This window comes from Hypomesus transpacificus, chromosome 22 (genome assembly GCF_021917145.1).
Source record: "Hypomesus transpacificus isolate Combined female chromosome 22, fHypTra1, whole genome shotgun sequence".
NCBI lineage: Eukaryota > Metazoa > Chordata > Actinopteri > Osmeriformes > Osmeridae > Hypomesus > Hypomesus transpacificus.
The window spans coordinates 6,394,886-6,455,713 of record NC_061081.1 but is presented as its reverse complement, the minus strand read 5'-3'; the positions used below and the strand labels follow the sequence as shown (position 1 = coordinate 6,455,713).

The following is a 60,828-nucleotide window of genomic DNA, read 5'->3' as shown; positions in this document are numbered from 1 at the left end:
GTTCGTTGCCAGGCTTTTACAGAGCTAGATAACGACCCATTAATTTGAATGAGGTGTGCTGGAGCAGGGAAACGTCTAAAACATGCAGGACAGGGGGTCCCTGAGGACCAGGGTTGAGAACCACTGGTGTACAGGCAGATGTCTCTAGCACAGCTACTGAAGCAGTAGCGTACAGTACACCTTTATTCAGGTTGTTCTATCATAATGATAGCCACAGAGGCATTTACAGACTGGTGGAATGGAGCCTCAGAATAGAATACATGCAAAAGGACGCAGGCCTGCAGACTCTAGGGTCACTGTGGACCAGAGGATCAAGCAGGTGTCACCAGTGTGTAATTGCATCGCTCTTCAATACACATTTTTCCTTCCTCTCTTGCCTACACCAGGGTTCAAACATGAGGGACTCCCGAACGCAACGACAGCCTCTCATAAACACCGCTATAGCCAGCTACGCCACCGAAAAAGTAAGGAGGCAACGAGAGAGACAGGAAGAGGCAAGGAGACAAATAGAGGCAGGGGTAGGCGGACACAGGGGGAAAGGAGGGGATCTAATCCAGCCATTCCACAGCGCTTGCCATAATGGGGTCTGAGTAATTAAATGAAGCCCTACCAATGCAGACATCTATCTTGCCCTTGATTGCAGCCTCGTGCAGAGGAGTGTAGTTCCAGTTGTCCCTGGCATTGGGGTCCGCACCCTGGCACAGCAGCAGGCCGACCACCTCTGCATGGCCGAAGGAGCAGGCATTGTGGAGTGGGATCAGGCCCCCGTCGTCACGGGCGTGCACGTTTGCACCTGTCTGGAGAAGGTGCTCCACCACATCCTTCCTACCGAAGCCTGAAAAAATAAGGACAGGTAGGTAAGACAGTGGGTGTGTGGAGTGTGGTGGGATAGGGCATGGCAAAACAAGTGATAGGATACAGTGAGAGGAGATGAGGAAAAGCGATGTTTAATGTAAAGAATCTGCTTGACAAGCACCCACAACAAACAAAATATAAGCTACAACAAGCGCCAAATTAAATCTACATCCAAAACAATTTGTGTTAGGTGGAGCCTTTTGTATTGCTTTTTAGTAGCGGAGTATTAAAAGTTTGAGATAATGATTTGTTTTGATAAACTAACTTTGCTGTGTCAGTATGTGTCTGTTATGATGTTGCTAGCTAACGATATGCATAACGGTAAAGGAAACTCAGCAAGCTCAGTTCTTGTTGTTGACATCCCACCCAAAGTAACCCATCCCCCACCCTAAAACTAAAGCTAGCTGTAGCCTCTCTGGCTAGCAAACCCAGCGAACCAGCAAACAAACAACACATAAGTTGGTCCTGAAAAAAAAAGTTTGTAAAGAAGGTTGCACGATACAGACATATGTCCGCCAAACAAGCCAGCTTTTTTGTTATTTTAACAATGTATCTACACAGTATCAATACTAACTAGAACTATCGAGCTATGTTTACAAACTAGCGAGCCAATGCTACCTGCAGCGAAGTGGAGCGGGGTCGATTTTCGTCCAGCCATGTCCTTGGCATTCACGTTGACGGAATCCACCAACCTCTTCACCCGCGATACATCTCCATTCCGACAGGCTTCAAATAGCTCCCTGAATGCTCCGCTTGAGCCACAGCCTCCCCCGCTGCTGCCCGGGCTAGAGCTGTCGGAGTCCGGAGTCGAGCCAGAGCTGCTGACACCCCCCGGTGGTCGTAGATGTGGAACTGGTGCTACTGCTACTGCTCAGAGCCGGGGTGGGGATGTCGGGAGAGACTGGGGATAGCTCTGGATCACCCGCACTTTCAGGCTCAGAACCGGCTGGAGGCGATATAGGACCGTCGACAGTTGCCGAGGCAGATCCAACGGGAGGGGGAGAAAGCGAGCTACTGCGGGGTGGCAAAGAGAGGCTATGTTGCTGCTGCTGGGAAGAGCGACGAGACGTCGCCATTTTCACAACAGTCCCACTTGCAACCAGTTAAGCTTGGACCAACTTCCTGGCAGTGGAAATCTCCAGCTTCCGGTTGCTACTGTTAGTTGCTGTCAGTTGTTGTGTCCCCTTGGCTTTGAAGGGCTAGTAGGAGCAGACACAACCATGTCTCCCTCTCTGCCATTGTATTGTCCAATTCCTCTAAGCTTTGACGCATTTTAATCGGAACCATAACACCCGGTTTTCCTTCCCCACAATTTCCCTAGACATTCATGAGAAAATAGGTTGTGCTTATACAACCTATACATTAAATCGCTATTTTCATTGTGGGAGTTCTGTTTTTTTATGTACTTGAGTGTTTTACAGTAGTTACAACAATCTGGTAAAAAAAATTAAAGCATTTTTATTAACATTACGTTATCTACTTTCTTTTGGGGAAATTATTATAGATCTGACCAATCAAAGTTGACACAAACTCACATTCAGAAGACAACTGAGACAGGATGACAAAACTTCCCATTCTATAAGATACAACACTGTTTACTCACTTCCAGGCAATTTGCCTCCCTGTGGAGAAATGTGGTAAGTACTGGAAAGTTCCTGAATGTGCTGGAGCTCCTAGTGGCAGGATATAAAACTGGGAAAATCCTAGGGCTCAGACAGAAAGCTACAAGCAACACTGAACACACTGTGTGATCTCAAAGCAAGAGGACTCAACACAAAACCCTCCAGTGACGATGCTGCGCCTCAAAGTACTCCAGTCTTCCCTCAGACCAGCCATGGACCTCTACTGGCCTGTTCGCTGTCTCTGGCCAGAGCTGCGGCCTATTCTACTCCAGCAGGACCTGCTGCAGAGACACATGAAGGAGCTCGACAGCAGTCTGGAGATGATGGAAAAGCTCCAACACACCATCTTCCAGGAGATGGACCCCAGCCCAGCAGCAGCCTCTGCGGCCATCCAGCCAGTCTCCTACCAGCTGAAAAGAGAGGGAGGGCGCTTCGCCCTGACCCTGGACACTAAGGACTTCTCCCCAGAGGACCTGTGTGTCAAGCAGGTGGGCAGGAAGCTGAGAGTCAGTGGGAAGACGGAGAAGAAGCAGGACGATGGGAAAGGCTCCTACTCTTACAGATGTCAGGAGTTCAGGCAGGAGTTTGACCTTCCTGACGGGGTCAACCCTGAACAGGTCACCTGCTTGTTGGCTCAAGACGGGAAGCTCCACATCCAGGCTCCAAAGGCGGAGTGTCCAGAGGAGGCCGAGAGAGTGGTGCCCATCAGCTCGAGCCTGGAGCAGACACAGTCCCCGCAGTGCCTCAGCTCACCCACAGGGGGCAGCACAGACTCACACCAGAAGGAGACCGCTGACAAGTTGGACTGATATGATTCTCTGTGCCAGTTAATATCATTTTATACTTTCATAAATCGTTTGTAGCAATTGCATTTACTCATGTTCTATCTACACTGATATTTACATTTTAATAATGCATTTTAATTATGTTGTAAAAAAATTAAAATAAATAAAAACGATATTTACCTCTGTTTATGAGTCACTCTTACCTGTGGTCAAACATGTAGTCAAGACCAACTTCCCTCACTTCCTGGATTGGAATACTTTCTTGATACTGACCAATAATATAAATGACAGTCAATTAAGAAACAATGCCCTTATATGAACAAACCCTGCAAGTCTGAAGTGTTCGGGGTGGTTCAGTCATGGTGTAGGTAGTATTTTATATTGGGTTCATGAGTCAGAGTCCTCCATACTGTAAGTGAGCATGTTTTATTTGCTGACGGTCTATTCACAACCTAACCATCTGATTGAAATAGAACTGAGTGCAGAAACAATGTTGTCACCGGTGTCAAATTCAGATTCTCTCTCGCGGAAAAAGACTTGGAATAGTGACAATAGTTAAATATAACCACCTAATACAGGTCGTGTTGGAAGTACATTTCTCCTTGATATTTACCATTTAGTATTCTAAAGCGTTTGTCTACGCTTTCATACCAGATCATTGTTTCCTAACCTTCAGTAGTCTATCTAACTGCTAGGACAGTGGCATCAGGGATATCTTTAGGCTTGTTGTCATGAAGAAAATAGTTTATCTCAGAGTGTGAATGACCAGTCAGGCAGCTGTCACAAATTCCCCTTTCTGTCTCTCTCTGTCTGTCTGTCTGTCTGTCTGTCTGTCTGTCTGTCTGTCTGTCTGTCTGTCTGTCTGTCTGTCTGTCTCTCTGTCTGTCTGTCGGTCTGTCTCTCTGTCTCTCTCTCTCTCTCTCTCTCTCTCTCTCTCTCTCTGTCTGTCTGTCTGTCTGTCTGTCTGTCTGTCTGTCTGTCTGTCTGTCTGTCTCTCTGTCTGTCGGTCTGTCGGTCTGTCTTTTTTCTCTACTCTGAAGCCCTCCTGTTTTATTGCTCCCTTACTGCCCCCCCATCTCTCTCTCTCTCTCTCTCTCTCTCTCTCTCTCTCTCTCTCTCTCTTTCTCTCTCTCTCTCTCTGTGTCTTTCTCTCTTTCCCTATGCTTATCAACCCCCTCTTGTGTGTCCCGTCCAAGTGACCGGCCACTGAGCCTAAACCCTGAAATAGACCCGAGCTCCGTGATCATGGCATGTGGCAGCAGGGCTGAAGTAACAGCCAAATGCTGTTTTGGCCTATGAGTAAAGTTACGTAGTCATAACAGAAAACCCACCGTCACTGGAATGCTGCTGGAAGTTTCCAGCCCAGTATAAAAGGAGGCCGGCCGTCTCTGATCAGTCATAAGCTCATTCGGACTCAGAGACGATCACACAAGCACCAACAGAAAGACGAGAGGAGAGGAGCAAAACAAGACAGCAACAACAACAGAGATCAAGAGGCTAGTACCAGCAGAGACCAAAGGAAAACCAGAGGAGACCAGCGGAACCGAGGAGAGACCAGTCAAGACCAGAAGAGAGACCACCAGTGAATATGCTCTGCCCCAGTGTATTCCAGCACCCCACCAGCCCCTTCATGGACCTGCACTGGCCTGTCCGCAGCCTGTGGCCCGAGACGCGCCCCCTCGTTTACCACATGGAGCAGGAGATGATGAGACACATGCAGGAGATGAGGCACAACATGGAGTACATGGAGCGCCTGCACCAGAAGATCTTTGAGGAGATCGACCAGTCGGTGTCCTCCTCCTCCTCCGTCTTCCAGCCAATCTCTTTCCAGATGGGGAAGGACAGTAATCTCTTTGCCCTGACCCTGGACACTAAAGACTTCTCCCCAGAGGACCTGTCTGTCAAGCAGGTGGGCAGGAAGCTGAGAGTCAGTGGGAAGACGGAGAAGAAGCAAGACGATGGGAAAGGCTCCTACTCTTACAGATGTCAGGAGTTCAGGCAGGAGTTTGACCTTCCTGACGGGGTCAACGCCGAGCAGGTCACCTGCTCCCTGACCAATGGGCAGCTCCGGATCCATGCACCACAGCAGGCAGTGACTAATGGGAAAGAGAGGGTGGTGCCCATCAGCTTTGCCCCTGCCATCGCGCCCGCCCCATCCCCTCAGAGCTCTGGAGCTGAAGGCCACATTCCCATCCCTGTGGAGAATGAGACCAAGAAAGACTGAACATCTGCATCTGTCTAAAAGTTATTTTTGTACAGTTTGATAAACACTGTGATCTGTAGATTAAATTAAATTATGCATTTTTGCACCTTCATTTTAAAACAATAAATCTTTCAAAAAAAGCTTTGCCTGTGAGTGTTTTATGATGATTCTATTACACAACTTGTTGCAGCTCATTACTGTAAGAGCTTACATTTTATACACATTCATTAATCAGACGCTAAAGATCTAAAGTGGCACACAAATCAAGACTTTGTGTGCATTATCTAGAATTAGAATGTCTTAGCTAGAGAATTACAGAGATGTGCCAGTTAGCTCTGGAAGTCTGGAAGTAATTTCAGCACTCATCTTCACCAACTTCGTCACTAAGTTATTGTTAATTAATCTCCACTAGAGGGCAGCACATTGTCATTCTAGTCATTTGCAGAACATGAGTGGAGTTCCAGAACATGCTGGGTTCATTCCAGAACACGCTGGAAGAGTTCCACACTCTTCAGTCTGACTCAGGAGGGCATTCAGCGTCCAAGGCGTATTCTGTAAGGATTGGAGTCTTCTTCAAAGTACTTCATGAATGCCATGCCTGTCATAAAGAAGATGGAACTTGATTTTGCTCAGCTAATGCCATGGCCGATAGTTTGGCTACCATTGTCCTCCCTGCCACCTCGTTGAGAGAGTCAGGTCTGGCTCTTAAGCCAAAGCCTGCCCTCCTAATCAATGTTTCCAGTCTATTACAACCTGCCACTCTGATGCCGCAGCCCCAGTGGACAACCACATGGAAGACAACACCCACCTACGCTGCTGCTGACACTCAGTCCCGAGGCCTCATGTGCTGCAGACTGCCAGTCCCAAGTGGTCTGTAATGCAGGCAGCCTGTGGAGCATCCACCTGCATTGACAGTAGTTTGTCTCTCAGGAACAGGGGCTGTGTGGTGTTAAAAGCACTGGGAGGATAGTGTATATGTGTGGAACCCTCTGGCAGATGTCTGGATTATAACGTCCCATGCCCAGACCTGTTTTAACAGGAAAGTAGACTTGACAAGAAACACTCAGCTTGACGTTGTTTATTTTTTGCTCTCACACCATTTCCATAAGCCTCTCTCTCTCTCTCTCTCTCTGTCTTACTCTCTCCACTTGCATTGATACTGCAGATTCAATTCATTTGAATTCCTCAACAATACATGTACAATACAGACCTTTGCAGCAGGGATATATGGTTTAATAGTCTGAGAACACTGATGCATTGAGAGTGACTGGACAAGGGTGGTGGACCCATCTGTGGAGGGCGTCCCCTTAGGCATACCTGCAGAGGAGAGAAACATTTCAAACGGTTTGAAATCCTCCCTGCACGTTTCACACGACAATTTGGATAAAGGGGGGGGGGGACGCAGGCCCAGCCGCTGGAGAGGCCGGCAGAGGTGTCAGCTGACCTGAAAAAGAGGTTCTTGAGATCCAGGCTGTTCCCAGACCTGAAGCCTGACTGGTCCACGACTGCTGAGATGTCGATGTCATAGCTGTGCCTGGCAGGGACCGGGGAAGAGGCAGAGGGATGGGAGGTCAACACCCACCACCCACCTATACAGCTCCACACAGGCCATGTCTCCTAGCACATCCTTATGGCCCTCATCTCCTCATCCCTTTGGGACTGGTCTCCAAACCCCTGGTCTTCTCGTCCTCTTAGTCCTAGTCCACTGCTTTCTATTCCCCTATATCTTAGTGATGCGGCCTTTGTCCATTACGCCCCCAAACTATGGAACACATTACCCATAAATATTAGGGAAGCAAACACGCTAGACTGCGGCCTATGTTCATAAGGGTTTTATTACTTTTATGACTTATATTATTGTTTTATTGATTTTATGTAAAGCACATTGGGCTGCAATTCTTGAATGAAATGTGCTATATCAATAAAGTCTTATTATTATTATACCTTTAGTCCCTTATCCCCACCAACACCCTTCTGTCTTAGTCCCCAGTTCCGTCCATACCTCATGTTGGCAGTGAGCAGCACAGTGCCAGACAGCGTCTGACCCATCTTGGCAAACAGAGGAGTCTGCAGCAGGCAGCGGACCTGGTACCAGTGTGTCAGAGGCTCTGAGGGAGAGGTGGACAACCACACCGTCGCCCTGGACAGGAGGAGAGAGAGAGAGAGAGAGAGAGAGAGAGAGAGAGAGAGAGAGAGGGGAGAGAGAGAGGGAGAGAGAGAGAGAGAGAGAGAGAGAGGGAGAGAGAGAGAGAGAGGGAGAGAGAGAGAGAGAGAGAGAGAGAGAGAGAGGGAGAGAGGGAGAGAGGGAGAGAGAGAGAGAGAGAGAGAGAGAGAGGGGGAGGGAGAAAGAGATGGAGGCCTTGTTTAGGTTGGCACACTTTTGCAAAGTCAGCAAGCTCTTGTCTGTTTGTCATTTGTCTTCGCATCCACAAAGCTGTAGATGTCAAGTTTGGAGTCGTTTTGACCCTTTTTGAACGGAAAGTGCAGTGATTATTAGTTGTTCTTGTTTGCTTGACAGACACCACAAGCTGACAAACTCTGCTTCCAACCAACACCGTATTTAATAGTTGTTGTTGACCAATAGCTCTTACTTGGATCCTACGAAGGCCACGTCGAACCAGAAGGCGATCCCATGGACCAGCCCAGACTGGAGGAGTGGGAACACAAAGGGAATCTCCATCCTGACACAACACACACACAGCTGCCTGGAGAACAGTGACACCTAGATGGCACGACGGCTGGTGCAAGTTCAGCCTTCAGAGTGAGAGTCAGAGCACACAGCACACAGCACACAGCACACAGCACACAGCACACAGCACACAGCACACAGCACACAGCACAGAGCACACAGCACAGAGCACACAGCACACAGCACACAGCACAGAGCACACAGCACACAGCACACAGCACAGAGCACACAGCACACAGCACACAGCACACAGCACACAGCACACAGCACACAGCACAGAGCACACAGCACACAGCACACAGCACAGAGCACACAGCACACAGCACACAGCACACAGCACACAGCACACAGCACACAGCACAGAGCACACAGCACACAGCACACAGCACAGAGCACACAGCACACAGCACACAGCACACAGCACACAGCACACAGCACACAGCACACAGCACACAGCACACAGCACAGAGCACACAGCACACAGCACACAGCACACAGCACACAGCACAGAGCACACAGCACACAGCACACAGCACACAGCACACAGCACACAGCACACAGCACAGAGCACACAGCACACAGCACACAGCACACAGCACACAGCACACAGCACACAGCACACAGCACAGAGCACACAGCACACAGCACACAGCACAGAGCACACAGCACACAGCACACAGCACAGAGCACACAGCACACAGCACACAGCACAGAGCACACAGCACACAGCACACAGCACAGAGCACACAGCACAGAGCACACAGCACACAGCACACAGCACACAGCACACAGCACACAGCACACAGCACACAGCACAGAGCACACAGCACACAGCACACAGCACAGAGCACACAGCACACAGCACACAGCACAGAGCACACAGCACACAGCACACAGCACACAGCACACAGCACAGAGCACAGAGCACACAGCACACAGCACACAGCACACAGCACACAGCACACAGCACAGAGCACACAGCACACAGCACACAGCACACAGCACACAGCACAGAGCACACAGCACACAGCACAGAGCACACAGCACACAGCACACAGCACACAGCACACATCACACAGCACAGCTCGTACCTGAGGAGGTCCTTCTCCTTGGTCTCGGTGAAGCTGATGGAGTGCTTGATGGACTTGGCCATCAGAATCTGCATGTCAAACGTATCCTAGAACACAGACACAGTGAGGAGGAGCTGTCCCACTAGACCCCCCCCCTCCCCCTCCCCGGGCCCTCCAGACCCTGTCAGCCCCCCCCCCCCCCCCCCCCCCCCCTCACCACGATGGGCTGCCTGAAGACCTCCTCTACTGCAGCGCTGTGCAGCCCACTCAGGTTGATGCCATAGAAACACCTCTGGCGCCTGGGGGAGCGTGCACACAGGGGGAACAGTTTGGTGCTTGTTTACGAGGAAAATGAGAACAGGGAGGAGCGGGAGGGGATGTGAGGGGGAGGAGAGAGACAAGAAGGGACTAAGTTGGGGTGTGGGGGCTGGGGGGGGGGAGTGATGGACAGAGAGGGACTGAGAGGGGACTGAGAGGGTCTAGTCTGGTCTGAGGAGGCAGACACGTCAGGGTCGGACTGTAGCAGCCAGCGTCTTATGCCGACAGGAAATATGCTTGGCTGAGGTCAAAGCCCGGTGCTAACCTACATAGACTGTCACACTCAAACACACACACACACTAAATACCCTGGCAGCACTACCCCTAGTCTGCTGAGTGAGATGCAACAACATGAAGGGGGTGGAACATGACACTAGGGGAGCACAGGAGAGGAAGAGGGGAGGAAGAGAAAAGGGAGAGAAGAGAGGAAGAGGAGAGATAGACGTGGGAGGGAGGGAGGGAGGGAGGGAGGGAGGGAGGGAGGGAGGGAGGGAGGGAGGGAGGGAGGGAGGGAGGGAGGGAGGGAGGGAGGGAGGGAGGGAGGGAGGGAGGGAGGGAGAGGAAGGGTCATCATGCTCCGTTAACACACTGGCATTCAGTTCAGCTCTCCTCAGGAGAGAGGAGGGGGGGAGAGGAGACGGGAGGAGGGGAGGTGAGGAAAGGAGAGGGGGAAGGAGGGAGAGAAGAGAAGGGAGGGAGAAGAGATGGGGGATGTGGAAAGAAATGGCATATCTGTCAGTGTGTGTGTGTGTGTCCCACCAGAAGCTAGCACGAGCGTAGTGTTCTATGTAGAGCTGCTCGTCTGTGAAGGGGGCCAGGTGGAGGTCACTGTAGGACGGGAACATGAGACCTGCACACATACACACACACACACACATACACCCACACATGAATCCTAAAAGGCATTATCATCACCAGAGCATGCTTTTAGTCTATAAGACCTTGGTACTCTAGTTCTTAGTGTGTGTGTGAGAGGTTTTAGTGTATGGTGTGGGGAGAATGGTAGGGGTGGTGGTGGTGGTGGTGTGGGGTGGTGGGGGGGCTGGTGTGGTGTGGGGTGGTGGGGGGTGGTTGGTGGTGGTGGTAGTGACTCACCGTTGGGTTGGAGCCACTTCCTGGCATGGACGTAGCTCTCCAACATCCTGTCGTTGAGCAGCATGTATCCGATTGGCTCAGAGACGATGATGTCGACCTGCTCGGGGCAGCACACCTCCTCCACCCCGCCCTTCAGGACACACACCCTGTCTGACACACTGTTACTGCTCATCAGGAGCTGCAGGGGGGAGAGGAGAGGACACGAGAGGAGGACACTGCTCCTGTCAGAGAGAGACCCAAATCTAGTGACTGATCTGATTCATGTCTGCCCAAGCATCCACCCTTACCCTCACCTACCCTCGCCCTCATGGTGAGTCTCCTAGAAGCGAGAAGAAAACCACAGAACCCTGGATGACAGCCCACATAGTGCCTAAACGCACGCACGCACACACACCCTTCCCCCTCCTGTTATTTTGCATGGCTTGACATTCTTAAGGAGAAATGACTTGAGGCTTATTCTGGCCCAAACTGTTTTTCTGGGAGGGAGGGAGGGAGGGAGGGTAAGAAGGGTAGGAAGGGTAGGATGGAAGGTATGACGGAAGACTCGACTCTACACTTGCTATTGCTGACCTATTTGTGTACTTGCTACTTGTGTAGCAGATAGTGGGTACCTGAGTGTACTTTACAGCGGGGCTCGTCTGGACAGTGTACACCCTCCTGGCTCCTGCCTGCAGGGCGAATAAGGACAGGATCCCTGAACCAGAGCCCACTTCCAGAACCACCTGGAGACCAAACAGTATCATCATCATCCCACACAGAGCAGGTACAGAACCTGTCATGTTCAACTAGAGGCTGGGTAGACAACCTAAGGTAGAACCCCTAGGGGGTAGACGCCTTGTGAGGCCAGCTAGAGGCCAGTTAACACAGGTGTCTGAGGGGTCACCTTGTCTCTGAAGTCAGCCTCGTTGAGCAGGATGGCCTTCTGGTATGTAGCTGTCCTCAGGTAGTCCTGCAGCATGTTCTGCTGCTGTGATAAATGCCCATGGAACTGGAGGGGAGAAGAGCGAAGTCAGGTCAGCAAAGCCTTTACCCACCTGGAGATGAGATTATGGGATGGTGGCTAATGGTCACCTACATGACCGCGCAGGGGGGATGAGTCTTGGGATGTCTGCCTCCTGCAGCTGGCTCTTCCCATCAGTTGGTCCAGGAAGTCCTGCAGCTCTGGTGGAAACAGGAAGCAAACAACATGCTGTCCAGGTAACACCACCACTAGTGTTATGATGACGTTATATCAAGTATGAACCGGCTGTGTTTGCAAGGTCGATACACTTCAAAAGTCCTCACCTCTAGGTGTCCTAAACTGCAGCAGGACACTCAGGTTGCCAATGGTAACTAAGAAGGAACAGCTTCCGACAATGCAGCGTTCGGTCTCCGTGGTGACCGCAAACCTGAACACACAGGCTCCAACGCCTGTACGGGAACACACAGCCGTGAGGGGCTGGTTTGAGCGGCTCACAGACAGCGTTAGTATAGCAGCTATGGCTTCTGCTGCTCTGGAAGGCTCTCCACAACAGCAGGACCAGTGTACCAGAAACATATACCACTGCATGCTGCACACACGCCCACATGCACACATGCACAGAGGGCAGTAAATCACCCTAAGTTGTCAGCGGGTCAGGAGACCACACAGTGAGGAGAGGAAATGTGCAATGTAGGAAATAGGAAAATGTCATGCACACGTGCACATAGAAAACACATCCACTCACACACACAGACACAGTACACACACACACATACACACACACAGGGGCATGCTCATAGAATGGAGGAATGTGTGGGGGAGTAAGGCTGTCTGGTAACAGATTCAGAGCTCTGATCTGGCCTGCCTCTACCACCTCAGCACCAACAGCCTCACCACATCTGGGAGGCCTGCTCTCAGACAGCACATCTGGGAGGCCTGCTCTCAGACAGCACATGCAGTGGAAACACCCCCTCTTGGTGGACACGATTGTTTTACTCAAAGCATCGCCATCTCTCAGGTGGACTTACAAAGACGCTCTGTCGCAGGCTCACTGGTATCCACACAATAACATTACTATGTATTTTCTGTCTAGCTGTATGTCAGTGTGTGTGATTGTCCATGCATGTAGGAGGGTGTTTGTCTGTGTGTGTACTACATCCATGTGTCCATGTGCAGTGTGTGTGTGTGTGTGTCCTACCTTCTACTCACCATCATAAATGTTGAGCAGGGGGCCCCCCTGCCGGGTGATATGAAGAGACAGTTCCTGGTCTGGTCTCTGCTCTTTCAGCCCCACCTCACACCTGCCCACCACCTCACCCCCCCTCACCACCCCCTCCTCCACACCAAACACACGGACATAGAAACCCCTCTCCTCCACTGTCCTCTCCTCCACCCTCCCATCCTGCACTAGCTTGTTCTCTGCTTCTCTTTCCATAGCTCCATGTGTAGTGACAGCAATTCCTAGTCAGTCTAGTGAGTTTGGTTTATAAATATTGAGGGAAGGAGGGAGCACAAGAGGGGAGGAATAGAGGGAGGGAGCAGGAGAGGGAGGAATGGGAGAAGAAGGATAGACACGGGGCGTGTCTTACGACTGGAAACATCTGGAGCTGACGGCATTTAAAGTAAGTACAATTTTAATCTCTGCTCATCACTGCCCCCTTTCAGTCAGTTGCAGCACGACAGCAAACCTCAGTCCTTGAATTCATCTTGTTTAATTTTTATGCTGATGACACACAACTTTATCTGCCTTTGAAACCCAATGATAATGATACTGTTCAACCTCTTTTAGACTGCATTTCGGATATAAAGAAAAGATTTCTTCCGAGCGGTGAACGGGACTGCACCCGACTACATCAAGTCTCTCCTCAAGTTCAAGTTCAAGTCTTTTATTTGTCAGGTACAAAGAACAACACAAGGTTTGACTGGGCACTGAAATTCTTAAGACAAGACAATGCAAGCACCTGGCATAACATAACATATAAGTACACAGAACATAATTTACATCTATGATGAGCTTAAATAAGTGAAACTTCCTAAATATACAGATAGCAATAAATAATCGACTATACTAACCCTAATACTAAAACTTCCTAAATTACAGATAACAATACATAGTACACTATACTAACCCTAAATGCACATAAAACCTGTTTCAACCCTATAACCTATTCTAACCTAAGTGGAGTACAGTACTCCTGCCTTACACCCCCACCCGCAACCTACGGTCTTCATCTGACAACCGTCTGGTGGTCCCACCTCTCGAGAGTGCCCAGTCCCAACACAAGCTCTTCTCCTGTCTGGCCCCCCAATGGTGGAATCAGCTCCCCACCTCCATCAGGGACACTGACTGTCTCCCCACCTTCAAGAAGAGGCTCAAGACGCACTTGTTCTGGGAGTACAACGGCACTAGGAATGATTGGCTGGACCTGATGTTAGTTTCCCCCAGGATCACAATGACTCTTATTGAGAGACTTGTTGCTCTTGTTGGTTTGTTGTAACTGTCTTAAAATTATTGTACTCGCTGTGAAATATATTGTTGTTGCTTGCTTTTTCCACAGGTACACTCTTGCACTTTTGAGGTTCTTGCTGTTTAATTGTAACTTGTCTAACTACATGCTCTTATTGTTCTTCCCTTTGGGACTTATTTGGGTTCACAATGTATGCTTCATGTTTGGCTATCCACAATGTTTGGGGCCATCTCGTTGTTATGATCAGTGACCTATGCACTTTTGTAAAACTCTCTCTTGGAGGTCACTTTGGATAAAAGCATCTGGTAAATGCATAAATGTAATGTAAATGTGTTCGCACAAATTACCACAGGCTGTCCTCTGAAGAACATGCACTGTTTCTCTAAAGACGAGTCATCTAATACACTAGCAAGCTTGTAGCTTCACTTGTCCTTGTTGCAGTGGACAAATAAAGTTCAAATTAGCTTGAGATGCATGTTAGATAGATAGCTTGGATAGCTTCCTGTGGTGCAGGTCAGTTCTGTGTTCCCATGACAATGTGTTCTGTTGTCAGGAGTCTCCAAGGCAACCACTGCTGGTGAGTAAATGACACATGTAAAATGAAAACACTGACTAGTTCTTCATTTTAACTAACTTTATTGTCAGGAGGCCAGGAGAACAAATTCAAATCCTCTTAACTATTTGACCTCTTAACAACGAAAATCGTATTCTTATTAAAAACAACGTCAAAAAACACTCAGCAAGATAGAAAAAATTAAGTATTAAACACGCAACTGCTGTTGCCATTACAATTGCAATAAACATTTTTTTTTACACTTTTACTATAAAAACAATCATCACAAAATTACGTCATATTAAAATGTGTTCATAAAGCAAAACTTGTCAAATACAAAACAAGCTTTATTCATAAAATAATTGTAAAATTAAAGGAATTTGAATCTTTTTTGTAAATGGTGTCGCTAATAGATCCAGGATTAGACTAGCTTCCTCATAGCTTCCTCATGGCTTCCTCATAACTATTTGCCCTCTTAACACCCCACCCCTCGTAATCTTATTCTGAACCAAAAACCGAACATCTTATTCCTATTACAGTAAAAACGACATCAAAAAACACTTGAGAGTAGAAAAATATCAGCAAGGTACAAAAAATGTAGTATTAAACAATCAACTGCTGTTGCCATGACAATTGCGATTTTAAAAAGCAGCAAGGAAAAAAGAACAAATTTTAACAATAAAAATAATCATAACAAAATTAACTGTGATCACATAAAAATGTGTTGATAAGTGAAGAAATCGTTTGAGTCATATAATCTTTTTTTTGAATGGCGTTGCTAGCAGATCCAGGATCAGACTAGCTTCCCTCAGTGCTGCCAGTCACCATTGGCAGGGACTCCATGACTGACCTCAGATCAGCGTCTAGACAGCACTCTCCTCCTGCTCCATCCTCAGGTCTGCTCTCTCCTTTCCTGGCCCAGCTTCAGCACTGAAATGCAGGGAGACCAGCTCCATGCTCCCCCTCTCTGCAGGCTTCCTGGTGGTCTGGAGAGACACAACAGAGTCACGGAAAGGGGGAGGAAGGACAAATGTCCCTTGTGAACAAACTACAGTACCTTAAAGTACAGATAGAGGGCAGTGCTGGACGTCAGCAGAGTCAGCAACACTAATACCACTCTGATGATGAAAGCTGGCAGAGGATTGGCTGGAACAGAAACACAGCGAATCAGGAGATAGATAATCATCAGATCAGATCAACCACCAAGGTAAAGACACATCCTGTACCTTCCATCTCCAGTCTAAAGTGCAGCTACTTGTTTTTAAAATGTGGAGATGAACAGACTAAACTGTTTTAAGATGTTTCTGAAAATCTATTCTCACTTACCTGCAACAGTGAGAGAGAGTAGCTTACTCTCAGAGGTGAAGTTATGAGAGAAAACGTACTCTTCATAAACACAGCTGTAGTTCCCTTGGTGGGTGTGGTCTGCAGCAGGAAACAGGAAGTTGGCAGAGTGATTGACAGCTGTGAGGGTATGTGTCAGGGTTGTGTTGGAGCCAGTGAAGATGACATGGAAGGAGCCTCCTGGGTACTGTGGCTGGATGGAGCAGGTGATGGTAAAGCTGTGGTCCCTGAACACCTGCAGCCCCTGCTGCTGGTCCTGGGAGGCCCCTAGCATGGAGGAAGACAGGGAGATACCAGGCTGCGACAGGAGATCTGCAAACAAAGGGGAAATGGAAGGGGAAAACAGAAAAGCAGGTGAAGTACTTCTCTTATTTAGCTGTGATGATAACATCGGCATGGCAACCATGTACAACAGCGCCACATGACACCTGCGGTGGTTCCGGATTACATCTGTAGGGGGCAATAGTCTGCTCAAAACCTTAGAAACATTCTATAAAGGTATAGTTTTTTGGAATGTACTGACAGAAATAGTGACTTGGTTTAACTACCAAGATCCCCAGGTGAATGTAACAACATTGTGTGTGTTACCTGAGCAGATCACTTCTGTGACAGAGGAAGTGTTGAATGTGTTCCACCCGTTTGCACACTCCCTCAGAGCAGACTCAGTCCCAGCACAGCGAGATGAAAACCCCCATGCAGGACGATCTTCATCACCACGATATTGTCTTCTTGAAACAGCAGATCCACAGTCCAGCTCTCTACAGACTACAGCTGCATGCTTAATGCTCCAGATGGACCTTATTTCCAGTTGTCTCCACTCTTCCTCATATTTGAGCTCCACTATACCAGCACAGCGACTACCTCGATCCACCAACCTCACATTAGAACCTGGAGAGACAAGAGACAGTCAGGTCCTCTGACTCTGCATCCTAATAAAACACTGCTCTCATCTTTCCCATAATCTCTCTTTGAGTGAGAATCTGATGTTGAGAGACAAACTTGTTCTTCCAGTACCTGAGCAGGTGAGTTCAACAGCACTGCCAGGTGAGCAGGTGTTTCTAGGTGAGTCTGAGGTGTCACAGTCAAGGAGACGGGACTCCTTGCCTCCACACTGGAACTCTTTATCCCAGAGTGGACCTTTCCCTTCTCCATAGAGCGCCCCCTGGAGGGCTAAAGGAGCCCCACAGCCAAGCTCCTGACAGACCACCTCTGCATCCAGCCTGTCAAAGTCAGCTTCACACACTGAGACCCACGACTGATCAGACCTCACCTCCACTCTGCCAGAGCAGAGACCAGCTCCCTCCACAAGCCTCACAGACTCTGAAGGAAGAGAGAAGGTCAGTAAGGACATGGAGACAGAAAACCGCAATAAAAGTATGTGCTTAATAAACAGTACGTGTTCCATTAATATTCTTTTTTTTACAAGATTAATGTCTTGACAAGACATCATCCTTGAATTTATTAAAACAAGAACAACCCAATATACCAATAATAGTTATAGACTGTAATCTATGATAATGTTCTGACAGCTATTGACTGGATCATTGTGTTTGTTCCTGAATACACCTGTAGGGAGCAGTAGGCTGTTGTAAACCTTTGTTAAAGGTCCCATGACATGAAAACTTCACTTTAAGAAGTTATTAAAAATTAATGAGTTCCCCTAGCCTGATTTTGGTCACCCAGTGGCTAGAAATTTCCAATGGTGTAAACCAAGCCCTGGGTATCTTCTCCGCCTTCAAGAAAATGAGAGCTCAAACGTTTGGTTTTGAAAACCCCCCTATATTGTGATGTCACAATAGGGGATCATCTCCCCTTTCTCTGCTTTGCCCGCAGAGAGTATTTGGCCCACCGATGAAAAAATGAGCTACGACCATGAAAGCGCGACATTGGTTTTTCCTCGAGACATTATGGCTTGCCAACGACCGAAACATGGCAGTTAGCCCCGCCTCTTTTTTCTTCACAGCATTTAAAGCTACAGACACAAAAACGGCACGTCCTGAGGAAAGCTCATTGTGAGACTGCTTGTAGTGGCTGTAATTCTGCACCAAGGCTGAATTTCGGGAAAGAGACTTCAGATGCAGTATTAGGGGACCACTAAGACCTATATAAAAGCATCCAAAACTGCATGTCATGGGATCTTTAATGATCTATTGATGTAGTCTTTGGTAATGTACGGATAGCTACTGACACGTTCAAACTAAGTAATGTGTGACTATTAAGATCACCAGGTGAATGTAACAACACTAGACCTGTGTGTGTTACCTGAGCAGATCACCTCCATGACAGCATAAGTGCTGACCCATTCTTTTACTGTTCCACACTCCCTCAGAGCAGACTCAGTCCCAGCACAGTAAGATGTAAACCCCCATGCAGGAAGATCTCCATCACCAACATCAATTTTTGTTGAAATTACAGATCCACAGTCCAGCTGTCTGCATACTACAGCTGCATGCTTTACATTCCAAATAAAACTGTACAGTAGTCTCCACTCTTCCTGGTGTTTGATCTCCACTCTGCCAGCACAGCGACTACCTCCATCCATCAACCTCACATCAAAACCTGGAGAGACAAGAGACAGTCAGGTCCTCTGACTCTCTGCATCCTAATAAAACACTGCTCTCATCTTTCCCATAATCTCTCTGTGAGTGAGTAACTGATGTTGAGAGACAAACTTGTTCTTCCAATACCTGAGCAGGTGAGTCCAACAGCACTGCCAGGTGAGCAGGTGTTTCTAGGTGAGTCTGAGGTGTCACAGTCAAGGAGACGGGACTCCTTGCCTCCACACTGGAACTCTTTATCCCAGAGTGGACCTTTCCCTTCTCCATAGATTGCCCCCTGGAGGGCTGAAGGAGCCCCACAGCCAAGCTCCTGACAGACCACCTCTGCATCCAGCCTGTCAAAGTCAGCTTCACACACTGAGACCCACGACTGATCAGACCTCACCTCCACTCTGCCAGAGCACCAACCAGTTCCCTCCACAAGCCTCACAGACTCTGGAGGAAGAGACAAGGTCAATATGGACATGGAGACAGAAAACCACCAATAAACATGTTTTATGTCCCTCAAGAATGATAAAAACAGTTCAAAATTATTTTACGTGAGGTGAATCTATCAAGAAATGAACGTGCTTACATTTCTTCAGAAAAGGACACCTTTATACAGTATCTAATAACAATCTGAAGAAGTGTTCTGTGGTAATGTACAAACAGCTCATTAGCAAGGTTCAGATTAAGTAAAGTTTGACTACCAACATCCCCAGGTGAATGTGACAACATTGTGTGTATTACCCGAGCAGATCACTTCTGTGAAAGAGTAAGTGTTGAATGTGTTCTTCATGTGTCCACACTCCCTCAGAGCAGACTCAGTCCCAGCACAGTTAGATACAAACTCCCACGCAAGAAGATATTCACCACCATTATAGCCTCTTGTTAAAACAGGAGATCCACAGTCCAGCTCTCTGCATACTACAGCTGCATGCTTAATGCTCCAGGTAGACTTTCCATATAGTTGTCTCCACTTTTTCTGGTGTTTCATCTCCACTCTACCAGCACAGCGACGACCTCCACCCACCAACCTTACATCAGAACCTGGAGAGACAGGAGACAGTCAGGTCTTCTGACTGTCTGTACAGTCCAGTCTAGAAACTACCTCTAACCTTATCACACCAAACACAGTTGTGTTTCCCTAGACTGACACAACAAATACAACTTTATAACTCAACAACCAGTAGTGCCTAGTTAGTTGTCATGGTAGAAGGCTCATGTTCTACCAACCTGGAGGTTCATCCGTGACTGGAGCCTGGGAAACTGAGGAGAGAAAATAACTTCAACATGACTTTACCTTCATTTATTAATGTATCTTTCATTCATCCACTTATCTGTCATTCATCCACTCATCTGTCACTAACTAGTCCAGCCTTCATTCCTCACCCCTCCCTCCCCCTGACTAACTTCTTCACCCCCTCTCTTTCACACAACCTCTCTTACCCTCCCTCCTTCTCTCCCTCCCTCCTTCTCTCCCTCCCTCCTTCTCTCCCTCCCTCCTTCTCTCCCTCCTTCTCTCTCTCCTTCTCTCCCTCCCTCCCTCCCTCCGCTCTTACCCTCCCTCCCCCAATACAATGTATAACAGTCATATATGCAGTAACACAAAAATTTACCAGTATAGGGCAGTTTTATACATTACTAATACAAACATGTGTACAGGTACAACAGAGCCCTACCTGGGCTCCAGAACATGACCACCAGCATTAGGACAGAGAGCATCTCTCCCTCAGACTGGGTCTCGACTGGGCTGTAGAAGACTTCTGACTGGGGAGTGGACTGAGGGCCGAGGACACAAACTGCTGCTTCACTCCTATCAGTTATGTATCTTCAGTTTCCTGTGATGCATTTCCACATCTCGTCCAACTTGTCTGCTTTCATAATTAATATCTCTGGAACCATCTTGTAGCTCACGTTAGGGTGTCAGAGGCAGGGCAAGGGGAGTGGTCTTACACACACACACACACACTCACACACACACGCACACACTAGGGTTGCCACCTTCAATACAGAAACATAAGGGACACCTGCCGCAGCGGGGGCCGCACCCCTCAGGCCCGATGACGTGCCAGTGGTGGTAACTCACAACTTAAAACATGTTTTATAAAAATATTAAGATTGATAAATGGACATAATAAAAATATATCTTCTATTGAAATGTGAACAGATGCACTCAGTCTATCTCTATATCACAACTCAAGTGGTCATATCATCATAGCTGAATAGGACACAGCTATGACAGTAATAAACATAGGCCAACAAAGTTTGACAGTGACCACAAAAAATTGGCTTTTGGAGGAACTTGTGAGATGTAAACTATATTTTATTAACTTATTAAATTAACAAATCCATAACTTATTAACTTTAAACTAAACAAATACTTTGATACTCAAACATTTATATTGGCTGAAAAAAACATTGTGCAGAAGACTTGCAAAGGATCTTCCATGAACATCATGAACACGATAACATCAGTGGACCAAAAGTAGTAGTTGTCAGCGGGTCAGGAGAGCACACAGTGAGGAGAGGAAATGTGCAATGAAGGAAATGTCATGCACACGTGCACATAGAAAACACATCCACTCACACACACAGATACAGTACACACACACATAACTTAATTATAACATAACTCTGTATTTTTTGAATAGCTGTGCATCGGTGTGATTGTCTGTGCATGAATGAGTGTGTTTGTCTGTGTATCCATGTGTCCATGTGCAGTGTGTGTGTGTGTGTGTGTGTGTGTGTGTGTGTGTGTGTGTGTGTGTATCTTACCTTCTACTAGGAGGGTGTTTGTCTGTGTGTGTACTACATCCATGTGTCCATGTGCAGTGTGTGTGTGTGTGTGTCCTACCTTCTACTCACCATCATAAATGTTGAGCAGGGGGCCCCCCTGCCGGGTGATATGAAGAGACAGTTCCTGGTCTGGTCTCTGCTCTTTCAGCCCCACCTCACACCTGCCCACCACCTCACCCCCCCTCACCACCCCCTCCTCCACACCAAACACACGGACATAGAAACCCCTCTCCTCCACTGTCCTCTCCTCCACCCTGCCGTCCTGCACTAGCTTGTTCTCTGCTTCTCTTTCCATAGCTCCATGTGTAGTAACAGCAATGCCTAGTCAGTCTAGTGAGTTTGGTTTATAAATATTGAGGGAAGGAGGGAGCACAAGAGGCGAGGAATAGAGGGAGGGAGCAGGAGAGGGAGGAATGGGAGAAGAAGGATAGACACGGGGCGTGTCTTACGACTGGAAACATCTGGAGCTGAAGGCATTTAAAGTAAGTGCAACTTTAAACTCTGCTCATCACTGCCCCCTTTCAGTCAGTTGCAGCGTGACAGCAAACCTCAGTCCTTGGATTCGTACTATATAGGTTATTTCAGATAACTTAATACAGTTAACCATTGTAGTACATTATACATTATACTTGTGGTCATATTCTCTTTGGAAAAAATGTTTTCTTAGAAGACTAAGGAAACACCTGCCGTAACACTTTACCAAAGTCGCAAACAACAATGTACAAGGCATTTTACGTCCGTGCGTGACGCTCGGTCTGATGCATTCTGCCGTTAAGCAAAACGTCCGGGACGCATGGGAAGGTATGTAAACGTGTTTTCAGTTCTACCCAACTCTTCGGGATTATTATTAAAATAAAAGTATTGCCCTTGATCCTGTGCCATTGAAAATCTTTAGCTAGCTTTCTTATTGCGTTTTGCACAGCTCATAATAAAAAATAGTGTGTGTGATCATGTTAGCAAAGTGACTTATGATGTTTTGTTGTCGTGTTAGCTAGTTAGCTCGCAAATTATGTCATATGAGTCATCATTGCCTCTTTAGTCGTATAATTATAAGTTTATTTGTTGGTATGACGTGCTATGATTCACATAGAGATCGATGTTAATAACAAACTGGCAAACATTAATGGCAAACATATTTATGAGACAAGATCATGAAACAATCTCGTCTGTTGCGAACAGAACTTAACCATGGATGTAAAACCCAAGAAAGCGTTCTCCCCCAAAGGTGGAAAAAAATTTGCACCAAAAAGAAAAGGTGAGTGAAGTTACTTACTGCAGTTTGTGTCTGAACGAACTTACTACACACGGCAAATAGATTGTAAACTGTGTAACGTCTTTAGTAATAAGCAACCATCTTTCTTAGATTCCATAGGGAAACCTGGGACCAAACAAACTGATAAACCAGGAGGTCATGGGACTGCTAAACCTGGTGTTCAACGGACAGGTAAACTAAGTGGTCAACGGACAGGAAAACCAAGCGGTCAATGGACAAGTAAACCAGCCGGAAAACCGACAGGAAAAAGGCCGTTCAAGCCCCACAATGCAGAGAAGGGTAAGAAGTTTGTGAAGTCAGAAGGGAATGGAGCTCCAAAGAAATTCCTTAAGAAGCCAACAGATGGAAAGTTCTCCAAAAAGAGGAAGTTCACTCCTGGAGAAGGGAACGAGGAGGGTAGGACATATTTCTGTTCTCAGACTAGTCAATCAAATAATGTAACTGTCTATTTGTCTTATATCGTTTCATTCAATCACCTGTCTGTCTATATGCTTGTCTGCCTGCCATTTTGTTTGCGTTTAAATACCGCTGTCTAACTCTGTGTGTGTGTGTTTGTGTGCCCATCGCAGGTTCAGAGGCTAAGAAGCCCAAGTGGGATGAGTTCAAGCAGAAGAAGAAGGATCTGAAGGTATCTCGGCAGCAGTTGGAGGGGAAGGAGAGGTTCCAGATCATCAGCAGGGCCAAGCAAGTCTGGGAGATCCTCAGGAAGTAAGACAGCCAATCAACACGTTTGGCTTCTCTTGTTCCGTTTCGTTCAGTGCACACACACACACACACACACACGGATGGATGTGACTGTTGTTTCGTCCGCAGGAAGGATTGTAGCAAGGCAAAGAGAGCCAACCTCGTTAAGGAGCTCCATGATCTGATCCAGGGAAAAGTCAAGTCTGTAAGTGTCCCCCTGTAGTGATGTCATGCTGTTTAACGCCTGTCTGCTGGCACTGTAATGACGTAGCTACGGGTACAGCTGCACCCATGTCATTTGTGCCTGACAAATCTGTCCCTTCCTCTCCTCCCTCTCTCTGGACCCCTCCCCCCCCTTCCCTCTCTTGACCTCCTACCCTCCCTTCACCACCTTCTCTTCTGACGTCCCGCCTCATTTTCTCTCCCGGCTTCCCCTCCTCTCCCCCTCACACCCTTTCCTCTCCCCCTCACACCCCCTCCCCCCCCCCCCCCCTCTCTCCCCCTCACACCCCCCCCCCCCCCCCTCCTGTTCCAGATTGCGTTTGCCCATGACTCCACGCGCGTGCTGCAGTGCTACATCCAGTTTGGGAACGACCAGCAAAGGCAGGAAGTGCTCGCCGAACTTCAAGGTCAGCCACGGTCTCTTCAAAACAATCCCCCCCGTCTGTCCCACCGCCTGTGATTGTCAGGGCCTGTGTGTGAGGTGAGTGCGAGTCCTGTGTGCCTGATCATGCGGTTTTGTGTTTTGCCTTCCAGAACACATGGTGGAGCTGAGCAAGTCGAAATACGCCAAGAACATCGTCAAGAAGTTCCTCATGTATGGGTGAGTGGAACGCAGCGGGTCCCCTACAGAACCCTCTCCCGTAGGACCAGTCTGTTCATGTGTGTGTGTGTGTGTGTGTGTGTGTGTGTGTGTGTGTGTGTGCGGCAGCAATAAGGAGCAGGTGCAGAGCGTGATGCTGGCGTTCAAGGGGAAGGTCAAGCAGATGCTGCGTCACTCGGAGGCGTCGTCCGTGGTAGAGTACGCCTACGACGAGAAGGCGGTGCTCGCTCAGAGACTCATGCTGACCGAGGAGCTCTATGGAAACACCTTCACCGTCTGCAAGGTCTGCGCGCACACACACACACTGTCATTGGTAGCACGGTCCAATTGTGCGCAAAGCGCTCGTTCTTCTGTGCGTGACTAGCCTGTGTTTGTGTGTGTGTCGCGTGCGGCTGTTCCTCCCTCCAGTCTTCAGAGTGTCCCACCCTGGAGAAGGTTCTGGAGACCCACCCAACGAAGAACAACACCATCCTGGATGAGATGAAGCAGAACCTCACCCCGATGGCTCAGAAGTAAGTGCCAAAACACACGCCCCCCCCCCCTCCCCCCGTGCACGCGCTTCACACACACCCTCCTCTGATGTGTGTGTGTGTGTTCCCAGAGAGGCGGTGGTCAAACACTCGCTGGTCCACAAGGTGTTCCTGGACTTCTTCCTGCACGCCCCGGCCAAGCTGAGGACGGAGATGATCGAGTCCATCCGCGAGGCTGTGGTGTACATGGCTCACACGCACGACGGTGCCCGTGTGGCCATGCACTGCCTCTGGCACGGCACACCCAAGGTGACCACGCCGCCGCCGGAGAGGGAGGGAGGGGGGTATATGTGGACGTGCCCATGCATCTGTGTGTGTGTGTAAAAGAGAGACTGGTATAGGCTTTCCACATTCATCTTGTGTGTGTGTGTGGACTGATGAATGTGTTCTGTGTTTCAGGATAGGAAGGTCATCATTAAAACCATGAAGACGTACATGGTCAAGTTTGCCACGGTAGGAGTCGATCTGATCGCAGACAATCGTGCCTCTAAATCTGTTTGTGTGACGTGACTTCAGTGTACCGTGTGTTGTATGTGTTCCCTACAGGGGGAGTTTGGCCACCTGGTCCTGTTAGCAGTGTTTGACTGTGTAGACGACACCAAGCTGGTCAAACAGGCCGTCCTCCTAGTAAGATCAATCTCTGTCCGCCTTTCTTAACTTCGATCACTGTCTTTCTGTTTCTGTCTCTCTATATCTCTGTCTGCCTGCATTGATACTGTTTCTCTGTCGTGCTCTCTCTCACCCCCCCCCATCCCTCACACTCACTCTGTCCCCTCTCCCCTGTAGGAGATCCTGTCCTCTCTTGATGATGTGATCACTAACAAGTACGGCAGGAAGGTCCTGCTGTACCTGCTGAGCCCCAGGGACCGTGCCCACCTGCTGCCCGAGATCCTCCAGGTGCTGCAGCGCGGCGACGGCAACGCCCACAGGTGAGGCCCCGTTCCAGCCCTCCACGGCTTCCGATTGCCGCGCGCCAGCCCCGCCCTGCTCCACTCCCGTTCCCTGATTGGTGCTGACCCTCCCTTCCCCTCTGTCCCTCCTCCCCCAGTAAGAAAGATGCAGCTCTGCGTCGTCAGGAGCTCCTAGAGGCAGTGTCGCCGCCCCTGCTGCAGCACCTGTGTGACAACGCCGCCTCCATGGCGACGGACAAGGCCGTGAGCGTCACCATCAGTGACATCCTGGGCGCGGCGGTGGGGGACCTGCGGCCCGCCATGGAGGCTGTGGCTGAGCTGGCTGCACCGGACTTCACGCCAGGAGGCACAGACGGACAGGTGTGTGTGTGTGTGTGTGTGTGACTAGTGTGGCGATAATGTGCAAAGTGTGCTGTGTGTGAAATCTTCCATTTGTGCCAGCCGCTTTGTGTGTGTGTGTGTGTGTGTAATGTGTTCTTTTTTCTTTAGCTGCACATGTGTGAACATGCTGCTGGTCACCTGGTCCTGAAGTGGCTGATCGAGCAGGACGCCAAGATTCAGGAGGCTGGCAGAGAAGGTAGGTCACAAGACCTCACCTGTGTGTGTGTATGTGTGTGTGTGAATGTGTGTGTGTGAATGTGTGTGTGTATCCTGATTGTGTGTTGGTGGTGTGTGTGTGTGTTGATCCTGGGCTTCCTGCTCCCTCAGAGCGGTTCTCCAGAGTGCTGCTGGAGAAGGTGGGCCTGGAGCAGATGAAGACCTGGGTGCATGTCAACAGAGGAGCCATGGTGCTGTGCAGGTCAGGGCGCTCACTCCTAGTGGGGATGAAGAATGCACACACACTGTTCTGTCTTCGTCTTGACGTTCTAGAAGAATCACTCTCTCCCTCCCCCCTCCCCTCAGTCTTCTGAAGAGTGCCGATGTGGACGTGGCCGCGGAGGTGAAGGAAGGGCTGATGTCCATGACTGCTGACCTTCAGAAGATCAAGAACAGCAAAGGAGTTGAGGTCCTCTTGGAGAAGCTGGCTGCATAGCTGAACGCCCTGACTTCCCCTTCACCTGTCTGGACGCACACACACACACACACCACTGCAACCTCATGGACCCTCCAGTTCTGTTCTGTTTCAGCAGAGAACAGTCCTGCTGAATGGGTTGGTTGTTCTGACTCTTGACTCAAAGCCTCGGCCATGATGATGATGGTGATGGTGGTGTGTGTGTGTGTTTGGAGCCTATCTGTCCATCCTGACCTGTCTGATGAGGATCTCTGGTCAGCAGAGGAACAGGAGCGCTCATCGCTAAGATACTGACCATCGGGGATGGCCAGCTGTAGTTACAGTATTTAAATGTAAAAATTCTCGGTTGAAATTCTGTGGCCACACAGACTCTGTTTTTGTATGACTTTGTAACTGTGGTTAATACTGATCAAGTGCTTCCTGACGGTCAGTGAACTCGGAAGCATTGTTGAAACAATTGTGCTAAACTATTGAATTAAACACAATGTCAAAGGTTTGAATGTGTACAGACTGCTCTTCATGTCCATCAAATCCAGCCACCGGCGTTGTTTATCTGACCTCATTTTAATGTTTTACGTTTCACTAGATTTTCAATTAAATCATGTGATCTCAGTGTCAAAGTATTAGTAAGTTGAGGTCTGTCTGGTTTCACCTACATCTGTTCTGGTGTGGTACTTCATTCCTTGGAAAGCACACACAGGATTAATCCACAGAATTGAGTGTCCTGCTTTCTCAGGTTCCACTTCTCTCTGGTTTTGTGTCGTGAGAAACAGCCCCTTCTCAGACTGAGCCCTGGGTCTCAGTCCACCTGGGCCCCGCGTGGTCTCAGTCCACCTGGGTCTCAGTCCACCTGGGTCTCAGTCCACCTGGGTCTCAGTCCACCTGGGTCTCAGTCCACCTGGGCCCCGCGTGGTCTCAGTCCACCTGGGCCCCGCGTGGTCTCAGTCCACCTGGGTCTCAGTCCACCTGGGCCCCGCGTGGTCTCAGTCCACCTGGGTCTCAGTCCACCTGGGTCTCAGTCCACCTGGGCCCCGCGTGGTCTCAATCTACCTGGGTCTCAGTCCACCTGGGCCCCGCGTGGTCTCAGTCCACCTGGGTCTCAGTCCACCTGGGCCCCGCGTGGTCTCAGTCCACCTGGGTCTCAGTCCACCTGGGTCTCAGTCCACCTGGGCCCCGCGTGGTCTCAGTCCACCTGGGCCCCGCGTGGTCTCAGTCCACCTGGGTCTCAGTCCACCTGGGCCCCGCGTGGTCTCAATCCACCTGGGTCTCAGTCCACCTGGGCCCCGCGTGGTCTCAGTCCACCTGGGTCTCAGTCCACCTGGGCCCCGCGTGGTCTCAGTCCACCTGGGTCTCAGTCCACCTGGGCCCCGCGTGGTCTCAGTCCACCTGGGTCTCAGTCCACCTGGGCCCCGCGTGGTCTCAGTCCACCTGGGTCTCAGTCCACCTGGGCCCCGCGTGGTCTCAGTAAACCTGCCTCAGTTATCTAATCTGACACAGAAACACACTGCCACTCCTCCTTCCATATTACAAATCGGCTTTAGGAGATTCAATCTTCCACAGATGCCAGGACGTAGGCAGACCAGGGGGAGGCGGGGAGGCCTCGTATTCCTCCAGATGTTACATCTTGAACGTATTAATTGGTGGATGTCCGCAGTGGTGGATTACATGTCACGGTTTAGGAACACACAAACAAAAACAATATAGGTCGAGAGGACGGATGTGGGAAAAACACAGAATTATGATTTTAAATTATCTTTAATGTGAAGAAAACTAATAATCGTCTGCCCTTTCTGGTCCATACATTCTCAAAGACATTGGTTTTACAATAGACCACAGTTTTACGAATAGTCAAGGCAGATTATTTTCATGATATATCATTTAACTGAGCAATAATGTGCGATCATGGCTGCCCACATCAACTAGAAAGCATTTGTCCAGCATATGGGTTCATAAAGGATATTCTTCCCCAAGGAAAAGTCCTGAAGTCAGTGTAATGTTTCTCTCCAAAGGCTCAGGTGGGGACAGGGGAAGGAGAGGCTTATCCTGGACCAGCACCAAGGCAAAGGCCAACTCTCCTGGTAAACCAAGAACCGGCGACTCTTCTAGGCGATAGTGTCAGTGTGACATCCTAACGTGCAGGGAGCAGTAGGTGAGGTTGGTGGTGGTGTTCCTATGGTGCAGGGAGCAGTAGGTGAGGTTAGTGGTGGTGTTCCTATGGTGCAGGGAGCAGTAGGTGAGGTTAGTGGTGGTGTTCCTATGGTGCAGGGAACAGTAGGTGAGGTTGGTGGTGGTGGTCCTATGGTGCAGGGAGCAGTAGGTGAGGTTAGTGGTGGTGTTCCTATGGTGCAGGGAGCAGTAGGTGAGGTTAGTGGTGGTGTTCCTATGGTGCAGGGAGCAGTAGGTGAGGTTAGTGGTGGTGTTCCTATGGTGCAGGGAACAGTAGGTGAGGTTAGTGGTGGTGTTCCTATGGTGCAGGGAACAGTAGGTGAGGTTAGTGGTGGTGTTCCTATGGTGCAGGGAGCAGTAGGTGAGGTTAGTGGTGGTGTTCCTATGGTGCAGGGAGCAGTAGGTGAGGTTAGTGGTGGTGTTCCTATGGTGCAGGGAACAGTAGGTGAGGTTAGTGGTGGTGTTCCTATGGTGCAGTAGGTGAGGTTAGTGGTGGTGTTCCTATGGTGATGGTGCAGGGAGCAGTAGGTGAGGTTAGTGGTGGTGTTCCTATGGTGCAGGGAGCAGTAGGTGAGGTTAGTGGTGGTGTTCCTATGGTGCAGGGAGCAGTAGGTGAGGTTAGTGGTGGTGTTCCTATGGTGCAGGGAGCAGTAGGTGAGGTTAGTGGTGGTGTTCCTATGGTGCAGTAGGTGAGGTTAGGTGAGGTTAGTGGTGGTGTTCCTATGTGGTGGTGTTCCTATGGTGCAGGGAGCAGTAGGTGAGGTTAGTGGTGGTGTTCCTATGATGCAGTAGTTAGTGTTGGTGTTCCTATGGTGCAGGGAGCAGTAGGTGAGGTTAGTGGTGGTGTTCCTATGGTGCAGTAGGTGAGGTTAGTGGTGGTGTTCCTATGGTGCAGGGAGCAGTAGGTGAGGTTAGTGGTGGTGTTCCTATGGTGCAGGGAGCAGTAGGTGAGGTTAGTGGTGGTGTTCCTATGGTGCAGGGAACAGTAGGTGAGGTTAGTGGTGGTGTTCCTATGGTGCAGTAGGTGAGGTTAGTGGTGGTGTTCCTATGGTGATGGTGCAGGGAGCAGTAGGTGAGGTTAGTGGTGGTGTTCCTATGGTGCAGGGAGCAGTAGGTGAGGTTAGTGGTGGTGTTCCTATGGTGCAGGGAGCAGTAGGTGAGGTTAGTGGTGGTGTTCCTATGGTGCAGGGAGCAGTAGGTGAGGTTAGTGGTGGTGTTCCTATGGTGCAGTAGGTGAGGTTAGTGGTGGTGTTCCTATGGTGCAGGGAGCAGTAGGTGAGGTTAGTGGTGGTGTTCCTATGATGCAGTAGGTGAGGTTAGTGTTGGTGTTCCTATGGTGCAGGGAGCAGTAGGTGAGGTTAGTGGTGGTGTTCCTATGGTGCAGTAGGTGAGGTTAGTGGTGGTGTTCCTATGGTGCAGGGAGCAGTAGGTGAGGTTAGTGGTGGTGTTCCTATGGTGCAGGGAGCAGTAGGTGAGGTTAGTGTTGGTGTTCCTATGGTGCAGGGAGCAGTAGGTGAGGTTAGTGGTGGTGTTCCTATGGTGCAGTAGGTGAGGTTAGTGGTGGTGTTCCTATGGTGCAGGGAGCAGTAGGTGAGGTTAGTGGTGGTGTTCCTATGATGCAGTAGGTGAGGTTAGTGTTGGTGTTCCTATGGTGCAGGGAGCAGTAGGTGAGGTTAGTGGTGGTGTTCCTATGGTGCAGTAGGTGAGGTTAGTGGTGGTGTTCCTATGGTGCAGGGAGCAGTAGGTGAGGTTAGTGGTGGTGTTCCTATGGTGCAGGGAGCAGTAGGTGAGGTTAGTGGTGGTGTTCCTATGGTGCAGTAGGTGAGGTTAGTGGTGGTGTTCCTATGGTGCAGGGAGCAGTAGGTGAGGTTAGTGGTGGTGTTCCTATGGTGCAGGGAGCAGTAGGTGAGGTTAGTGGTGGTGTTCCTATGGTGCAGGGAGCAGTAGGTGAGGTTAGTGGTGGTGTTCCTATGGTGCAGGGAGCAGTAGGTGAGGTTAGTGGTGGTGTTCCTATGGTGCAGTAGGTGAGGTTAGTGGTGGTGTTCCTATGGTGCAGGGAGCAGTAGGTGAGGTTAGTGGTGGTGTTCCTATGGTGCAGGGAGCAGTAGGTGAGGTTAGTGGTGGTGTTCCTATGGTGCAGGGAGCAGTAGGTGAGGTTAGTGGTGGTGTTCCTCGCGGCATTCTGCCAGCCTGCGTGCGGCCCTCCTAGCGAAGCGGATCTTTCCCCGGGCCTTGATCACAGATGTGTACTCGTTGGCCTTCAGCTTGGTGTAGTAGTCTGAGAACTTGTTGTAGAGGATGGAGATGGGCATGCCGTTCAGGATGATGCCGAAGGAGATGCAGGCGAAGGCGAAGAGCCGGCCCAGGTGTGTCTCTGGGACCATGTCACCGTAGCCCACTGTGGAGATGCTGACCTGGGGTGGGGTGGAGGGTGGGGTGGAGGGGTGGAGGGAGGGGTGGAGGGTGGCATGGAGGGTGGGGTGGAGGGGTGGAGGAGCAAATATGTTGAAAAGAAAATCCAAAACTTATAGCTCACATCCATTTGTGTTTTTTGCGATGTGAAATGATTCCTAGAGGTGTCATTTCCTTTTGAGGGTGTGTGGGGGTCAGAGCTGGGGTCAGGGGTCTTACCGCGGCCCACCACCATGCATGGGGGATGGAGGTGAAGTTGGTGTGGGGAACGTCGTGCTCCACCGTGTACACCATGGCAGAGAACGTCAAGATCCCCATGGCGATGAACAGCAACAGGCATCCCACCTGACGTCAACAACAACAACAATCATCATCATCATCATTCTAGTCCATTCCATGCCTCCACCCCACAGTACACCCCATTTGGACTGTCCTCCTCCTCACCTGGTGGTAGCACTGTCTCAGTGTGAATCCGAAGGCCCTCAGTCCCGTGGAGTGTCTGGCCAGCTTCAGGATCCTGAAGATCCTCATGAGCCTCACGATCCTGAGCACCTGGCCCAGCTTGCCCACGCGGCCCACCGTCTCCACCTCGCTGTGCTTGCTCGCCTCCCGGTGCTCAAAGAGCTCCAGCAGCGTCTGCAGGTGGAGCGGCAGGATGGCGATCAGGTCCACGGCGTTGAGCATGCTGCGTCCGAAGCGCCGCAGGTCGGGGGCGGAGGCCAGGCGGAGCAGGTACTCCACGGTGAAGAAGGCGATGCAGAAGGTCTCCACGCCCTCCCCGTGGGTCCTCCCGCTCAGCGCGCCCGCCGCCGTCCTGTACTGCATCTCCTCCACCGTGTTGAGCGTCATGGCGACCAGCGACGCCAGCACGAAGAAGCTGGAGGCCACCGCCATGAGCTTGGCGGGGACGGAGGAGAAGGGCTTCTCCATCAGGTTCCACAGGAGGCGGCGGGCGCCGCCCAGCGCCCGGCCCAGGAACAGCTCCTCGTTCTCCTCCAGCTCCACCTCGGCCTCCAGCTGCCTCTGGATCTTCAGCTGCTCGTTGAGCTCGTCCTGACGTTCCTCGAAGGAGATCCGACAGCAGCGGTGGGTGTTCTTGATCCTCACGCCCCAGTAGTTGATCTCCTCCAGGAAGTGACGGGGACACAACTCGTCTGGACAACGGTTAGGTTAGGTCAGGTTAGGTTAGGGGGGATCAAGGTTAGGGTTTAGATTCAGATTCAGCCTAAGAATGCGAATCAGGTTGGATATCAGTATCGGAATCAGATTCATAAATGGAATCAGAGTTAGGAATTAAATCAGATTCAGGAATTAAATCAGATTCAGGAATCAATTCAGATTAATTTCATTTCACAATTAATTTTGGGAGTCAGACACAAGATCAGGTCTGTGATGACATTTAGCAACAAGTCCTACCTTTGATCCAGAGCACCCCTGTCCTGTAGAAGTTGAAGATGTTGTGGAAGATATCCGGGTCTCTGTCGAAGAAGAACTCGTTCTTTTGGACCGCATAGTCGTCACACAGGTCCAGCTTCCTGTTGTGGTCCGTGTAGGTGGCCAGCCGGCCAATCCGGGTCTTGGGGTACTTGGCGGCCGAACTGTAGGAAATCTGGTAGACCTTCCCTCCCACGTTGATGTTCAGCATGTAGTTCTTGGAGGGGGAGGAGGGCATTCTAGGAGAGGCCAGGACACCATCCTCTTCCTCATCCTCGTACTCGGCGTAGATGTCGTAGATATCCTTGCTCAGCTCCTGCATGCTGTTCCATGGCTTCAGCCAGTGGTTCTGTCCAAAGGCCAGGTCCTCGTCAGGCTCGTTGGTGGTGATAGTAGGACCCCCCAGCTTGTAGTTGGGAAAGAGGCTCTGCCGTCTGTTGTTCTGCTTCAGCATGGTGTCTGTGTTGGTTGTGTGAGAGTGTGTGAGAGTGTGTAAGAGTGTGTGAGAGTGTGTGTCCGCCTGCCGGCCCGGCCGCGGCTCACTGCCTGTGGGGAGGCATTCCGCAGGTTTGACACATACACACACACACACACACACACACAGGTATGACAAACACAACACAGAGAAGTGACTCACAGAGAGATGCAGCTGTGACCGTCTAATGTTGCTGACTGAGAGGATGTGGGCGCTTAAAGTTTCATGTGCTATTATCCCTCTCTCCTCCCCTCACGTCCTCTCCTCCTATCGTGTCTAGTCGAGGACGTCTCTATAATACTCGTCCTCCATCCTGCTGCCAGTAGAGTATTAATAAACAGTATGAGGATGATTAGATTTAGATTCTTCAAAACGATTCCTTCAGCTCCTGATCTTTTCGTGTTGACCTACTATAAAATAATCCTCTAGGACTGTGTTTGTGATCTGTACAATCATGTGGGACTGGGTTTGTGACCTGTACAATCCTAAATCCTGTAGTTTGGAGAGCAGTTTGAAGTTCTGCAGCAAACATCATTTTTTAAACAGTGGAGTTCCATAGTCTCCTCGTGCCTCTTGGTTTTCTACTCTATTGGTACTGGTCCATATGCATTAACCTTAACCACTTCCTGGTTTAACCACCAATCCTCCTGGCTCTCAGTGAAAAACTAACCCCCCCCATCACATGCACATACACACAAACACACACACGCAAAGCTGCTTCCCTGTGATGTGATAGGTTTAGGATATGAGATGTGCAGCTGGTGAATATCTTAAAACAGCTGGCTCGTCACTCAGGGATTAGTATAATCTGGGAAACACAAGAAGAATATCTCCGGCAGCACTAACACACGAGAGACAGTGTGTTTACCGTATGTGCTTGTGAGTGTGTGTATTCTAAAACACATGACCCAGGACCACCCTTATGGATCCTAGCTGTTTTGCCAACAGCCTGGCTGTGTGGTCGGTGGAAGTACCACCTGTCTGGGCCTGGTTCTCCTGCTGCTATGTAACCTTCACAAGGAACCTTTAATCCAAACTAGTTACCAAATAGACGTAGCCGCTCATTATACAGGTGCTAACAAATCTTCAACCCTTTGTGTGCGTGTGGCGCGTATTTTGTGTATGTCAGTTAGCTTTCAATGTGTCTGTATTGAATGGATGAAGACCAGAGTTGTGGTCAGCATGACGTGTCATGCATGTACGCCCATCCGTTCTTGTTTACATGGAGCACCAGTCTGTCACCAGAGCAGCAGCGTTCCTGGGGAATTAAGTGTTTATCAAAAGATGAATACTGCCACCTGCCTTTGCTCTCCCTTACTCTTGGAGAATCTGTTGACTAGCACAGCACAATATACATTTAAATAGCATCGCATAATGTACCATGGCACAATATACATTTGAATAGCATGTGTCCATAGGTCTCTAGTTTTGAAAACAGACAGGACTCGAGGGCTGAATAACTGTGGATCTTGTTTTAATTTGAAGTGATTGCAAATCAGTTTCTCCACGATACAGAGCGTTTCAACCCCCCCTGTACAAGGCTAGAAAAGTCACAGAGACGGCACACAAACATAGAAAATAGTTTAACAAATGTTTTTCTTTTTCAATTTTTTCATTTTTCATTTTTCTAAATACATCTTACTCTACCCATGGTACTATGACCAACCATTGCAAAAATTGATTTCAGTCAAATGTATACAATCTTATTTACAGTGGAGGAGCGTTAGATCAAAGTGCATCAGAGTCCTGATTCTGGTCTTGGTGGTGGTGGGGGGGGGGGGCTGTACAATGTTTACAAATGCTGTAGTGTACCACTGCTCTCCTGCTTGGGCCTCAGCACAGAGACGAGCTGGAGAAGCAGGTCTGGAGGTAATGCACTTAAATAGAAAAACAAAACTTACATCTTTACAGACAATTCAGTCTAAAATGCGTCTTCTCATAAATATTCAAATATTCACAAAGACTGCGTCGCTTGGTAGACCCCCCGCATCACCTAGCAACCAGATTGACCTATGACCTTAAGAGAAGGCCGGAATAGAATCTTTGACACATGATTGGGGGACGGGGAAGGAAGAGGTGAGGATTTGAGAGGCCACACCCCCAGGATCCCAACAAACTTTGGACATACCGTGTGTGATTTAGATCATTAGCACATTCACACATGACAGATAAGTCCGCTACCCCTGATGAACAACAACAAGCTAATGCACTTCTGAAGGCATATGGTCGCTGGAGCAGCCGTTGGCACAGTAACCAAAGGTGCAGTAAACTGCCCGGGAGTGTTGAAAAAAATCGGTTAGGTGAGGTCATCATCTGTGTTAACCACTGAGATCTGCAGGGAGAGGGCAAAGGACAGGGTTAGTGCACATGATTCTCCATCCTGGTGCTCGTGCCCCCCTACCCTGCACGTTTTCGATGGTCACATGAATGGGTCCTTATCAAGCTCAGCAGAAGCCTGATAATGACCCATTCATTTGAATGAGGTGTGTGGAGCGGGGAAACGTCTAAAACATGCAGGGCAGGTGGGGCACGAGGACCAGGATTGAACACCAGTTAGTGAGAGCACAATGAGTGGTAAGAGAATCAACCTATTAACCAATTTGAGGCTTAGGGTGGTCTGTCTGGGTGACAAGGGAGCTGACTGAGTCCCTTAAGCGAAGCTGATTCCAGGGCAACTGGTGTCTGGCTTTGGAGCATCACTGAGCATGACAATTACCAGGTCACAAGGGCATCCATAACTGTGGACTCCAGTCACCTCACTGTGGTGCTATGGCAACCAATCTAGACCCTAATAACCCATCTCAACCTTGTTACAAGGGGCAACTGAACCAGGCATGTCCTATGGTGGGAGCTGATAGGCTAGTCCTTGCAGGGTGGGTGGAGCTGACAGCCTACTCACGGCAGGGTACGTGTGGCCCACGGTGGAGCTGTGGCGGGTGATGTCGATGTTCAGGTCCTCCTCGGTGGTCTTCAGGTAGACGGGGTTGTCAAAGTTCATGCTCTTCTGGTTCTTCAGCTGCCAGTTCCTCCACATGAGGTATCCTCCAGCCACTGCCATGGCCAGCAACACTGCGGGGGGAGGGGAGGGCGGGTGTGTGATTATACACAGTGTGAGTGGAGGGAGGAGAGGGAGAAAGAGCCACTCACAGACGGGTAGGATGGCCCACGCAGCAGCAGACCCTCGAGCTGTAGAGTCGACCTCATGGATGGATGTGCTCACGTTGGCCTCTGCAACACAGTAGGCAGCCCAGATCAGACCACATGGGAACAGAGCTAGCACACAGACCAGACATCAGAGCTAGCAAACACACACAGATCAGTAAGAGAGAGCGTTTCAGAGTGCGACAGGGAGTGACATGACTGGTAAACAGTAGGTGAATGGAAGAGAGGGAGGGAAAGACAGATAAGCGAGTTTTGTGTAAGCTCTATTCTGCCTCTAGAGCTGCCTCTGTTCCCTGCCACCATAGCCTGGCCCCAGTCTCTGCCCAGAGGCATTCTACATCCTGGCACTGCCAACTTGGCCCTGTGCAATAAGACGGTATGGCTGAATCCCAAACTGGTAGTGGAACCCTCACCAGGGCCAAAATGAACATCTCATCAGTAGTTTAGAAGAGGTGATTGTGGTGAATGGACTACAAATCGGTTCAACTCCTAGTAAAAATAGACAATACAACTACCAGTAAAATCACTGCTTAAGAGTACAACTGCCAGAAGGCCTACACAACATGGATAACGTGCACTACAATGACCAGTACAGCCTCTGCTTAAAAGGACTACAACTCCCAGTGCTTCCCAGTCCACAGCCAGGGTTTATGCAGGTGTAGGGGGATTACCTGCTGGCGGACGCATCAGCGCTTTCCCAGCATCCTCTGCGGGAGGGGGAGAGGCCACTGTCATAAGAGAGCAGAGGAATGCTTTGGCAGGGTATTATCTGACATACTTGACCAGTGGTTCCCAACCCTGGTCCTCAGGGCACCCCTGTCCTGCAACTGATTCAAATGAATGGTCATAAGCAGGCTTCTGCAGAGCTGGATAACAACCTATTCATTTGAATCAGGTGTGTTGGAGCAGGGAAACATCTAAAACATGCAGGACAGGGGTGTCCTGAGGACCAGGGTTGAGAACCACTGTACTAACTAGACAACTAGAGACAGAACCAGCCTTCACCTGCCATGCAACCGCTGATGTCATAGGACTATGCTGTATCCTAGCTAGAAGCAGGTAAATGTGCAGCCAAGCAGACCAACCAGACCAAGCAGCACACCCAGGCCATTAGCATGAGGACTTCAAGGAGAGATGATGATTGGACGAGCATCAAAGAGGGAGAGGAGATCAAAGGGAAAGGAGATGAGTGGACTAGGAGGGAGAAGAGATGGACGAGCAGCAGGAAGGGAGAGGAGATGATTGGACGAGTCAAAACATGTCGGCTCACATCTAGAAAGTGTCCCTCCCTCCCTCCCTCCGCTTCGGGCTGGAGTCCATGCAGCTCCACAGATCAAGACGAATAGTTCTGCCCAGTGCCGCCCAACTCGCCAGCTTATCCTCTCAAATCCTGGATACTTTACGAGCGCCACACACAATGACCCAATGTCAAGCCCTCCCCCTTGCCCTCCCTGAAACGGGCACCATTCACCCTTTAGTCCGAGGCTGAGACTACCCCTCAGGATCACAGCTGAAAGCTTTGAACAAAACTATTCAGTATTCATCCAACTGACAGCCGTCCCTCTCCCTTCTCCGACCCCCTCCTCATCACCACATCTCACACACCATTCTGTGCCTGGGTGGCACGTTGAGCAGTTAGCGAGAGTGTAAAAGCCTGGTGACATCTGAGGACTTCGAAATGAGGAACCCATGACCAGAGAAGAGCCAAGAGGAGCGAGCAGTACAGCTTCCCATACGCACTCGGCTAAACCAAATAGAAACAAGAGCCCTCTCCAAGCAGCCCAGAACAACATTTCCAGTTTGAAAAACAATTTAACAAAAGTTCAACCCCTTATTGACCAGCGTAAACCCCCCCCCCCCCCATCCTGCCCAGCCACACTCCAGGGTGGAAGGCGGGGTGTGTGGGCGCGTCTCACCTGGTCGGCAGCGGAGGCCGTCTGCAGACAGGTCCTGGTCCCCGGGACACACACAGGTGAACTTGGGAGAGTGTTTGTTGATCTGGGGGGCCGGGAGGCACATGAAGCTACAGCCCCCGTTCTCCCCCTTCTCACTGCACCAGTTGGTACCTGTGGGAAGTCGGGGGGGAGAAGGGGGCATAAGACACCCATTTCCCCACCTCAGAACTCATACTGAAAGATGGCGATGTGGAATGCTTCCCACACAGCTCCGGTGGAGTGTGCAGTGTGCTTACCAGACAGCTGGATGAGCTCGTGGTAGACTATAATATCCTGGGGCTCGTTCAGGTTGCTGGCCAGTGTCACCACGTCTGACCCTGTGAACTTGTTGGCTCCGTAGATGGCCTCGTTCTCCCCGTCCGTCCAGAACACACGGTCCTGACACACACACACACACACACACACACACACAATTGAGCAGGATCCTGGAGCACAGCAGATTTAGAGGGACTCCAAAGAGCTCTGCTATTCAAACCCTGACCCAGGAGAGCGTACCTCGAAGACCGTGAGAGCGAAGGGGTGAGCCAGGTAGTCTGACGACTGGAGCACTTTCCTCCTGTTGTCCCCGTTCAGGTCCACGCTACAGAGCATGTGCAGCTTGGAGTCCACCCAGTACAGACGGCTCTTGATGAGGTCTGGGAGAGGACAGATCAACACAGATTAGACTCATGATCACATTAGTCAGTTCTTCTGAGCAAGCTGTGGAGACGGGCCCTCACAACGCTTCATCACAGAGAAGGGGGGACTCCTGACACAAACACACACACCTTGAGGGGAATACAGAACTGTGTGACAGGGATTTACTGGGAAGGACTAGAGACTGGCCTATAATGGGTCCTCCCACACTTGACAAACCAGTTGCACCACATCAACTCAACTATGACTCAAATATAACGTCCTATAAACCTTTCCTTGTCTTATTCAAAGGTTAACCTCCTCAGCCTTCCTTGTTGTGACTCACCCAGGGTGATGCCATTGGGCCACTGGATGTCTGTGTCCACCAGAACCTGGCGGTCCACTCCATTCATGCCAGACTTTTCTATCTTAGCAGGCTCACCCCAGTCCGACCAGTACAGGAAGCTGAATCATAACCAGACAGGAAGTCAACATCACCATAGAGGAAGTAAGATATAGGTTACCACCATACACAAAGCAAATCACCACCAGTTAGGAAGGTGAAGGGTCTCCTGCTACGACATTTGTCGTACCCAGAGAGAGGGTCCACAGCGATGGAGGCTGGTTCCTTCAAGCCCTTGTTGAAGAGGACCTTTCGCTTGGTTCCATTGAAGTTGGCCACGGCGATGCTCTTTGTCCCAAGGTCGGACCAGTAGATGTTCTTGTAGATCCAGTCCACAGCGATGCCGACCGGCGTCTGGATGTTGTCGATGACCTTGGTGTGATTTCCGACCGCACGCACGTCTCCTCGCCGGTCCAGGGCCGAGCTAAGCAGGACGGGGATGGGAGGGAACAGGGGCAAGGTCAGCGCTATGGACTGCTGTCGAGGTTTCTACCTGTTAGCAAACCCGCAGTGACATGTAAGCACCTGTAGATGGCGCGCTGTCCCAGGTCGGCCCAGAAGATCCTCTGTTGGTTGAAGTCGGCGTCCAAGGCCACCGTGTTCCTGAGCTGTTCCACAATCTGGGTGTACTCCCTCCGCTCCAGACCCAGCTTCCGGATGTCCCGGCGGTTGGTGAAAATCAGACAGGGTTCCTTACCTGGTGGGAGGGGGTGTGTGAGAGATAGATAAGGGGGGGGGGTTAAAGAAACAGTCAACAAAGATGGTCACTGATACTCCTGAACACAACATTCTTTTATTATCATGAGAAACAATGGCCGTGTTGTTGCCCCCCCCCCCCCCCTTCACCCCCATCCTGCTGCAGCCTCGGTCCAGAACAGCAGCCCAGCGGTCCAGGCTGGGCGCTGCACTCTGCCACAGGAAGTCACAGCTGTTTCTGCACCCAGGGAGGTGAAAGGTCAGCGTACCCACGGCCTTGCAGACTCCGGTGGTGGGGTCCATCTGGTAGCCGTTGTGACACTCGCACTTGTAGCCCCCCTTCAGGTTTATGCAGATCTGACTACAGATGCCGGGGTTCAGACACTCGTTTATGTCTGCAGAAGAGGGCAGGAATACAGAGGGGGCAGTGGAGAGATGGAGGTAAGGAAGGAGGGACAGAAGATGAATGATTTTTAGGGCATTTTCTCTTATCGGTTCTCTTGTCTCACAGCCTTGTACTAGGTTTACATGTCGCAGCATAGGTATACATGTGTAGTATATATTGGTTTATGTCCCCCTCACCCCCACAGGTCTTGCGGTCGATGAGCTGCAATCCGGGGGTGCAGTCACACTCGTAGCCAATCACCATGTCCCTGCAGATGTGTGAGCAGCCTCCGTTGTTCAGGAGACACTCGTTTAGGTCTGCAGCAGAGCAACGCAGGAGTCATCGCCACAACCCCCTCACAGTTACACTCCCCCCCACACACGGTTACATCCCCCCCCTCCCACACGGTTACACCCCCACCCTCCCACAGGGTTACAGACACGGTGTCCAGTTGTATGTCATTATGTCATTAGTGACTGGTACTTACTGCACTCTTTAATAGGCTCATCGCTCCAGTCAGGACAGTCCCGGGCCTTGTTGCACACCTTGCTCATCTCGATACACTCTCCACTACGGCACTTGAATTTGTCTGGTCCGTTACACTGGGTCACTGAGGGGGGAGACATGGTTGGGCAGGGTCCAAGCAGAGAGTGTCTGAGAATCACTAGGAATATGGTGTGTGTGTGTGCGCACAGTGAAATGATGCAAGTGCATGCAAATGCCCCTGAACATGAGAACCATCCTAAACATGCCACTTACAGTTTTTACAATTCACTTCATCCGATCCGTCTGCACAGTCCCGCAGACCATTACACTGTCTGCTGCCATGGATACAGTTGCTGTCCTCACACTTGAACTGGTCTGACCTGCAGGTACGCACAGCTGGGGAGAGAAACAGCATCGCTAGTTCACCTGGTTGTAACCAACTACCCATTGAACCCATCCTTTGCATACATTCCATGAACGCAAATCATCTCATCCGAGCAGGGAGCAGACCCGAGCAAACTTACGACAGTTGGCCTCGTCGCTGCTATCCTTGCAGTCGGGATCTCCGTCGCAACGCCACTTCCTGTGTATACACTCCCCGGAGCCGCACTGCGTCTCGCTGGACGAGCACTTGGCTGGCGGCGTGGGGTGGCGGCCGCAGCGCTGAGGGGACTCGTCCGATTGGTCCTCACAGTCCACGTCGTCGTCGCACACCCAGCTGGCGGGGATGCAGGTGGCGTTGCCGCACGGGAACTCGGAGGGCGCGCAGGAGGACGGCGAGCAGTCCTGCTCGTCGCTGCCGTCCCCGCAGTCGTCCTCGGCGTTGCACACAAAGTTGCGAGAAATGCAGCGGCCGCTGGCGCAGGTGAACTCCAGGGGAGCACAGGTGATGTTACCTGGGAAGGAGGAGGAGGGGGAGGGGGGGCGGAAAGTCTCAATAGGAGCAACTCAAAAGGAGAAACAGTTATCGGCACATTCCATTCAGCCATACGGTTTCCTCCCAAAACGACCCAGAAAGAGATAAGGGGGTGAAGTAGCAGGGTCAGAGACAGTCCACAGAGACAGCCCACAGAGACAACCCACAGAGACAGGCCACAGAGACAGGCCACAGAGACTCACCACAGTTAAACTCGTCCTCTCCGTTGTCACAGTCCTTCTCTCCGTCACACTTCCAGAACACGGGGATGCACTGGGTGGAGCCTGCGCCACAGCTGAACTCATTCACACGACACGTCCTGGCATCTGATTGCACCACAGGGGCAGGAAATACTGACTCACTGGCCTGAGAGCGTGTTCCAGGCCAGCTGAGCACAGAGTTAATGCATCCAGTTGGACATCCAGTCCAAGAAATCCAGCAAACGCATGTTATCAAGCCAATGTGATACATTACAGGATCAATACAGCAGGGGCCATGCTGATTGATGTATGTGCTTTCACCAAGGTCTTGACTGAGATTGTGGAGTGCTCTCAATACCTACAGCGAGTGTGTGAGTGTGAGTGTGTTATAGATTTTGGTACGGCTACATCCACCAGTGCCAGACCATTAGACCCCAGAGGAGCACGCTCGGAGGAGCATCAGATCCCCTCTCCCAGATGAGGGGTATGGATCTATTGATCCTCCACACCCTCACTGGTAGTTAGCCTTCAAACAGGACAAGGACTGATGGGCCGGAAGGCCTTCGACACGACAGGGCTGGAGGGAGAGGGGCGGGGGGGGGGAGAACACTAGAGAAACAGCTGGAAAGCTCACTGAACCAGACCCGCGTCTCTCACCGTCTCCTCCAGGATCCAGTCAGAAGGGGTTGGCTTCTGACATGAAGTCTCTCCTTCCCAGACAGGACACGCACCGTGAATAAGTTATGAGGGACATGGTGACAAGTGGCTACAGGCAGTGCACACAGCACAGCTCAAGAGTTCACAGAAAGTGCAGCTTACTATAAAAGGTTACCCACACACACAGCTGACAGAACGGTTCCAACAGCTGGTCAAACAAAGCAGAATTATCAGAATGTGTGGGCTGACCGACGTGTACGTGTGTGTGTGTGCGTACGCCAGAGAAGCACATGCACCACCAGTATAACTGCCAGCTCTGGAACCATCTGTCTGAGAGAGATACTTGGCACTTTAGGCCGGATCAAATTTAGAACAGTATAACATGGTAGAGGGTCTGACTGAAGGACAGAGTTCCAAAGGAATGTTCCGGGAGAACTTACGGCAGACTTCCACGCTCTCGTCCGATCCATCTTCACAGTCCGGCTCGCCGTCGCAGTGCCACCTCTTGGGGACACACTGGCCATTCTGGCACACAAAGTCCATCTCTGCACACGTCTTTCTCACTAGGCAACACACACAAACACAAGTTAGGATGACACAGCATGCAGCAGTCAGACAGATAGCCTGTGTTCCAAACAAGAACCATGTCGTCGTCCCCCCCTTGCAGCCTCATGTCCTTTCCCTCACAGTGCAGAGGGCTCTGGAGACAATCCTGTGCAATTAAACCCAACCTAGGGTTGAGGTAGGCAGTAGAGGGAGATGACATGGGACAATCAAATGGGCAGGTAATCTAACTGTTACCAAACACATCATTTCATTAGTCCTGCAGGAAGAGTCTGCATACATGTTCTGTGCCAAGTCCTCCCCTCCCCTCTCCCTCTCTCCCTCCATCTATCCATCCAGTCTCACATGACCCAGATTCCGGCAGAAACGGAGGAAAAGGAAGAGATTGGGAGGAAGAGGAAAGAGAGGTGGTGTACAGGAGGGGGCACCGATGCCTCCAGAGACAGGTCTGTGTCACAGCCATATTTAGCTCTGGAAACCTCCGCCATGCCAGGTCACACAGAACTGAGGCATGCTGGGATATACAAAGAGGTAACACAGCCAATCACAAGACCTTAACACTGGTTGAAAATGCTGCCAGTGGTGTGTCTCCATGGTAATAATATCTGACATTTAAAAGGTTGTACAGAGAATGGAATGGGTGCGTGTGTGTGTGTGTGTGAGAGAAAGATTGTTTCTTTGTGTGTCTGCCATAGTGTAAGAAGGGAAACGTCCTCGATGGGAAAGCTGGTGGAAGGGAAAGCCATTGGGCTGTCGTCTCACCACACGTGTTCTCGTCGCTGCCGTCGGAGCAGTCCTCGTCCCCGTCGCACTGCCACACGGAGGGGATGCAGCGGCCGTTCCCACACTGGAACTGGCTGGGGTCACATTCTGCCCTGGACCCTGAGACACACACACAGCCGGGTTAGACCCCTGCAGCAGAGGTGGTTCACACACACGACCAGTTCCCACCTGAGGGCGAGTGGTCCTACACGAGAGGCCACCACGTTCACACGACTCGGATAATGAAGCCAGGTCCTGAGGGCCCACAGGCCAAGGTGCTGATGTGGACAAATGCACCAGGAAACACGTGCTGCTAACCTCCTCTACCCCCCCCCCCCCCCACCCACCAACACACACAACCTCATGTGAAGCTACTGAATTCCTCCACTGCTGTTAGGACAGTGAGGCTAGCATGAGGATGGGGTGGGGGGTGGGGTGGGGTTTGTGGTGTTACAGGGGAGGGAGTGGGGCTGGTGTGTGGTGGAGTGTGTGTGTGTGTGTTCTGGGACTTGTGTGTTGTGCAAGCAGGCATGTTCGCACAGTCAAAAGAGACGACTCATCACATCTCCTGTGGTGCTGCTTTGCTTGCTAGTCTGAGAGGAGAACATGCCGGCTAGCCCCCCCTGACCATGCCCCCCCACTCCCACATCACTGTGTGTGTGTGTGTGTGTGTGTGTGGGTGTGGGTGTGTGTGTGCGCGGGGGGGTATTGACAACCTCAGAGGTATTGTTTTTTTTTGTCAAATCAAAATGGGAAAGATACGAGGGAGGTAGAGTATAATTGACACTGACTGGGAGGAAAAGAGAGACTATGCGGTCTATCAGTGTATTCTAGCTCCATTGATGCTTTTATGGCTTCCTGCTTTTGATCACAGCAGTTTTCAAAACGGTTTATGTCCGTTTAATGGGCCTAATAAAACGAATATAAAATTGTTTGTAGGTTATGACTTTATATTAGGGGTCAAAGCAACCATTTGACATTTTACCCACTCCCGTCACAGTGGCTACGCGCTTGTAACTTTCCCCCTCCCCTTTCACCCGCCCCTCTCGCTCCCTCCCTCTGCCCCGGGCCCGCAGACAACGAGCCGGGGCTGGGAGCGCACCTCATCCACAGCGGCAAGCCTGGAGCAGAGCATCACAACAATACACCACAAGGAACAGCCTCTACATCTCCATTAGAATCAGAGCAGCGGGAATGGGCTGTAATCTGCGTAGCGTCTCCCTCAATTCACCAACAAGGCTGCAGTCCGTGTGAGCCAGACCATGACAAAAAGCGCATCTCATCATGACGCTGTAACCAATGTCCTTTTCAAGGTTTATAGAAAATGTTCCAATTCGCTCTGGAAGCACACCTAGTAGATACGCTTGAGCTATCTCGGACTCGGTTACTATGGGATACATGTCGTTGCCTACAGACTAGGACACCGCTACTCTGCCAATAATTGATTTCACCTGCTTCGGGTAAATTCACTGCTGCCTCCCCCTACCCCCACCCCTTTCCCTGTCACCACAGCGGGGGATGCAGTGCTGCACGGCCTCGTCCAGTTGTTTCATAGACCACACTGAACCAGAGAAGCCTTGGCCTACAGCTAAGGAATACATCCATACCCTACATTAAACGCGCTGACAAATCCAGTCTACTTACAGCGGCTGCTTGTGAACACACCGAATACAAAAACGGTGCTTCACGAGCCAGGGTTTTTCCTTTGGCTTTAACGCTGACTATTTAAATAGCCAATTATGCAATAATTTGTCCCGCTAAATCCTTGACAAACATGGGCCCAGTCGCCTTCCTTCCCCGCGTATTGAAAGCTATAATAAAGTGACTGGACGAATGTAGGCCAAATGATTATCTGAGCCTATTAATAAAGCATTATACGCATCATACAGAATTGCCATGACAATAGCCTACATGTTGCCACTGTGCGGATCCCTACAGAAAGAAATCAAGGTTGAAGTGGGAATTAACGATGAGATTCCCAGGGAGAGGCAACGGCAGGTGTAGTGAAAACAAAACCCCTTGGGTCTTGCTATCTTACTCATAAGAAGAGTATTACTACCGCAAACGAAACTGATTTCTTCGACTACTTACCGTGAACATAACCGCACTGTTGCAGACATATTAGTAGGATACAGATCCCCAGCATAGAAGAGAGCATTTCGCGGTGTAGCGGAGCAGACTAGTATTACTGTGCTAGCCTCGTCTTTCCTCGTTGGTATTTCTGTCTGTACCGACAACCTCCGTCACCGGAGAGCAAACAGAAACCGCCACTATCACGCGCTTTTATCTCATTTAGGCAACGCCGTCCGTCGCTCGTCCACCTCTCAAGCTGCTCGCGAGGCTGCCATGTCCTAATTTACTGATAGCGTAAACCTGCAGCGAATATCCGCACGCTAGTTGGCTGGGGCGGCACGGAGCGTTTTTTCCCTTGCTTCAAAATGTTATTAACACAATGTTAACTCTTCCTCTGCCGGACAGTTGCACACCACAGCAATACCAGAGATGGGTGTTATAATTCCAGAGTTTCTGCCATGTGAATGAATGAAATAAAATGAGGACGCAGCAATAACGCTGAAGGTCTTATTGTATCAGGATATAGAGATATAGAGTCCTTAGAATAGAAAGGCAGAGCACCATGAGAGATTACAGTGCCAGTTGGAGGATAGGTTCAGACATAATGACAATGCGATAACCTCTTGACCAGGTGTGAGATTACCCCAGCAGCATTCTTCTTACTCAGAGAGAGAGAGAGAGAGAGCGAGAGAGAGGGGAGAGACAGTCACCTGTGGGTGCAAACCACCTCTGTGATAGAATGACGCACCTGTTACCAAGATGGAGGGTATCTGGACTGGGAAGTGTGGGGAGGAGAGGAGAGAGGAGAAGAAAGAAGAGGGGAGGAAAGGAGGAGTCATTGGCTGTATTGTGTACATACCGGTGATTCAGACCTGAGGCATTCTCTGTCCTAGATTTCATCCTCCCAAAAACAAGATACACATCATCTTTCTCTGCTACTGTCTGCCTCTCACACATAGGCTACATTACACAATGTTCTCAAACTTTCTGTCTGTCATGCTAACTCTTTCTCTCACTTTGTATGTATGCATGTATGCATTTATGTATGTATGTGTATGTGTGTGTGTGTGTGTGTGTGCGTGTGAGTCCGTCCGTCTGTCTATCCATCCATCCATCCATCCATCTATCCATGATAGATAAGAGAGGGGAGAGAGGGGGAAGGAGTGTTGGGGTAGTGAGGAAAGGGACAGAGCAGAAGAAATGAGTGTGATTGACCTGCACAGGACAGGCATGGTGGAGCACATAGACCTTTACCTGTACAGGACAGGCATGGTGGAGCACATAGACCTTTACCTGCACAGGACAGGCATGGTGGAGCACATAGACCTTTACCTGCACAGGCATGGTGGAGCACATAGACCTTTACCTGCACAGGACAGGCATGGTGGAGCACATAGACCTTTACCTGCACAGGCATGGTGGAGCACATAGACCTTTACCTGCACAGGACAGGCATGGTGGAGCACATAGACCTTTACCTGCACAGGCATGGTGGAGCACATAGACCTTTACCTGCACAGGACAGGCATGGTGGAGCACATAGACCTTTACCTGCACAGGCATGGTGGAGCACATAGACCTTTACCTGTACAGGACAGGCATGGTGGAGCACATAGACCTTTACCTGTACAGGACAGGCATGGTGGAGCACATAGACCTTTACCTGTACAGGACAGGCATGGTGGAGCACATAGACCTTTACCTGCACAGGACAGGCATGGTGGAGCACATAGACCTTTACCTGCACAGGACAGGCATGGTGGAGCACATAGACCTTTACCTGCACAGGACAGGCATGGTGGAGCACATAGACCTTTACCTGCACAGGCATGGTGGAGCACATAGACCTTTACCTGTACAGGACAGGCATGGTGGAGCACATTTACCTGCTGGTTGTTCTGTGATTTGCACCTCACTCACTCGAACAATGAAACAACACACTGAATATAAAAAGTGTATATTTACAACTTTACAGAAGTCATTTTACAGCATGTACAGGAACAGTTCGTCAAATATATACAGTAGTATATAGTGCAACAGTAAACGTGTGAATATATCATTAGAAACAGTGTTTCTGTGGAAGTCCAGTAGAGTCCATTTAGCTCTGTTGTGTTCTACAGCCCTAGTTTGTGTTTAACAGCATCGACTTCTATAGTGTTTGTTTCCATAACAAACCAAGGTGAGGTGTATCAGTCAGTCACTGGAGTTGGGTTTGGAGTTGTGTTTACTGTAGCTCCAGGCTGCTCCCTGGTGGTTCCCTGCTGCACTGCCAGCAAGTCCAGGGCTGGCTGCAGTCAGCACAGCTAGCTGAGGTGGTTTGAAGACTATCCCGTAAGACCAAAGGTCCCCCTGGTGAGGCACCATCCACACTGCAGGGTTTGACTGGTCCTTTTGGTGTGTGTGTTTAGTCTCCAAGACAAATGTGTTTGGACTGAAATGATGTGAAATGTTTGGCACCTTTGCTGTGTTTGAGCAAGGCACTTTTAGGCCTTGTGTGGAAGTAATCATTTACTTCTCACAGTCCACACCCCCTCATGCCAGGTTGGTCCTCCAGATTCAGGGTCGACAGCGCAGGGCAACACCCGGTGTAGGGTCAAGGGTCAGTGTGTCCTGGGAACAGTGTATCGGCAAGGCTGCTGCAGACACAGAGAGCCCTGGTTGGGAAGGATGGAGGATCGGGGGTCCGGGTCACCTGGGGACAGTGTATCCGTAGGGCTGCTGCAGGCACAGGGAGCCGTGGTTGGGAAGGATGGAGGATCGGGGGTCCGGGTCACCTGGGGACAGTGTATCCGTAGGGCTGCTGCAGGCACAGGGAGCCGTGGTTGGGAAGGATGGAGGATCGGGGGTCCGGGTCACCTGGGGACAGTGTATCCGTAGGGCTGCTGCAGGCACAGGGAGCCGTGGTTGGGCAGTGGGTGAATGTAGTAGTGCTCCACTAGAGCTGCCAGAGACGGGAAGGTCATGTCTGTCTCCAGGAACACGCGTGACATCTACACACACCCACCCACGCGCGCACGCATGCACACACACACACACACACACACACACACACAGAGTCACTATAATGCCAACATCAAGAACACAGATGTAATGTGACACAATAACAAATATGATTGAACACAGTGTGATCAGGGGGACATAATCCTAAATCAACACACACACACACACACAGGACCAGTGTGGTTTTACCTCTTCAAACACACGGTAGTTTCTGGCCTTGTTCAGACTGACGTCCCACACCACTAGAACCTAAAGCACAACAACAGGATTCATCCCACCAACATCCAAATGACTCAGACTCATGACTCTAATGAATATCTCCCTGGAAGTAGTCATGTCACTATGATGATGACAGTGTGTGTGTGTCTGTACAGGTATGCGTTTGTGTGTGCGTGTTTGCTTGTAAATGCGTTTGTGTGTGTCTACCTTTGAAGTTTTTGTTCCAGAGTTTCTGATACAGTAGAGACCATCCGATGGAAATCCACAATTTTCTTTAAACATCCTGTTATGAAACAAAGTTGTATAATGATATAATAGAAAGTTATTTTTTAAGGACAGGATTATGTGTTAAGAATGCCTTCTGTGATCTGGGGAATTCCTCTGATTGCAGTACCCCAACACGACACCAGGGGGCTGTGCTAAACTACCAGAAGCTCTCCAGAAAACTTGTTCTGGAATTTCCCCTGAAGGAGGCAGAGGTATACTGTCACCAGGGGCGGACTAGGAAAAAAAGTGGCCCGGGAGTTACTGTCAGAACTGCCCACTCAATACACATCAGTGGCTTACTTGGATAAATACCCATACACTGAACATTATTTTGGATTTTGGAACCCATTTTCAGGCGTTCATTAATAAGGTGGAGATCTTTTCTTACGTTGAACTTCCGAAGTCCGTAAGAACACATTTCAGGACACACTGAAAAATAGGCATCATGAGCAACACTGCCAGATCGCGAGGAGGAATATAAAACCCAGTCTGTGATTTTAAACTACTACTGGACTTGGAGCAAATTATACGTGTTCAAGCTGTGTAATATGGAAAATAGTAGGAGATGTGAGAGAGAGGGGCCGGTTGGTAATGGAAGTGGGCCGGTGTTTTGGACCATCCCAACCCCGTCGGCCCACCAGGGATTCCCCCGGTATCCCCGATGGTCAGTCCGGCCCTGACTGTCACTATGTATCAGGAGTAAGAACAAGTTGTTGGACCAACTCTGTACTGTATAGGGCTGTGTTTGTGTGAGTGTGTGTTTGTAGATGTGTGTGTTTGTGTGAGCTTGTAGATGTGTGACAAAGGGAAATGCATGCCGGGCTTTTTGAATTTGATCAAAAGTTTGGCGTTAATGGCGCCTCGTCCATTAACTGTGTACAGCCAGACAAGTTCACCCTTGATTCTCAGGGTGAGAAACACAATGTGTGGTGTGAGACAAGAGACATGGTGTGAAGGTGTGAGTGTCACTGCCAAGACTTGAGAGCCCAGTGTGTGTCTCACCTTTCAACACTGCCAGTCTCTGTGGTGTCCACAAATACAGAGTCCGGCAGCTGGACCTGCAGACAGAAACAGGAACAGGAAAAGACAGACCAGTCAAAATCAAGCACACACACACACACACACACACAGACACACACACACACACAGACACGCACACAGACACGCGCACACACACACACACACACACACACACACACACACACACACAGACACACACACACAGACACACACAGACAGACATACACACACACACAGACACACACACACACCAGTTGTCCTCCAAGACTACGTGGGCTTACATTCTCATAGTCTTCATCAGAGTCGGGCTGGTTCCTGGGGCTTGGGCTGCGTGAAGGCTTCTCCTCGATGGAGGCTCTGAAGCTCTGCCCTTCAGGACATGCTCTTCTGGGGGGACAAACAGCCTTAGGGGAACAGGCCAACACTTGGGAGGGGGGTGGGGGGTAAATGAAGAATGAAGAACCCTTACTGCATGGAGGATCCCCTGGTCTTGTTTGGGTGCAGGGGGGGCTTGGGGCTTGCGGGAGCCTTGATCAGGTTCATCCTGGGGACAGCGAGGGTGTGCAGAGAGGGGGTCGGAGGCGGGAGGTGGGCTGGGAGGCGGAACTGGGGCACCAGCGCCGGGGAGCTTCGGTGGCTGTTCCCGTGGTAACCGGGGGTGGGGGCGAGGTCGTCGAGGACCATCCTGTTCTTCAGGTCGTTGCAGATGGGGAGGGTGGCGGGGGACTTGAGGCTCACGCTCACGGCGACCCTGTCTCGTTGGTCGCCCCCCACGGGCAAGGTGTTTGAGACCCTCCCCAGGGCCGGCTTCTTGAGGCTGGCCGGGGGGAGCGGAGGGGGGGTGGGGCTGGGGGAGAGCGAGGGGGGACTCCTGTCCAAACAGGCCTTAGTGAGATGGGGGGCAAAGGGCAGAGGTGGCGGGGGACCTTTGCTGACGGGTGTTTCTGTGTGCTTGGGCGGGGGGTAGGGTGGGGGGGGTTTCTTGAGCACAGTGCTGGTGGAGGTCCTGTTGGGTAAGGGCACGGGAGGGGGGAGGGACTTGAAGTGAGAAGAGGCGGAGTCTTGTCTGTTTTGGCCTGGGACTGGCGGGGGAGGGTAGGAGGGGGGTGGAGCAGTTGGCTTGCCTGCAACAACAACAGGAAGTTCAAACATGGTAAGAACAGGAACATGTGTGTGTAGATGTGTCTGTGTGTACCTGAGAACCTGCCCATACCTGAAGAAGTAGGTGAATCGTCTGGTTTGACATAATCATCGTCCTCATCATCCTCATCTTCTTCCACCATGTAATCTAAATCAGAGAAGGAAGTCACTTGGCTGACAGTGTCACTGTTTGCACCTATGTGATTGGTTGATGCAACCACATGCTGGCGTTTGCACTGCAGAGATTGGCTGGTGTGTCTCACCGTCCTCTGGGTTGTGGGGGGTGGGGTTTATATTCAGCGGCTGCTCAATTGACCCATAGAAACTGTCCGCATCAGAGTCTGGATCGCTATGGCAACAGAAATTGCTGTCATTACATCATGAAATCAACAATGTGACTCTAATGATGAATAACTCACAATGGATGAGTCGTTATCAAACTCTGACAGGAAGCTGACTGCAAACAGCGGGGTGAGTTGGGGAACAACCCACCTCGGATGAACATGGTAACCTAGATAGCTACCCAAGAAGCCCAAAGGAGAGTCCTCACTCTACAGTGGCCATATTAGCTTCTTTCAGTTGTGGACAGGGATCATCATCACAACAGTGTTGACCCAAACAACCTCTGCAACGTCATGTCTAGGGTCATGAGTGAGAGCCGGACTGCAGGACAAAACTGCTGTCATGGCTGACCAGAACGTCTGTATGATCACACACACAGCCTCCTGCCCCACTGCTAGCAGCGGTTACCCTGTTTTCCAGTCAGAGAGAGCTGTCATACCATGACAGTCCATAAATCGCCCTCAGCTATGGTACTGGCTACAATAACTGACTGAGTTTATGAGAATGAGGAAGTTGGAAATGTAGTGAACACAAAGACAGTGGTTTCTAAGAAGGAAGGGTTAAGGGAGGGAGAGATACGAAGAGGAGTGCGTGTGTGTGCGTGGGTGAAAGACACTGTGACAGAGCCATGCACAAGCTCTGGAGAAAACACCCTAAACCCAATCTAGGGTAACAGTCAGACTAAGGGTCAGGGGTCAGGGGTCATGGTTACCTGGAAGCGAAGGAGTCCGTCCTGTCGTTGTAATAGTCGATCTCTCTGCGCAGGGTCCTCATCCACTTCTAGCGGCGGGGGGGGGGGGGGGGGGGGGGGGGGGTAAGAGCAAACACAGACCACAGTCAGGGGCTATACGGCAGCTGGAGTGCCTCAAGCTGGGAGCAGAGCCCCGACAAGACAAAGCAGAGCCAGACCGATGGAGCAGACCAAAGGCAGAAGGCGGGGGGGTCCTCACCCTCCTCTCGTCCTCGCTGGCGGCAGAGAACAGCCAGGTGCGGTGCTTCTTGCTGAAGTGGACCACCTTGAAGGGGAACACGTTGCTGGAGGTGGTCTCCTCGGCCGCTCGCATCACCCTGGAGACCAGAGAGACAGAGACGCTGACGGGGGGGGCGCTCGCATGTCTGGGGGCGTTTGCGGCTTTACTGCTCTCTTTGTTCATCTGGCTTTGAGCAGCGTACAGTAACTATGACGACACAGTCGCCACCGCTGGCTGTGAGGGCGACCTCGTTGTACCAGGAAGTGGTTTGATCGTGTCTCGCTCTGAGAAGTTGAGATGGGTGGAAGGAGGCCCAGGAAGAGAATGCTATGACTTTCTGTTTAATTGACATGTAGGTCAGGGAGTTTTCTGAGGCAGTGAGGGGGTGTCTGCTATGTTGAGAAGTGCGGAGGGGGGGGGGTGAGTTTAGGTTTGAAGTGGAGTGGGGTGGTGTAAGGCATATGGTTAGGTTTTGGGGTGCACTGACCTGTTGTACCCGTTGAGGGAGAAGGCCCCCTGTGGGGCAGCAGAGGTACTGCTCTTGAAGTAGTACAGACACCCCTTGTGCAAGATGACGTAACGCAGGGGCCCTGTGAAGAGGTCAGTGAGACACTTTGTCATCTTAACGAGAACGAGCAGTGTGTCCGAGGCCAGGGTCAAACGGACTGGAGAGAGACGTCTGGTGTGAACTCACATTTCATGAGGCTGAACTGGCTGCCTCCCTTCTTGTGCAGGTACCCGGAGGAGGACACTCCCCCGGGCATGGTCAGCAGGTTCTGGGCCCCAATAGCCCTCATGGGGATCGGCCATGACACCTCCACCGCAGCCATGGAGCTGGAGGACGGGAGAGGAGAGAAGAGGAGGGGAGATGAGAGGAGATGAGAGGAGATGAGAGGAGATGAGAGGAGGATAAATGATGAGTGAAGTTCAGAGCCTCATCCAGGCCTCAAGAGATGTCTTCACGTCACATCTTGTTACTCCGTTTTATCAGCTTCAAAGCTCCTATCTCAAAGCAAGGCCAAAACTGGGATCACATCTTTAAGATCTGATCTTTAAGAAAGCTGTAACTCTGATCTATTTAGAAAGGTACAGGTTCAACCACAGTTCAAAATTTGATTCTGTAGGTTCATTTTCAGATCGTACACTCTCAGGGCCTCATTTACTAACAGGATTGTGCCCATTTCAGGCGTAAAATAGCAGGTAAAGACATAAAACCGTGTTTACAAAGGCAGCGCACTTGAGTAAAAACGCAGATTACCGCTGCTAGGAGGGTATAAGGGAAAGTGGGCGTGTGCAGCATAGAGATGGGAGGAGAGGTGTATTTCTTCCTTGTAACATGTTAATGTTAGCTGTAACTTCGTGAACCAATATTTTTATCTCCTGTTCGCTGAACCTTCTTTTTCTTTTCCTCGAATCACCCACAGTGGCAGTAACATGCATGCAATTTCTCCCGTCATTTAACGGCGCGATAATCAACACTAAAGGGCGGAGTAAGGCGCTGATTGCCCGACGAGGATGTGGTTTGATAAATACCACGCAAAATGCGGAAATACCCCGTGCGCTATTTGCGGTTGGGCAAAGGCACTGCGGTCGCAATGTTAGTAAATGAGGGCCTCAGACGGTTGTTGTCTAGAGGAAGTAGAGATGTAAGACAGGAAGAAGAATAAACCTTTAATAAGTGTCATCACACAAACACACGTGCGTTTGCCATAGCGTCCAACAGAGCTTCCTCTGGAGAAATCCCCCCCCCCCTCCCCCCCGCTGCTATCCTATGGCAGCTATGAGCAGAGGGGCCGCCGCATCAGCGGTGCCCGGGGGCCAAGCCCAAGTTCTCCCCCATGTCCTGGCCTGGGATATGGGCCGGAGGACCATCTGGTCTGCATATTTTCATGTTGGGGTTCTTTGTGGAAGAAAACCATGCGAGCACGAGGAGAACACACAAACTGAACGGAGAAAGGCCCGGGAGATTGCTCTCCTGAGCCCCCATCAGTCCCCGCAGCAGAAATCCAACCAAGGTCTCTCTGGCTCTGAGTCACCATGCCACCCACAGCTGGACAACTGGAGTCTATTTACCGTAGCACCGTGCGTTCAACAAACAAGCGCCATCTCCCTCAGCGATGTGAAACAGTGAGAGTTCTAGTGAAACGTGATGATAAGTTATGAAGAGTCTATTAGCTTCCTCTGCAAGCTGAACCTCTTAGATACTGTTCCGAAACACACAAACAACGCTTGAATCCTGTCAACATTCAAGAACTTTCTGAGAAGACAAGAGAGTGGAATGCAAATAGACCACCACCATACCACAACCTCTTCTAAACCTGGACATTGTAGTGTCCAGTAAAACAGCCTGCAGCCACGGTGGACGTGGAGCTACCCTGACTAGCCGCTGCTCAGCTCCATTAAAGGGGTCCGACCCAGTCCTCTGCGGGACGCTCCTACCTCCTGCTTATCCTCTTCCTCAGGTTCTGCAGCACTGGGTTCTCTCTCAGCTGGCTGGCCTTGGACAGCAGCACCGGCAACAGGTCCATGACCTCACTCTGCACTGCTCTGCTGCCTACTGAACCCTGGTCTGAACTCTAGAACTTTCTGTGGCTAGGACTGAGCATGGAGCGCAGAGGACACACACACACACACACACAAACATACACACCCAACCTACTATCTCAGACCTCAACCCTAGGGCAAACTAAATGACAGGAAGTGGAAGGTTTCCTCTGGAATGTGCATGCGCTTTCCAAGCTGCTGATTGGATCGCAGGATCTGTGCTTCCTGTCTGCTCTGTGTGGCATGGCGAGTCTCTGTGTGTGTGTGTGTGTGTGTGTGTGTGTGTGTGTGAGAGAGAGAGAGTGTAGGCTTGTACATCAACGTGTGTGTCCGCCTACCTACATGTGTACTGTGTGTGTCCACTGTGACTGCAACACACAAACCACCGTCAAGATGAGATTTACAAGCAAACATATACTTGTCTAGACTGGACACAACAGCAATCTGCCTACAAAGTGATAAAGTGGCCATTATTCCTGAAGAGTAACAGGGAAGGAACAAAAAAGATTCCAGATCAAGAATTCTTGTTGGGTTCACATCATGAACCCAACAGGGTCATGCATGATCTATATTGAGCATGCAGATTAGCAGGCCGACCCAGATAGCTGCCAGCCCCAGATGGAAGCCTTCACTGCATGGGTTTCTATGAAAACAGAGGTTTGAAAGTCACACAGGTCCAGCTCCGGCACATTTATCAACCTCAGAATCTACTTTCACAAGTCTCTCTCTCTGTCTGTCTGTCTTTCTGTCTGTCTCTCTCTGTCTGTCTCTCTCTCTCTCTCTCTCTCTCTCTCTCTCTCTCTCTCTCTCTCTCTCTCTCTCCCACACACACACACACACACACACATACAGCTCAACCTGTTGACAAACCAGTTGCACCTAAGTATCAAGTATCTCAAGTATTTTCTTAAATACTTCCTCTAAACCTTGTCCTTGACACCAATCCCAAGGCTCTTTGCCATCACATCTGATAGGTGACAGACTGGCCTTTCTTTTTCTCTGGGGTGCAATGTTACTGTTACACACAACAAATACATAACATAACATACTCCAAACTAAGTTCACACACCTCATACATTCTTTCCGTCTACCTCTGGAAGTACAGTTTCATTTCAGTATTGTGGTCAATCCCCCCCCCCCACACACACACACTGCATGTAGACACACACCACAGTGCAATACTTCCCTCATCCTAATATGAGCATGACTTTTGTGAACAGGACGCCGTTGAAAAGATTACACAGTTGCATCATGGCAAACAGGAAAGAGTGAGACAAGACTTTCCTAGCAAACGAAAAAACACCAAGGCCCAGTCCTGCCTCCAGTCTCTCTCTGTGGTGACAGGGCACCACCCTAACATGGTCCTTTACCACATGTGGCCATTTAATGGTTGTATTTAATGGTTAGGGCTGTTCCATGAACTGCTAACCTGGGTGCTCCCTTTACATTATCACCCTGCTATGCCAGGAACAAAACAACCGCTAAGATCCAAGTGAATTCTTTCAGCCAAGTGACTTCCTTCTCAGATTTAGATTACATACTGAATGTGTGTGTATTTGTGTACAGGTGTGCGGGTGGATGTGTATTTGTCTATATGTGTGAGTGTATGTGTGTGTGTGTGAGTGACTGTTTATGCGTGTATGTGTGTACATGCCTGTGTGGATGTGTGTACATACGTGTGTGTGTGTGTGTGTGTGTGTATGTGTGGGTCCAGAAGGGAATGATAAGAGAGGTTAGGTGTTTCCTGTATGAAGCATTTCTATTTCTAGTGCCTGTTTGGTGTTTCTGAACACCTGCAGATAAACGATGAAACATCGAGTGGAGCGGAGTGGCAGACTAGATTTACATCAGCCACACATGATCTGAAACCAAACGCCTTGTAACCCTGAACACATGACACATCTCAAATCAACATCAAATCAACCTCAAAACAACTAAAAACAATCAATGTTAATGTTGCAAAAACCTCTACATATCAACCAAGCGGTCAACCTCACTTGAACCTGCCTTCCACCAGAACTGAGGGCAGACAGGTACCCCGCAGTGAGACAGACGGGTCAAGTTCAAGGGTGAGACAGGGTCAGAAAGACTTACATGTGGCTGGGTTTCCTGACACATATCCTGACACTTGGCTTAGTAGCCAGGACTATGGACTTCTTCTTCCTCAGGGACAGAGCCATGGCAGCTTCAGGTGAGCCCTCTCTACCATCCTACCACAAAGACGGAGCCCACAGACGGATGGAGGGACACTAGATTGATGGAGTGAGAGTGAGTGAGAGAGAGAAAGCGTGGCGCTGCTGCTGCTACTCTGAGAGCTGTTGATATGACTGTGTTCCGGGGGGCGGGCTTCCAGACACTCTGACTGCAGGCCGTCACTTTTCATTGGTCGGTGGGCCTTAACCACTACTTCCTGTTCTCTGAAATAGGTTGACGGATTGGACGATGGTCTCAGATGTTTGAGATGAAGGGACTTTCCAACCCCCCCCCCGCTTCCACAATGGAACAATGAGGGGCACAGACTTACTGTTGAAATAACCTGACGTTGCAACTCTGGCGGCCTACAGTTACCTCACAGCATCAGATCATCCTGTCTGCTGACATCCATCATACCCCCCCCCCCTTTCCCCCTCCTTCCCCGTCTGTCTCTATCTATGAAACACACTCGATTCTTTTTCACACCATCCACGGCAGATTTTGAAAGCAAGAAAGGTGACAAGGGAAGATCAATCATGTGATCTTCTGAAACACTGGGTGAGATGTGGTCTGAGTGAGGTGCCAGCACCTGAGCCCCTCAAGCAGGCCAAGGAAAACCTCCCTCAGCACAACCCACATGAACCAAGGTCTGGGAGAAACATGACAGGAGAAAACAAGGTGTTCCTCACCGGGTACAAGAAACATTTCCAGTTTTGTAGCACAGATAGTACTAGTACAATAGGGAGGACCAAGCATAGATGGAGCGTCTGTTAAGAAGGTGAAAGCCCCGGTCCACCACAGGGTGAGGGGTTATTTCCCAGCAGCTCTACTGCATGGTAAGTCCAACAGTCAAGTATGTCACCACCACAGCCAGTGAGCAGCTACCACTGAGCTCTGAGGGGCTTCTCTGAAGAGAGGCATGGGTGGCATCCTGTTCACACTGCTCCAACGGCTTCAGGTTTATGCATTATTTGCGTATTTGGATGCGTGTGCAAATTTGTGTCTGCTAAATAAATGAATTGTAAAGGGTTGAAATCAAGGCCGTAGCCATGGAGTCAACATCGGGGGGACAAAATCTGCTGGGGAGTCTGAGGGTCCCCCCCTGAAAATGTTTTAAGTTTAGTTATGAATGTGATTACATTTTTTTTAATGATAATTTCGGACAGCGTGCGTGGTTGCCTGTCGTAGCATTTATATTTTATTTATATTTTTTTATCAATATATTGGGAGGGGGACATTTTGACCAGATTTGAATATTGGGGATATGTCCCCCCCAATATATATTATGATTATGGCCCTGGTTGAAAAGGTTTATACTGTTCAAACTGTTTAATTTGTTTTGACCTTTTAGACTGTTCTGGTTGTTCAGACTGTTTAAACTATTCATTGTTGCCCTTGCTGTAATGCTTGGATAGCACTAGACATTGCTAGCTAACCTTGGCAAGCACTAAAGGCTGCTAGCTGACCCTAATTAGCACTAAAGGCTACTGCACACACAACTTATCAGAAGTTAACGATGTATCTCCAGTTCACACCACACCACACAAACGACACTAACCTTCAACCTCCTAAAAACAACAAAGACAATATGCTTCACCAAGGGAAACTAATCTGCCTACATCATTTCCTCTTCTTTTCAACCAAACACTCTGGTCACGAACAGGTAGCTTACCCAGGTAACCCGTTTGCAGCTGAAGTCTTCTCCCTGTCATCTGAGGAGAGCTATGAACTCCAGACACTTCCTGGATGGCCCACCAGATCTCTGCAGAGGAAGCCGAAAGATGGTGTGTGGAGGGTGTGTGGTTTCAGTTCACAGATCAGACAGACAGAAACAGCCCTTCACAGAGCTCTGTATAGACCAGTACAATACTTTGTACACCACAAGGGGAAATAGCATAAACTGTTTCCAGTTTATGACAACTAAGAATGGACTATTCTTGACTGAGAATATTTTGAAACTGAAACTGTGTAGAAAGAAAGAGAGTGAAAGAGAGAGGAGAAAGAGAGAGAGAGCAGAGCGGAGGGAATGGGTTGAACGAGGAAACAGCTGTTTTTTTCAATGTCTTGTCAGTGAGTCAAATAGACACAGAATCTCATCAGATACAACTAATTAGAAACAGTACACAACAATACATGTATCCTTGAAAATACAGAACATGGGTAATGTTTTACCCATGTGTAATGTGTACCAGAGAGAGTGGAGGACAAAGTGAGATGGACTGAAAGAGAGAGAGAGACATGAAAATACACCTGACAGCACAGTTTTTCAATGACAAGTTCATGGGACATAACAATGGGAAGTCTCACTTCCAGACAGACAGAGGAACAGGGAAACACTACAACCTAATGATTGAAAAGTGCTTCACTTACCTTGTCAGTGGCGTGTCCAGGTGCCGGTGTAGCTAGCCCAGGTGTGGGAAGCAGTTGAGTATTCAAACTGAAAACTCTCACTGTAGAATGTCCCATCTCATCCTTCCTACCTCTCTCCTCCCCCTGCCTCCTTCCCTCCTCCCCCCTGCCTCCTTCTCTCCTCCCGTACCTCTGTCTCTCCTCCCCCTCCCTCCCTCTCTCCTCCCCCTGCCTCCCTGAATTCTGTGCATTCTGAATACGGAAACCATGAGAATAGAGAACCGGATAACCTCTAAAAGGTTTGCATTGTAGTGTGGTTCCCTTGAACTCATGAATGTGTGAATGTCTGCTGTGCCCCATGTATTGTCTGCTGTTAAGGGGATGAGCGGAATCAGTTTTCAGTGCCAGACAGCACTTGGGATTTAGGCCAATCATTTCATAGATGAGAAAAAAGGAATTTAACAGATCAAAATGAAATAAAAAGGGAAGGTTTCTCAAGACTTTTCTGAAGGGCACTTTATATGATGCCAGATGGTTGATTGTTCAAATCCCTCCATTGAAGGTTTCAAACCGGAGGGGTTGTTAATTACATCTCCATAGTCAGTGGAACTTTCTCCCATTGTTCCTTTGATCACAGCATTCACAGCATTACCCAGCCTTGGCGGATTTGTTGAGGACCGTGGGTGAGACCGGGGGTGAGATATGCAAAACAAACCTCTGGGTTCCAAAAGCTGCAGTTTTCAGCTGAAATGTGTGGGTGAAAAACCATGTATGGTTGATGGTGTTCACCAACTAGTAGAAGAAGAGGGGACGACAAGGCCCTGTCCTCCCCCTGTCCTCCCCCATTCTCCACCTCATTCTCATTCTCATAGGCGCTTTGGTTTCCACAG

General features: G+C 50.0%; 9 protein-coding genes across 16 annotated transcripts; 3 read left to right on the top strand and 6 right to left on the bottom strand.

Moving 5' to 3' along the window:
* Nucleotides 1-113: 113 nt before the first annotated feature.
* Nucleotides 114-2,508, bottom strand: LOC124484175 (poly [ADP-ribose] polymerase tankyrase-1-like). The gene is given in 3 exon segments (XM_047044976.1): nucleotides 114-835; nucleotides 1,474-1,696; nucleotides 1,698-2,508. Coding segments are annotated over 3 exon segments (744 nt in total). The 5' UTR covers nucleotides 1,932-2,508; the 3' UTR covers nucleotides 114-548.
* A 128-nt stretch (nucleotides 2,509-2,636) lies between these two features.
* On the top strand, nucleotides 2,637-4,125 carry LOC124484176 (heat shock protein 30-like). Its single transcript, XM_047044978.1, has one exon. It carries the CDS (start codon nucleotides 2,648-2,650, stop codon nucleotides 3,284-3,286), a length of 639 nt encoding a protein of 212 aa, XP_046900934.1. The 5' UTR covers nucleotides 2,637-2,647; the 3' UTR covers nucleotides 3,287-4,125.
* Nucleotides 4,126-4,412: 287 nt separating this feature from the next.
* On the top strand, nucleotides 4,413-5,624 carry LOC124484647 (heat shock protein beta-11-like). Its single transcript, XM_047045651.1, has one exon. It carries the CDS (start codon nucleotides 4,851-4,853, stop codon nucleotides 5,484-5,486), a length of 636 nt encoding a protein of 211 aa, XP_046901607.1. The 5' UTR covers nucleotides 4,413-4,850; the 3' UTR covers nucleotides 5,487-5,624.
* Nucleotides 5,625-6,528: 904 nt separating this feature from the next.
* On the bottom strand, nucleotides 6,529-13,078 carry carm1l (coactivator-associated arginine methyltransferase 1, like). The gene is made up of 13 exons (XM_047045650.1): nucleotides 12,808-13,078; nucleotides 11,922-12,047; nucleotides 11,713-11,798; nucleotides 11,521-11,625; nucleotides 11,249-11,359; nucleotides 10,638-10,815; nucleotides 10,302-10,392; nucleotides 9,442-9,523; nucleotides 9,246-9,331; nucleotides 8,057-8,146; nucleotides 7,468-7,605; nucleotides 6,910-6,999; nucleotides 6,529-6,782 (listed from the first exon to the last, which is right to left on the bottom strand). The coding sequence occupies exons 1-13, from the start codon at nucleotides 13,031-13,033 to the stop codon at nucleotides 6,773-6,775; spliced, it is 1,419 nt and encodes a 472-aa protein (XP_046901606.1). The 5' UTR covers nucleotides 13,034-13,078; the 3' UTR covers nucleotides 6,529-6,772.
* A 1,607-nt stretch (nucleotides 13,079-14,685) lies between these two features.
* Nucleotides 14,686-21,594, bottom strand: LOC124484364 (antigen WC1.1-like). The gene is made up of 11 exons (XM_047045257.1): nucleotides 21,369-21,594; nucleotides 20,183-20,266; nucleotides 19,737-19,769; nucleotides 19,251-19,550; nucleotides 18,651-18,956; nucleotides 18,226-18,522; nucleotides 16,978-17,283; nucleotides 16,552-16,851; nucleotides 15,946-16,275; nucleotides 15,677-15,765; nucleotides 14,686-15,605 (listed from the first exon to the last, which is right to left on the bottom strand). Exons 1-11 carry the CDS (start codon nucleotides 21,592-21,594, stop codon nucleotides 15,483-15,485), a joined length of 2,394 nt encoding a protein of 797 aa, XP_046901213.1. The 3' UTR covers nucleotides 14,686-15,482.
* A 457-nt stretch (nucleotides 21,595-22,051) lies between these two features.
* On the top strand, nucleotides 22,052-27,028 carry pum3 (pumilio RNA-binding family member 3). The gene is made up of 17 exons (XM_047044921.1): nucleotides 22,052-22,100; nucleotides 22,479-22,554; nucleotides 22,663-22,968; nucleotides 23,142-23,280; nucleotides 23,386-23,461; nucleotides 23,792-23,885; nucleotides 24,013-24,079; nucleotides 24,188-24,362; nucleotides 24,488-24,591; nucleotides 24,681-24,858; nucleotides 25,009-25,062; nucleotides 25,156-25,236; nucleotides 25,396-25,538; nucleotides 25,658-25,880; nucleotides 26,010-26,097; nucleotides 26,229-26,319; nucleotides 26,424-27,028. The coding sequence occupies exons 2-17, from the start codon at nucleotides 22,488-22,490 to the stop codon at nucleotides 26,551-26,553; spliced, it is 2,016 nt and encodes a 671-aa protein (XP_046900877.1). The 5' UTR covers nucleotides 22,052-22,100; nucleotides 22,479-22,487; the 3' UTR covers nucleotides 26,554-27,028.
* A 3,826-nt stretch (nucleotides 27,029-30,854) lies between these two features.
* On the bottom strand, nucleotides 30,855-32,998 carry kcnv2a (potassium channel, subfamily V, member 2a). Its single transcript, XM_047045254.1, has 4 exons — nucleotides 32,527-32,998; nucleotides 31,555-32,264; nucleotides 31,330-31,455; nucleotides 30,855-31,112 (listed from the first exon to the last, which is right to left on the bottom strand). The coding sequence occupies exons 1-4, from the start codon at nucleotides 32,996-32,998 to the stop codon at nucleotides 30,855-30,857; spliced, it is 1,566 nt and encodes a 521-aa protein (XP_046901210.1).
* A 1,782-nt stretch (nucleotides 32,999-34,780) lies between these two features.
* On the bottom strand, nucleotides 34,781-46,241 carry vldlr (very low density lipoprotein receptor). 4 transcript variants are annotated; one of them, XM_047045743.1, is made up of 19 exons: nucleotides 45,912-46,241; nucleotides 43,821-43,940; nucleotides 42,935-43,057; nucleotides 41,841-41,963; nucleotides 41,246-41,617; nucleotides 40,995-41,117; nucleotides 40,723-40,845; nucleotides 40,433-40,552; nucleotides 40,120-40,245; nucleotides 39,680-39,851; nucleotides 39,345-39,578; nucleotides 39,098-39,216; nucleotides 38,632-38,771; nucleotides 38,373-38,514; nucleotides 38,098-38,247; nucleotides 36,853-36,909; nucleotides 36,167-36,247; nucleotides 35,919-36,088; nucleotides 34,781-35,351 (listed from the first exon to the last, which is right to left on the bottom strand). In XM_047045743.1, the coding sequence occupies exons 1-19, from the start codon at nucleotides 45,976-45,978 to the stop codon at nucleotides 35,316-35,318; spliced, it is 2,598 nt and encodes an 865-aa protein (XP_046901699.1). In that variant the 5' UTR covers nucleotides 45,979-46,241; the 3' UTR covers nucleotides 34,781-35,315. The 4 variants fall into 4 exon arrangements, with proteins under 4 accessions (XP_046901699.1, XP_046901700.1, XP_046901701.1 ...); XM_047045744.1 differs by having other exon boundaries at nucleotides 36,853-36,888; XM_047045745.1 differs by lacking the exon at nucleotides 36,853-36,909.
* Nucleotides 46,242-47,847: 1,606 nt separating this feature from the next.
* sh3bp2 (SH3-domain binding protein 2) lies at nucleotides 47,848-60,054 on the bottom strand. 5 transcript variants are annotated; one of them, XM_047045753.1, is made up of 14 exons: nucleotides 55,292-55,608; nucleotides 53,547-53,686; nucleotides 53,340-53,442; nucleotides 52,832-52,949; nucleotides 52,594-52,661; nucleotides 51,803-51,888; nucleotides 51,613-51,687; nucleotides 50,869-51,523; nucleotides 50,681-50,786; nucleotides 50,382-50,437; nucleotides 49,320-49,395; nucleotides 49,083-49,142; nucleotides 48,797-48,883; nucleotides 47,848-48,714 (listed from the first exon to the last, which is right to left on the bottom strand). In XM_047045753.1, the coding sequence occupies exons 1-14, from the start codon at nucleotides 55,378-55,380 to the stop codon at nucleotides 48,664-48,666; spliced, it is 1,770 nt and encodes a 589-aa protein (XP_046901709.1). In that variant the 5' UTR covers nucleotides 55,381-55,608; the 3' UTR covers nucleotides 47,848-48,663. The 5 variants fall into 5 exon arrangements, with proteins under 5 accessions (XP_046901709.1, XP_046901711.1, XP_046901710.1 ...); XM_047045757.1 differs by lacking the exon at nucleotides 55,292-55,608 and adding exons at nucleotides 59,262-59,351; nucleotides 59,960-60,054 and having other exon boundaries at nucleotides 47,852-48,883; XM_047045755.1 differs by having other exon boundaries at nucleotides 47,850-48,883; nucleotides 50,681-50,783; nucleotides 55,292-55,607.
* Between the last annotated feature and the right edge of the window lie 774 nt (nucleotides 60,055-60,828).

What these genes read in the sequence shown, in the direction of transcription:
- LOC124484364 (XM_047045257.1), bottom strand. Translation starts at nt 21,594, where the DNA reads ATGGAAAGAGAAGCAGAGAACAAGCTAGTGCAGGACGGCAGGGTGGAG. An exon ending in AGTCACGGATGAACCTCCAG is followed by an intron (nt 19,551 to 19,736) that starts GTTGGTAGAACA and finishes CTGTCTCTCCAG; the next exon opens with GTTCTGATGTAAGGTTGGTG. An exon ending in TGTTGAACTCACCTGCTCAG is followed by an intron (nt 16,852 to 16,977) that starts GTACTGGAAGAA and finishes TTGTCTCTCCAG; the next exon opens with GTTCTAATGTGAGGTTGGTG.
- sh3bp2 (XM_047045753.1), bottom strand. Translation starts at nt 55,380, where the DNA reads ATGGACCTGTTGCCGGTGCTGCTGTCCAAGGCCAGCCAGCTGAGAGAG. An exon ending in TCCCTCAACGGGTACAACAG is followed by an intron (nt 52,950 to 53,339) that starts GTCAGTGCACCC and finishes TCTGGTCTCCAG; the next exon opens with GGTGATGCGAGCGGCCGAGG. An exon ending in GAGACTGGCAGTGTTGAAAG is followed by an intron (nt 49,396 to 50,381) that starts GTGAGACACACA and finishes GTTTCATAACAG; the next exon opens with GATGTTTAAAGAAAATTGTG.
- carm1l (XM_047045650.1), bottom strand. Translation starts at nt 13,033, where the DNA reads ATGGAAAGAGAAGCAGAGAACAAGCTAGTGCAGGATGGGAGGGTGGAG. An exon ending in GCAGTTTAGGACACCTAGAG is followed by an intron (nt 11,799 to 11,921) that starts GTGAGGACTTTT and finishes TGTTTCCACCAG; the next exon opens with AGCTGCAGGACTTCCTGGAC. An exon ending in GAAGTGGCTCCAACCCAACG is followed by an intron (nt 10,393 to 10,637) that starts GTGAGTCACTAC and finishes GTATGTGTGCAG; the next exon opens with GTCTCATGTTCCCGTCCTAC.
- vldlr (XM_047045742.1), bottom strand. Translation starts at nt 45,978, where the DNA reads ATGCTCTCTTCTATGCTGGGGATCTGTATCCTACTAATATGTCTGCAA. An exon ending in CAGCGACGAGGCCAACTGTC is followed by an intron (nt 41,118 to 41,245) that starts GTAAGTTTGCTC and finishes TTCTCTCCCCAG; the next exon opens with CTGTGCGTACCTGCAGGTCA. An exon ending in CGAGCTCATCCAGCTGTCTG is followed by an intron (nt 38,248 to 38,372) that starts GTAAGCACACTG and finishes GACTTCCCACAG; the next exon opens with GTACCAACTGGTGCAGTGAG.
- LOC124484647 (XM_047045651.1), top strand. Translation starts at nt 4,851, where the DNA reads ATGCTCTGCCCCAGTGTATTCCAGCACCCCACCAGCCCCTTCATGGAC.
- LOC124484176 (XM_047044978.1), top strand. Translation starts at nt 2,648, where the DNA reads ATGCTGCGCCTCAAAGTACTCCAGTCTTCCCTCAGACCAGCCATGGAC.
- pum3 (XM_047044921.1), top strand. Translation starts at nt 22,488, where the DNA reads ATGGATGTAAAACCCAAGAAAGCGTTCTCCCCCAAAGGTGGAAAAAAA. An exon ending in ATTTGCACCAAAAAGAAAAG is followed by an intron (nt 22,555 to 22,662) that starts GTGAGTGAAGTT and finishes CATCTTTCTTAG; the next exon opens with ATTCCATAGGGAAACCTGGG. An exon ending in TGGAGAAGGGAACGAGGAGG is followed by an intron (nt 22,969 to 23,141) that starts GTAGGACATATT and finishes TGCCCATCGCAG; the next exon opens with GTTCAGAGGCTAAGAAGCCC.
- kcnv2a (XM_047045254.1), bottom strand. Translation starts at nt 32,998, where the DNA reads ATGCTGAAGCAGAACAACAGACGGCAGAGCCTCTTTCCCAACTACAAG. An exon ending in TGAGACAGTGCTACCACCAG is followed by an intron (nt 31,456 to 31,554) that starts GTGAGGAGGAGG and finishes TGTTGACGTCAG; the next exon opens with GTGGGATGCCTGTTGCTGTT. An exon ending in ATGCATGGTGGTGGGCCGCG is followed by an intron (nt 31,113 to 31,329) that starts GTAAGACCCCTG and finishes ACCCCACCCCAG; the next exon opens with GTCAGCATCTCCACAGTGGG.